The sequence below is a fragment of the Diceros bicornis genome, chromosome 17, assembly GCF_020826845.1.
Source record: "Diceros bicornis minor isolate mBicDic1 chromosome 17, mDicBic1.mat.cur, whole genome shotgun sequence".
NCBI classification, from domain to species: domain Eukaryota; kingdom Metazoa; phylum Chordata; class Mammalia; order Perissodactyla; family Rhinocerotidae; genus Diceros; species Diceros bicornis.
In genome coordinates, this window is record NC_080756.1 from 52,838,221 (window position 1) to 52,910,309 (window position 72,089).

Genomic DNA, 72,089 nt, shown 5'->3' on the forward strand with positions numbered 1-72,089 from the left:
CATTTTTCATTTTTTAACTTATTTTAAGTTTATTACAATATTTTAACCATGTATTTTTGTTTATTTTACCTTTCATTGAATTATCTATATTTTGCAGTAGAAAGCATTATTTTAAAGGTACAATTGTTTTGGTTCCTGGACGTTTCTTTAAGCCTCAAAAAAGTTCTAATTTCCTTAATAGCCACTCTGCTATCTCACATGTAGCCTCCCCTTTCCCAATCTTAATTCTAAAAATTTTAAATGAGTAATTCTAAAGATTTATAAACCAAGATCTCCACCACTGCCCCACAATACTCTCGCATTAGTGGCCACTGTAGTGTTATTTTTGTCACATAACATTTAGTCCAGTTCTTCTAAGAGAATAAGTGAAATATAAAATACATAGTATCATATATATTAAACACTCGGTGTTGATTAAATCCTGAAAAGGTATAACTGTATAGTGGGAGAAAGAGATTATAATTTACAAAGAAACTCTAAATATAAACCCCTGATTTAATTGTAAATAGTAACCAGCTTGCGTCCAATAGCCTCTTTATCTCCCCTGATTCTTGTAATAAATTTGTCAATTGGTTTGCCAACAGATAATTAGCAGAAAGAACCTATTTCTGTTACTCTACATTTTTGCAAACAGATCTCCTTCTTTCTGCTTCTGATTTGATGAGAATGTCTAACAATAATAATAAATGTTGGATTGATTACTCAGGGAAAGATGTGAAATGAAATGCATAAGAGGATCTTCTGGAATTTATTTTAAACATTTAAAACTTTGCAACGTTTTGATGTCTCAAAATCTTGAGTCCAATAAATCTTCACAAGAATCTGTGAAAAATCTGGAAATCCTGTATACTACTGGGAAGCCCCCATGGGCACCTGATGTGTATAGGGGTAGAGGGTGGGGAGAAGATGATTTTCAGTCCTATATTTAAGCTACTATTTCACTTGTCCTTGTCTTGCCTCCTAGCATGACAAGCTTCAGCAGGCTTGCTGTTCTCAAAGTCTTAGATCAGAAGTTAAACAGCAACTACTTCTGTTCCTGGATTTTCCACACTGGAAGGAGGAGGGCTTCCCATGATGTCATTTGTCCCACCCTCGAGTCCAGCCCAGAAGTTGGGAAGGCACAAAGGGCCATGTTCAACTTTTCTTCTCCCAACATCTCTCCCTATCTCCTCTACCTTGGAGCTCTTTTATGTCATCTGGGTCCCTTTTAGATTTTGAAAATAGGGCATCATTCCCCCAAAACAATAAACATTTTTTTGAGCAGTTCCTTTAAAAATATGCTTATTTTCTTCTTAGGATATTGCAGATTAGCATCTCTCAAACTCACATTTTTATTTGAGAAAAATCAGGGTTCAGAGATTGTTATGTTACTATTAATTATTGCTATACACTATCATTTTACTGCAAAATCAAACATGAAAACATAAACCTGTTTACCAATTAAACTGACCTTTAATTAACCTTTGACTCTGGTCATTCCCTGGCTTTGGAACAAGCTAACTGGACTCAGAATAGAGTTTCATCATCTTACAAAATCTTTATTTTAATGGTGCCTAAAAAATATAGTCATATAGAAATATTCTACCATCAGAAATAATAATAAACTGGAAGAATGTAAAATAGAACTGGATTTCTATCTTTCTTACATTTAGCTAATATCTTAATTGTTTAAAAACATGTTTACATGCACAAGACATATATCTTCACCCATGTCATTAATAAAGAGGAAGGAAAGTCCTGTGATCTGCTGATAAAACTATGTAATTGAATCTGGTACATGATGTCTTGCAGAAAGACAAACTTGACATTACATTAGGCAAATCTTAACTCATTGTCCTTGAAATGTTATTGTTCTATATTAAATATATGCATATAATTCAATTTATTCATTTATCTTTTTTATATATTTTATAAGGGAGAAAAAGCAAGTGTCACATCTCAGGAGCACATGATTCTTCATTCATTTATTCAACAAATAATTGTTGAATGCTTGCTCTTACTGGATATAGTTCTCATTGACAAGAAACAGTAAACAAGAAGACAAAATCTCTGCCTTATATTCCAGCAAGAGGAGCCAGACAATAAACAATAATGTAATAAGTAAGTGCATTATGTAAAATGTCAGAAAATGACAAGTGCTACGCTGACCATAGCCTTTAACATTGCAGTCTGCCTCCCTATCTTGTGACACTATTGAGCTCCCTTGCTCCGCCTTTCTATTTTATTACAGCACATGTCGTTTTCTGACATATTACAGAATGCACTTACTTATTATATTTATTGTTTATTGCCTGGCTCCTCTCCTTAGGATATAAGGTAGAGATTTCATCTTATTGGTCACTGTTTCTGGTCAATGAGAACTATATCCAGCAACAGTAATTATTTGTTGAATAAATGAAGGAAGAATCATGGGCCCTTGAGACATGACACTTGCTTCTCGTTAAGAAGTCAATAGATGAGCAAAGGTTTAAGGTGAGGAAGTTAGCTATGTGATGATCTGGGAGAAGAGAAATACAGGAGAAGGGAACAAAAAGCACAAAGTCTTTAAGGTAGAAAGCTTTTCAAACGCTGGAGGAAAGCAAGGAGTTCAGTATGGCTGAAGCAGACAAGGTAGAGGAGTCAGTAGGTTGAGAGTGTGGGGACTGGGTATCATGGGGGAAGGAGGTGTACATGCAGGGAAAACTTCATTCTCCTGGACAAAACTTCCACCGATGACTCAGAGGAAGAAGAGTGGGATGGATAGGCAGTATTTGATAATGTGTATGAAGAAAATACTATTACAGTCTGAACAAGGCCAGATAGAGGAATCACATCTCAGTTGACAAGCCCACTGGCTTCATCTCTGAATCAGCATGGTAATATTAAACACGAATCTTTCTAAGAAGACAAAAAAATAGCACATTCCTTATATTCTTTGTATCATTTGTCCTGCCTCTCAGAATCTATACCAGGAAATCCTTGAAGGGTGGAAATGTGTCCTTCAGGCCCCAGAATTTTCCAGCTTGCTCTCCACTAGGCCAAGTATTCACGAGGAGAAAAAATATACAGAAAATCAGCAAATTATCATGGAGGGTAAGTTATCACAACCAGGATTTCCACCTCTTTTATTCATTAAAAATATTACTATGAATGTCCTGTATGTCTTAACATGAGTTTCAGTTTCATTCTACATATGGCAATGATTCTAACACTACCTCCCCCAGTGTACACTCAGGCGACAAGGACACCTTCATTCTCACCCACTCACAGTTGCTCAATGCTCTGTAAACACATTTTTCTTTGAAAATAACATTGGTTTAGAAATATGTCCAAAGGTAATAATGTCTTTCATAGAGGCTTTTTTGAAATAGCTTTATTTTGAGAATTAAAAAAAAAAAAAATCTATGTGTTATATAATTAACATATAGAATTATCAGCCATTACGAAACCAATTCTTTTCACATTTACTTATTCTCCTCTAGTCCTTGTTTATGCAAATATTTAATGCTATTATTAGAGTCGCAATTTAGCTTTCATTCTGTCTTTTTCATACAACAGTAAATAAAGCTTTTGATGTTGTGATAGTCTTCATGTTTATTTTATCACTTTCAATTGATGTGTAATATTCTACCAAGGCAATATACAACATGTTTCTTAATTGCTATTAAACATTTCAGTTCATCTAAAGTTTTACTAATATTAATTTTTGCTTTAGAGAACGATGTGATGTGTGCATTTTTACTCTTTGTGTGAGAATTTCTTGACTGAGTCAGTTACACTCAGTGCTCAAAACCACGGGAATTACATATCAGTTACGTATAGCAAATGTCTCCTGCACAAAGTAGAGTTTCTAAGATAACAATCAACAACAATAACTGAAAAGTAGTCTTAATAATAATGTTAACACTTACATAGCACTAACTCTATGCCAGGTACTTTCTAAGTGCTTTATACATGTTAATTAATGTAATCCAATCATAGGGTAATTATTATTAAGCCAACTTTACAGATGAAGATACTGAAGTACCGAGAGGTTATGTAATTTGCCCAAGATGGCACAGTAAGAGAAGAACCTGGGATTCCATCCCAGGCAGTTTGACAATTGAGTCTATTCTCTTAACCACTCTGCTGCTTTGAGGCCAGTTAAAATACTCTCATATTGTATGCCAGATTGCTTATTTTCCAGATGCTTTTCCTGTTGACATGCCCATTACTTTAGCCAGGAAATGATCCTGAATTATTTTATTTATTCTTTCATTGAGCAAATATTTATTGAGTGCCTATTAAATTGATGACTGGAATTTTATTACTATATTTTTATTTACGTGACTTAAGTGCCTACCTACTATTAAAAGGTGGAATGTCGTAACATTGATCTTCGACTTCGACATTTGGCTAAAATCTGTCATTCGAGTTCAGCTTTGGCCTCAACTTATTTCATCATTTCTGAAGTACCTGAAATTGCGCATGATCGACAATCGTATAATCTTTGTAGGTAATAATTATATAAAATCACTATCATAATGTTGATAATACAATCAAGGCATGACTTGTGGATTTATTTTAATATATGGATACTCATTTATTGTTATATGTATTTTAGATGTATCTTGAAGTAAAAAACTTCTCGGCTGTCTCTTACAAAAAGACAATTCAAAATGTTCATATTTGTACAAACACTCTCCCCTGAGAGTTATGTAAGAATAAAGCAGAGAGCATGGAAAGAAATATTAAAGTGGAAGTGTCTTACTTCATCTAGGTTACAAATACCCAGCAAGACTCTCTATCTTATCTTAGAATTCAGAAGTGGGATAATTGTCATAGGGATGTATATTTGTGAGTTTATTAGAATTAAAAATGAAGTAATATTTTTTTCTATCAGAAATAAGTCTAATTTGACTGACTGACAGTGAGAATTGGCTTCAAAAATTAGGTTATTGATCAACATTCTCTAGAAATTTAATCAGTAAGTCAGAGTTTAGATAATAAGATAAAAGCATTTTATGAGGTTTTATATTGACAAAAGTATAACTAAATTAATAATATTTCCATTTCCCCAAATTTATTGATTATATTAGATATCTTTAAGTAAGAAAGTAATAATTGGTAGCCATTTATAAGTGCTGATAAGCCTTGTTGCATACTTTGTAGAAACTGAGAATAAGAATGATTCTAATGACTGAGTTCCAAACCCTTTTGTAATTGACCTAGTTTCCAGTGCTTTGCTTTCACAAAATTAAGGAGGGTGTATTTGCTGATAGATAATTAAAATTATTTTTTAATGATGATTATAATGTGACCTTCAGCTTATAACTTAGAAAATAAGTTTAAGTAATTAAATAACATTGTTATAACAAAACTTCTCTCATTTCTATCTTTCTCTTTATGTGAACAAGATTTCTTGGTGCTTACACCTATACAATAGGAAATAGAATAGAAATATTGTAGAATAGAAATAGAGTAGAATAGAAAAAATAAAAAGTGAATATATAGTTGAAACTTGTCTCAATCTAGCATAAATAATATTCATCCCAGGATACAAAATCTGATTGGGGGAGCCAGATATATGGAATATACAATTTGTTTATTTAAGAAAGATTCTCAAACAAAATTTTATTTCTCATGTTTAATATTTATTAAAATAATAGATAGTATAATTTAGTAAAATTATAGTAGATTAAAATTATAGTATAGTAGTATACTATAAAATTATAGTATATAGTTTTGATATGCAGTTTGATAGGTAATCTTACTGATACTTAACAATTACATTACTGATAATACTTGTAATGATAACTCAATTCAGAAAAATTTTATGACTACTCACAACTTTCTAGGTACAAGAACCTCTTTTATAATTTTGACTATCATTAGTTTCAGAAATGTATGAGAGGATGATCATTAAAAATACTGAAGCATAAAACACCAGGATGAAATTATCTAGGGAATTAGAATGGAAATACAAGGTCAAGAAGAAATAAGAATGATATAAAATTTCCAACTGGTAAAAACAAATTCATATAAGTTTCAAATGGATGATGATAGGCAACAAATGACTACAATATTTATATTTCTTCGTATATATTTAAAAACTGACATTACAGTTTTATTTTTTAAAATGTCAGTATTTATAATACACTTTTTTGTCATCTTGCTTATGATGAGAAATTTTAGAAGTCAAGTTCAGTATGTGTTAGGGGTTATAGACTAATAAAATTCTTTTAGCAAACACAAGAAAAAAGGTTGAAGACCATCAGAGTATACAAGCCTTAGCTGAGAAAGTACTCTCTATGTCCTATACGGAATATTTAAATATTTAAAATGTATCTACTAAAATTTTTTAAATATTGCAATGATAAAGTTTCCATAACACTTCAGATTTATTCTTCCATTCCAGAAGTTCAAACTACAGTGATGATTTTTGCTTCATTCAAATATAGATTTTTATATTTAGCATTAGGCATTTGGCCAAAATATTGATTTGGTGCATATCCAAAAACATATAATTACACCTAGGAGAAGTAATATAGAGACCTCTTAGAAGTCATTTATTATTTATTATGTAAGTTAATTTATCTTATATTAAGCTGGTAGAGAATAAGAGTATTTATTTATGGCAGTGTAGGGGCAGAGGGAAAAAGAGCTGTGAAGATCAGTGGAAGTGGAGAGAGTATAAAGATTCAGGTGAGAGAAGGAACTAAAATGAAGCAGGAGTTATATTCATCCAGCAAGCATTTGCCGACTATCAAGGGCTAGCACAATGAGTCATTACAGTTTATTCTGTTTGACTTGGCATCATATCATCCATAGTTTATTATCATCACTGGATTTTTAATATCTTATAGATCTGTAGTTTTACAGTTCACCAAGGGTTGTCATGTACATTGTCTTCACTTTTTACCCTTTCAGATCATATACAAAATTGTATATCAAGAACAAAATAGACCTCATCCACAGAAGCGCCTGTCTCTCATCATATCTTATAGTTTAAACCAGCTCTCTATTCTGAACACACACACTTCAACTTTGTAGGACCCAGTCGTCTTAATCTAACAGTGTGGATTTTTGTTTTTTCAGAATTCCATAAAAACAGATTCTAACATACCATTTAAGCAAATAGGATGATGAATCACTAGTGATAAAATATCTTTATACTGCTCAAGATAGAATTAAATAAGAATGTTCATCAGATAAAAGTCATTTCCTTAAAGAATAGAATAAATTAATTGGCTTTGTATTCTAGATGTTAAATGAACTAAGAAACAATAAATATGTATTGCAGGGGTTGTTAGATACAAATGAACTATCATTTTCTTTATAAATAAACAAATACAAGGATAGCCATAAAAAGCAAACTTAAGCTACTAAATAGAGAGATTGTCTTCAAACTTATTTTGCTTAACATTCTGTGATAAATTTCATTTTTTTTGTTTCATTTAAAGAACCATATAGGACAAGGCTTGGGGGAATATGTGATGCTCCCTGGACTGCCAAGAAGAGGTCTGGGGTATGTTTTTACATTAATAGTTATTTAAAAAAAAAAGAAAAAGTCAAGGATATTGATTGATTTCATTAAATCATGTAATTTATTTAGTTTTTCTTTAAAAATATTTAAAGTACCAATTAATAACTGGAGCCAGTGTAGCCTCAAAGTACTATTTTCCAAGCACTTAGAAAATTTGAGACAGTGGAAGAAAGAAAACTGATGGTCATGGGAATAATCTGGAATTGATTTTTTTATACTGAAAGTAGTTAATATGTTACAAAAATAAATGGTTAGCAGTTTACTTTAACTGCCCATCAGATAAAATAAAAACAGTGATTCTGGAGCAAGAACAGAGTTCAAGGAATCACAGGCTCAGACTCCCACAATTTTCTATTCCTCTCCACACCATGAGGGGAAATCAACTGCCCAATCCAGTCTTGATTCTCCTTTTCCTGCTCCTTCCCAGAGATGCTTCAGCTACTTCAAAACCGTAAGCAAGATTTCTATAAAATTCTATTGCCCTCCTCTTTCCCATTGTGTTATCTACTTCTTGATTTCTGTCTTTTTATTTATTTCCTGATCCCGTATGATATTATCTGTTGTCAAAAGGGCTTGGAAGGGTTGGTAAGTTGTTATTGCTCATATGGAAAGAGGCATACACCAATTCTAGAAAACTCAGAGACATAGGGCAGTAACATTTATGAAACATTCACCAAATAAGAATACAGAATTTGACAACACTTATCCTATAAGAATATAGAATTACTGCTCTTTAAAAAAGATAAATTCTTTGTTGGCTCCTGAAAAGGGCTGCAGTGTCTAGGCCATTGTGAAGTGACTCAGTGCATTGTTTTCCCCAAGTCAAGGATTGCCAAGATGGATGCATGACCTACAGACAAGCCAGGAATTGTGTGTCAGTTCACTCAATCCTTCAACAAACCTTTGGGGCTGGCATCAGGTCTTGGGAATATACAGATTAACAAGATGTGGACGCTGCCCTCAATAACTCACAGTATAGAAAAGAGAGAGATGGTGCACAGAGAATGAAATACAGTGCAAAAACAGAAGCAGGCATTGCAGGATTCTATGAAAATAGTCACAGAGAACACCTAACTCCTCGTGGGACCTGATATAAGCGAAGGGGCATTACCAAAGTCTGTGTAGAGAAAGTTACTTTTGAGGTAAGTCTTATGAACCAAATAGAAGTTTTCCAGATAGACAAGGCTATTTCAGAAAGAGAGAGGCATGGGCAAGCAGAGGATTGCAAAGTGCAGCATGTTTGGATGACTGTAAATGATGGGCAAAGAGTGACAGGAGAGTGATAGTTTCTGCTGGGGATGTAAATTAACATGCCTGGTGATAAGCCTAGCTAGGCTTGGCTTGTCTTCCATCACTACAGAGTGAAAGAAAGAAAAGACCTAAGGCTGCTTCTGGAACAGTAGTGAAAAGCAATTCAGCTCCTTCCCATGTATTAAATATTGCCTCTTTAGTGATTCCTGGAACAAAGACATTCATGGTATCATCCATATGAAACCCAATACCACATGCAGACAGGTTCTTAATGGTTTCAATGATGATTAATTGGTTAATCATATTTTTTTGTTACTAAAAAAATAAATTTTTTTTCAGCCTTATTGACATATAATTGACAAATAAAATTGTAAGATATTTAAAGTATACAACATGGTGTTATGATATACATAATATTGTGAAAGGATTTCCCTCCATCAAGTTAATTAACACATCTATCTCACATATTTACTCTTTTTTTTTTTTTTGGTGAGAACATTTAAGTTCTACTCTCTTGGCAAATTTTGGTTATACAATATAGTGTTATCAGCTATAGTCACCATGTTATATATTGTATCCTCAGACCCGATTCATCTTGTAAGTGGAAGTTTGTACTCTTTTACCAAATTCTCCCTGTTTCCTCCACCTCCCAGCCCCTAGCAACCACTTTTATACTCTCTGTTTCTTGAGTATGAGATTTTTTGACTTTTTTTTTTTTTTAATTCCACATGTAAGTGATACCATCAAGTATGTCTTTCTCTGTCTGGTTTATTTCACATAGCATAATGCCCTCAAGGTCTATCCATCTTGCAGCAAATGACAGGACTTCCTTCTTTTTTAAGACTGAATAACATTATATATATATATATCACATTTTCTTGATTGATTTCAAATTTCTAAATTTGAAAATTATTTCTATCCAAAATACACAATAACTCATTGATTGCTTATCCATAGCTTATGAATAGGTTTACTAATATCATGAGGGTGAATATTTCCACAAGAGAAGCATATTAATGTTTAACTTGTTGGGGTTTCTGAGTTTCTAAGGTCTTTTGCATTGGCCTTTGAAGGATACACTCCTCTACACTCCTGCTGGAATCTAGCTCTGTTCTATGACTGGTGATAATAGCAAAGATTATCTAGAAAACAGCCACAAAATGATGTCTCTTTAACCCCTCCATGGTTGATCCAGACTCCTCTTCTCCACAGGCAGTACCTGGTGCTGGTCCCATCACAGCTCTACGCTGGGGTTCCTGAGAAGGCCTGTGTCATGCTTAATCACCTGAATGAGACAGTGACACTGAGTATAACTCTGGAGTATGGCATGCAGGGCAGGAACCTCCTCACAGACCTGGTGACAGAGAATTCCTTCTACTGCAGCCCTTTCCTTGTCAGTATCTCTCCTTGGGATAAGAGAGATCCTTAGAGAAAGAGCATGTCAGTTGATGCCTTGTATTCTGACCTCTAGCAATAAAAAAGCATAATAAAGAAAAAGTGAGGCGTACAGAATGAATTTCAAATTAGATTCTAAAAATGAAAGTTCTACTGAATATGCTTACATAATATTTACCAACATAAGTAGTGAAATATACAAAAAGTAACCGTAGTTATAGGAAGGATTTTGTTTGCTCTTAAAGTAAACTTCTGAGGTAAATAATGTTCATGCCATTACAGACATAAACACTGAATTCATAAAGTTAAGTGACTTATCTAAGATCTCACAGATAGTTGATGGTTAATGTACTGCTCTTGTAGCCTTTTATTACTTAAGGTATTAAATATTTACTTATCATACTGGCTTATTACTAATGACAACATATAACGTTGCTGACCATTGGAAAATAAAATTTAATAATTATCGTAATACCACCATTTTGCTGTGAAAATGTGAGCACGTTATTTCCTTCATTGTCCTGATTGATTGAAGAATTGGTTCATTTTATTGCAATGGCATTTTCCCTTTAATTAAATCAATGAATTGTTACTGTCATGTTACAAAATTATAATAATCTATAAAACAGGGGACATAATCCTCGACCTTATCTCTTACTAATTCTGACGGGACTAACCAGAGAAATGAGAAAATCATAAAGGCTAAGACATTCAGATGTGGGTCTGGGCAGATTCTTCAGCTCACTTCTATCTTACAGATTACAGAGTTGCCATCTTCTTCAGCGTTCATTACTGTGCAGGTGAAAGGGCCAACCCAGCAGTTCATAAAGAGGAAGCCAATGCAGATAACAGAAGTAGAGAGCCTCGTCTTTGTCCAGACAGACAAGCCCATCTATAAACCAGGACAAACAGGTATAGGAAACCAAATGAACAAGGGCAATTTTAAGGAAGGCAGGAGTGGTTCTCTTTACTCTGCAGTCATGGAAATCCTGCATGTTGTTACCTGTGTGATTGCCCTGGATTCCCACTGGAGAGTTTCATGGGAAATATATCTCTGTGTTTCAGTGAGATTCCGCATTGTCTCTGTGGATGTCAGTTTTCATCCTTTGAATGAAACGGTGAGTCTCATTAACAGTGGGTGAGGTTGAGGGAAACAGGCCAAAATTTAAAGCCCATTCTTTTAGAGAACCTGCGACCAATATGAGATTCTTAAATGTACCATAGAAAAATCTCATAAGGGTCCCACTGTTGGAGAATAAGGGAGATCAGTTCATCAACTACATCCTTAAAATAAACTTTCTGTTGAAATCATCCTCTTAAAGACCCAGTTATTTTTATTGAACGAAAGAAAATAAGTGCATTTGATTTCTCTCTTAGAGAAATGGAGAATTTCTCAGAGATAAATATCATCTGCAAAATAAACTTATTATTTGGACCTTTTTACCTAAGTGTAGGTTTCCTCAATTGTACGTTATTTCATAAAAGGAAATTCATGACTTCTTAAGAGATGTACATCCCAAACTAAACATATAAAGTGCTGTGAACCAAACTGGGGCACAGTTCCTTGTTTGGACAAGAAATATGCAGACTCACTTCTTCTGACCCAGATATTCTATCAATGCTGATGGCATGGTTTTCTCTTTATAAACTCTATCTCATATTCATTCTATTTCTTTCTTTTCAGTTCCCAGTGGTTTACATTGAGGTAAGTAATATGTATCTCATTTAGAATGAGGACTTACTACAAGTTATGTTAAATTGCCTCTCTCCACCTCCTCCCTCCCCACTAGCACTTCACCAAAACTAAACAAACACTGTTTCCCCTATCTCATATCCTTTGGAGAGTGGATAAGATGTTAAGGAACAAAATTCACTAAGATGATGCAATTTAGTGACTCTTCCAATATTTCTGAACAAAATGGATATGCATAATCTCAAAAAGAGGTACTGTAATCTGTAATATCTCATAGCTGGTAAACTTATTGCCCTTTTCTCAGTCTAGAATTCCTAGAAAACTTCGCTAACACCTTTGGTGCCAATTTACCAACCATCTATTATCTAACTCCCAACATCACCCTCCCTGAAAAGCTGTTCTTCTATTCAAAAGTATATATTTCAATTGTTTCTATGAAATCATAATGTTTTTACCTATAGAATCCCAAGAGGAGTCGAATTTTCCAATGGCAAAGTCTCAAATTGCAAGGGGGATTTAGCCAGCTCTCTTTACCACTCTCAGCGGAGCCCACTCTGGGTACCTACAAAGTCGTGCTGCAGAAGGAGTCAGGGAGAAGAATAGAACACCCCTTTGACGTGAATGAGTATGGTAAGAATTCTGCATGTGTCCAAGACATTTATGAAATTAGAGTATTAAGACTGGATAGTTTTTACACATAGGTGACAAGTGAAAATTGAGCATACAACAGTTGAAAATTAGCAAGCTTTTTTATTTACCTAAATATTTGCTAAACACTTTTCATGCATTACCTCATTTAATCCTCACAACAGCCCTCTGAGGAAGATACTATTTTATCTCCATTTTAAAAATGAGCCTATCAATACTAGAAAAGTTAGTAATTTACCAAAATCAAAGAGCCAATAAGAGAGATTTTAATAGGTCCATTTGACCCTATTCAAACGTAAATAGCTAGTCAATACACTGTGTTATCTATAGGCATCTGTTGATTTATGTCTTATAACTGAAGGTGTTTCCTGGGATTGTCTCTTGGCTGTCTATAACCTACACCTACACTACCTTAATCATAGTAATCAGACAATGAAGCCATCTTATGAGTTATCAGTTATGTGGATTTTCTAATGTAAATGAAATATATCATGCCATGGATGAGGAGACTCATCACAAAAACATGATTCCTAAAACTCACCAGAACTGCCATGAGGATTATAGAAGAGGGATTTATTTATAGGAATAACTAACCTTATACAACTGTGGGAGAGGGTGGAAAAGCAAGGATCCAGCAGGAGGAGCTGGTAGATCAGAGGAAATTACTAACCGGTTCTCCTGAAGCCGTTGGTGGGGATGGATAAATCAGAACTTGCAAGGGCACCTTCAGCTGCCAGAATGGACCATGAAGGGAAACTATGATAGAAGAATCTATGGAAGGCTGTTGCCTCTTCAGATCTACCACTGCAATATTTCTGTAACCAAGTATCTGGTGGTGAGCCTAGGGCCTCTGTTAGTCAGCAGGAACTAATAGCTGGGAAGAAGAGCTGGACACAGAAAGGGAAAAAATAAGGACAAACTGGAACCTACTGGCCCCTCTGCACCTGGTGCCACATCTAACCATGATGATCTTCAGACACTAATGATGCTGCTTTTCTTCCACCTTTGAAATCTTGAAGAAATTCAGAGGAGATTTAGGAAACGCAGTACCAGCTTAACCAAGTTAACGTGGTACAAAGTGCCCATGGTTATAAACAGCATCTCTGTTGTCAGTAGTAGCCCTGCTGCTGCTTATTGTAATTGAAATCAGTTCATGTGATCCAATGTTATAGGGTTCTATAACAGAATCATTGGCCAGCCCTGGTGGTCTGGTGGTTAAGATTTGATGCTCTCACTGCCACGTTGGCCTGCATTCATTTCCAGGTCAGGGAACCACACCACCTGTCTGTCCGTGGTTCCACCTGTGTGTCGGTTGTCATACTGTGGCAGCTGCAGGTTTCTGTGATGCTGAAAGCTATGCCACCAGTATTTCTCAAATACCATCAGGGTCACCCATAGTGGACAGGTTTCAGCGGAGGTTCCAGACTAAGATAGACTAGGAAGAAAGACTTGGCCACCCACTCCTGAATGGCCATGAATACCCTATGAAAAGCAGTGGAGCATTGTCTGATGTGGCACTGGAAGGTGAGAGGATGGCACAAAAAGGCCTGGCAGGGTTCAGCTCTGCTGTACACAGGGTCTCTAGAAGTCAGAATCGACTCAATGGCACTAACAACAAATAGAATCATTACTAATACTTGCAAGATCTCCTCCTCACTCTCACGTCTCTTTCTCTTCTATTGACAACAGTTTTGCCTAAATTTGAAGTCCAAGTGAAAATGCCCAAGGCAATTGGTTTTCTAGAGGAAGAATTTTCTGTATCCGCCTGTGGCCTGTGAGTTGCATTTTTTCATCTCATTTCTATTTCTCTACTCTATTTGTATTGCAAATTACTGGACTTTGAAGTGCATTAATTAGGGAAGGAATGGCTCTCTCTCCAACTTGCCGGAGCCCTGACTAGGGAGCAGAGGTGGCAGCATATGACGTTTCTACTACTAATAAAATCATTTACTGAACACTTAAAATGTGCCAGACAAGGTTTGAAGTGCCATGCACTTATTAACATTTTTATTCTTACACTAACCCTGTGAGATGGGGATAATTATTGTCCTCAATTTACAAATGAGGAAACTATAACACACAAAGGGTAAAAAACTTGCTCAAGTTCCTGCAGATAGTAAATGGCAGACTGGAATTTAAATCCAACAGTTTGGCTCCAGACTCTGAACTCTTCACAGTTATTCTACATTGCTTCTGCAATTAAAAAAAAAAAATCTAGCTTCATGAAGCATTTCTATATCCCAGACACTGTGCTAAACTGAACCCAGCCATCCAGCTCTGAAGCTCATGCTTATATCTTCTGTGCTATTCTGTGTCTTATTATCCCACTTTTTTTTTAATTGCTCCCAGTTTCTTAAACTATGAAAGTTAGAAAGAAGCTAAGCAGATTCTCTATCTTAAATGCTGGATATATAATGTAGAATTAAAAATGCATGCCATAGTTATTTCTTCCCTGATTGACTTTTAGTGCAGTAGAGCAACCTCCACATGCACTGAAGAGAGAGACTTGCCCTCTTGCTATTGAGAACAGCATGAGAAACATGCTTTCATCCTTCTCACCAATTTTCATACTTAAAATTTTTCCATCGGAAGGAGTCTTTTGATTCACATGCAAACATAAGATTCAATAAAGTGATTGAAAGTTAGCAAATAATTTACTTTATCAGCACTTTTAGAAATTTTGGGGGAAAAAAATCAAAAGGGTAAGCTTGGGGCTACTAAAGCCAAATCTCACCTACCTCATAGTTTGGACTAAAGCAATAGGTTTCAAACTTAAGTGTGCATCAGTATCTATGGAGGTGCTTAGTTAAAATGTAGATTCCTTGGCCCCACCTCTAGAGATTCTAATTCTAAATCTGAGGAAAGATTCAGGACTCTGAATCTCAGCACATATCTCAGGTAATTTCAATGTAGGTGGTCCATAAAGCATACTTTGAGAAACAATAGACTAAGTCATCATGTCTTAGGCTGCCATAACAAAATACCACACACTGGGTAGCCCATAAACAAGAGAAATTTATTGCTCACAGTCCTGGAGGCTGGAAAGTCCAAGATCAAGGTAGCAGCATGGTCACGTTCTGGTGAAGGTTCTCTTTCTGGTTCATGACTGGTGCCTTCTCGCTGTGTCCTCACCTGGTAGAAAGGGCAAGGAATCTCTCTGGGGCCTCTTTTATGAAGGCACTAATCCCATTCATGAGGGTTCCACCCTCATAATCCAAGTACCTCCCAAATGCCTCACCCTCTAATACTATCATCTTTGGGGGTTAGAATTTCAACATATGAATTCTGGGAAGACACAAACATGTAGACTATACCACATCATATCCTTTCATCAGATTTGGCAGGATCAGACTAAGTCATTATGATACTGTTCATTTATAACATTTTTGTTCTATAGCTGGTGCTTTCCCATTTACATTCAGTTACACTCTTAAAATACATATGAATTAGGGAGAACTTAGAAATATACTCTCTACAAATCCTTAGTTTTTTCCCTAAAACAAACTCAGGAGGTGTTGTCAAAGCTGGAATAATAACCTAGATAATCTGACAGCAGAGAAAGAAGGAAATAAGACAGGCTTATAGTAAAACCTCAACTGAGAGGGAGGCAAGATCTGAGAAAAACCATTGTTAATTTTCCATTTGGAAGCATTTAAAAAATATTCAGTAAATATTTTCTCTTAGAGTTATAGATGTATGCCCACTTAGATAATTAAGACACAATTTCAGTATAAGCACTTCTAAAGTACAAATGCTGTGTAAAGAAATACAATTACTGTAAATGAATAAGATGAATATATGAATGGATCAAATCATGTGAAAAAACATCTGAGTAATTTACATTAAATATCTTTTTGTATGACGGCTTTATTGTTTTAGATACACATATGGAAAGCCTGTCCCTGGTCTGGTGACAATTAACATATGCAGAAAATATTCACGATACCATTCCAACTGCCATGGAATACATTCACAAAGTATCTGTGAAGAATTCAGTCAACAGGTATATGGAAACCACTCTCCCCAGGACACTAACACCAGATCTTGTTTTCTTGTGGATTATAATAACAGAGAATACAATACAATACAGTATTGTATTGTCAATACAATACAATGGAGAGTAGTGTTTGAAATAGTGACCTAGGAAAATTGTGGAGTAAAACAAACATGTAAGATTGCCTGGCAACGTTAGAAGCCCACTTGAGGGTTCGGCTCATGGATTTTTAGTGGTATTTATTTGGCAAGTTTGTAATTTCCTTCCAACAGCAATCAACATGCCAGGTATAAGGGCATAAAAGGATGTAGAAGTATAAAAAAATTGGCTTTTATCAAAAGCTAATTTGGGCAGATGTTAAGAATTTGGCTAATGGGCGAATCAAGTGACATGCTATGGAATCTAAACCACATAAGGAAGAATATGAAACCAGCATCACAATGAGGAGAGGGAGACTTAGGGGGACAATGGACTGGAGGCCTCGATTACATCACAGAAGAAGTGTAATAAGAATAACTAAGGGAAACAGCAGAAAGTAGAATATGTTATATTAAAAAATGAAATGTATAAATTGTTGATTTCAGAGGAAGAGTACGTACAAGTCCAGGGTGTTGCAATGTGAGCGGACACGTCAAGATATGGAAAAAATAGTTATCAAAGCTGAAGAGAGCAAATAAATGAAAGGCTAGGGTGATGAATATGATGATGAATGTCAAGATAAACATTGATAAGCAAGATAAACCTGAGAGGAATCTAGCTGCCAAAATCTTTAATATATCAGGGAGATCAGAATTGATTTTTATTCTCAAGTGAGTCATGACATCTCTATATAAGTAAATTAAATATGATTAAATTTTATTATGTAAATAAGTACAAAAATGAAAACAAATCTTTATTAAAATACAGATTTCAGGGGCCGGTCCAGTGGCGCAAGCAGTTAAGTGTGCGTGCTCTGCTGCAGTGGCTCGGGGTCCGCCAGTTCAGATCCTGGGCGCACACTGATGCACCGCTTGTCAAGCCACGCTGTGGCGGCATCCCATATAAAGTGGAGGAAGATGGGCACGGATGTTAGCCCAGGGCCAGTCTTCCTCAGCAAAAAGGATTGGCAGATGTTAGCTCAGGGCCGATCTTCCTCACACACACAAAAAAAATACAGATTTCAACATTTAGCTTGGAAATGTGATTATTATAATGATTCATCTATTCAATGAATATAAATGTTTTTATTAATGTTCTAGATGTCAAGAAAATACAATCCTTAGTTGATATTTAGGTGGAGACGATTACAGAGGCTTTTTAGAAGATGTTATGTCTGAGTTGAGTTTAGAAGAGCAGTAACTGTTGGCCAAGGTAAGAATGGGAGAAAGAATGTCATCATTTGAGGAACAACATACACAAAGAGATAGAATTATAAAATCCTGCGGCCCATTTGGTAACTCTAGGAAATTTAATGTGGCAGAAATGGAACAGGCTTTCAGAAGACACAGGGGAGGAGGCAAAGGTCGGCAATGAGTAATTCAATGATTAATGAAGAGATTTTATGTTATTTTTGAGCTTAAGAAAGGATAAGCACCCAAAAGATAGTCGGAAAATCTGTAAAATTTTCTTCTATAGCCAACAAAAAATGTGTATAAGTTGATAACTGACTTTTTTGATAGCAAATCAGAGGACCCAGAAATTCTCTTCTTTTCTCTTCAGGCAGACAATAAAGGCTGTTTCACACAACTCGTAAAGACTAAAATATTTCAGCTGAGACAAAAAGGGTATGACATGACATTACAAGTGGAAGCCAAGGTCAGAGAGGAGGGAACAGGTTTGCATTATTTTTAAATATTTATTAATTCATTAATTTATTAAACATTTATCAAACTTCCATTCCAGGTAAAAAACACTTTATAGTTCCCAAGAACTATGCAAATGACATGCTCCCTGCTCTCAAGGAATTAGAAACCTAAAAAGAAATTATATATATGTATATGTATATATGTATGTGTGTATAAATAATAAAATTTCCACAAGAAATGTAAAAACTAAGGGCCAAATGAGTATTAAGAAAGATAATTATTTCTAATATAGAGCCAAGAAAAGCTTTATAAAGTAGCATTTAAACTGATTTGTATGGAATGGATAGTATTTTGAGAGATAGTGATGACTGGGAAAGCATGATAAGCATAAAACAAATGTGTTTGGTTTCAGAAGAATCTGAAAATGTAGGCTGGTGCTAAGGTGTACAGAAAAGCAAATCATACACTAAAGAGGTTAGACTTTCTTATGAAAAGCATTGGTATCTTCAGATATATTTGAGGAGAATGACCTAAATAAATTCATATTTTTAAAAGATAATTCTAGCAGACATGAAGAGGACAGGCTAGGTGAAAATGTGTTACAATGTGATACGTCAGAATACTCTTCAAAGATGAGCCAAAGATTTCAAATTTGGGTCTGGGAAATGGAAATGCCATTAACCAAAATAAGGAGTAGATGAGAAAGAACTATGTTAATGAGAATGTGTCAAAGATAATTAATTATAGCTTGAAATATCAAAGTGTAACTTGATTCATTCAGTGAATAATTTAAAAAGAAAGCCAGGGCCCGCCTGGTGGCATAGTGGTTAAGTTCGCGTGCTCTGCTTTGGCATGTAGCCCAGGGTTCACAGGTTCGGGTCCTGGGCATGGACCTACACACTGCTTATCCAGCCATGCTGTCGCAGACGTCACAGATATAAAGTAGAGGAAGATGGCCACAGAGTTAGCCCAGGGCCAATCTTCCTCAGCAAAAAGAGGAGGATTGGCAACAGAGATTAGCTCAGGGCTAATCCTCCTCACAAGGAAAAAAAAAGATCTCTCTGGAGAAGTAGTGATAGAAATTAAAGCATATTTTAAGCCAATGTAAATAATCACGTTGTATGCAGAAAGTTGTGGGGGGAGGGCATGGATGTGAGAGAGACAGAAACAAAGATGGAGCAAGGTCACAGAGGAGATGAGAACTTCATCAAGAACATAGGTGGAACAAGCAGAAAAGTTCAAGAATTAGGAATAGCAATATTTTTTATATTGGAGGTGATGATAATGCCAAATTGCTTGTATTTTCTGTGTGTGAGAAATTCTGGAAAGAATAAGAAAAGGGATTCTGAATGGTATTTTGTCATGATGGAGCAAAGCTGTTATGATGAGTGGAGGTGGAAGGTGAATTGAATACATAGAACAGCTCAACTTCACTTGCTTTCCTTTCAGGGTTGGAATTAACTGGGCATGGATCATGCGAAATCACAAATACCTTAAGCAAACTGAAATTTACAAGAGTGGATTCACATTATAGACGTGGGCTACCTTTCTTTGGGCAGGTAAAATATCTTTTGAATATAATCATAATTTTGGGATGTGGCTTTTAAGAAAATGAGTCTTTGTATAACAAAATCAAAATTTATTCTGAAAATAAATGTTTGTTTAAAGTAAGAAAAGAAATTATAGCACATTACTTGCTTAAAAAGCAAATACCATCACAAAATACAGAAAAATAAAGCATACTTGTATTAAATGTTTTTTTTTTTTTGAAATGTATAAAAGTCTTATTTTATTCAGCTACTCAACTTAAAAATGGCCTTGTTAGGGGCCAGCCCGGTGGTGCAAGCAGTTAAGTGCATGTGCTCTGCTGCAGCGGCATGGGGTTTGCCGGTTCAGATCCCGGGTCCGCACCAACGCACCACTTGTCGAGCCATGCTGTGGCGGCGTCCCATATAAAGTGGAGGAAGATGGGCATGGATGTTAGCCCAGGGCCAATCTTAATCAGCAGAAAAAGAGGAGGATTGGCAGCTGTTAGCTCAGGGCCGATCTTCCTCACCAAAAAAAAAAAAAAGGCCTTGTTAAAAAGGGTGTATTCACATTTTCAGTGAATGGAGATCTAAATTTAATTAATCCGTTGGCTTGAAAATGTTTGGAACTTTTTGTCATTCTAATGGAATCCTAAAATAGAGTCTATAGGCAGCCCTTTACTTTTCTCTACATTCAAATCCTATGTCTCTTGTTCAGATTGCCACTTTTTAACATCATAATCCTTTTTTAAAATTAATTAATTAGTTAATTTGTTTATTGCAGTAACATTGGTTTATAACATTATATAAATTTCATATAGACATCATTATATTTTAATTTCTGTGTAGATTACATCTTGTGCACCACCCAAAGTCTAATTACAATCCACCACCATACACATGTACCTACTCACCCCTTTTGCCCTCCTTCCTCCACCCTTTCCCTCTGGTACCCACCAATCCAATCTCTGTCTCTATGTGATTGTTGTTTTTATTGTCTATTTATGAGTGAGATCATAGGGTATTTGACTTTCTCTGATTTATTTCGCTTAGCATAACACCCTCAAGGTCCATCCTCGTTGTCCCAAATGGCTAGATTTCATCATCTCTTATGGTTGAGTAGTATTCCATTGTGTATATATACCACATCTTCTTTATCCATTCGTCCCTTGATGGGCACCTAGGTTGCTTCCAAGTCTTGGCTATTGTGAATAATGCTGCAATGAACACAGAGGTGCATGTATCTTTACACATTCATGTTTTCATGTTCTTTGGATAAATACCCAGCAGTGGAATAGCTGGATCATTTGGTAGTTCTATTCTCAACTTTCTGAGAAACCTCCATACTGTTTTCCAAGGTGGCTGCACCAGTTTGCACTCCCACCAGCAGTGTATGTGAGTTTCCTTTTCTCCACATCCTCTCCAACACTTGTTATTTCCTGTCTTCTTAATTATAGCCATTCTGACGGGAACGAGGTGATATCTTATTGTAGTTTTGATTTGCATTTCCCTGATAGTGATGTTGAACATTTTTTCATGTGCCTGTTGGCCATCTGTATATCTTCCTTCAGAGAAATATCTGTTCAGATCTTTTGCCCATTTTTTAATTAGGTTGTCAGTTTTTTTTGTTGTTGAGATGTATGAGTTCTTTATATATTTTGGATATTAACCCCTTATGAGATATATGGTTTGCAAATATCTTCTCCCAGTGTTGTCTTTTCATATTTATTCACATTCTCTATTTCTCTTTGATTCAGTTTTGGAAGATTGTATGATTCTAAGAATTTATCCATTTCTTCTAGATTATCCAATTTTTTGGCATATAGCTTTTTGTAATATTCTTTTATAATCTTTTGTATTTCTGAGGTGTCCATTGTAATTTCTTCTCTTTCATTTCTGACTTTCTATTTGAGCCTTCTCTCTTTTTTTCTTGATGAGTCTAGCTAAAGGTTTGTCAATTTTGTTTATCTTTTCAAAGAACCAGCTCTTATTCATTTATTTTTTTCTACTATATTTTAGTCTCTATTTCATTTATTTCTGTTCTTATCTTTATTATTTCCTTCCTTCTACTGATTTGGGCTTTATTTGTTCTTTTTCCACTTCCTTTAGGTGCACTGTTAGATTTTTATTTCAGATTTTTCTTGTTTGTTGAGGTAGACCTGTATTTCTATAAACTTCCCTCTTAGAACAGCTTTTGCTGTATCCCATAAATGCTGGCATGTCATATTTTCATTTTCATTTGTCTCCAGGTATTTTTTTAATTTCTCCTTTGATTTCTTTGTTGACCCAATCATTGTTCAGTAGCATTTTGTTTAGTCTCCACATATTCGTAGCTTTCCTGATTTTCTTCCTGTAGTTGATTTCTGGTTTCATACCTCTGTGGTCAGAAAAGATGCTTGGTGTTATTTCAATCTTCTTAAATTTATTGAGACTTGTTTTGCGGCCTAATGTTTGATCTATCCTGGAGAATGTTCCATGTGCATTTGAAAAGAATGTGTACTCTTCATTTTTTGGATGGAATGTTCTGTATATATCTACTAAGGCCATCTGGTCTAGTGTGTCATTTAAGCCTAATTGTTCCTTATTGGTCTTCTGTTTGGAAGATCTATCCATTTGTGTAAGTGGGGTGTTAAACTCCCCTAGTATTATTGTGTTGCTCTCTATTTGTCCTTTTATGTATGTTAATAATTGCTTTATATATTTAGGTGCTCCTATGTTGTGCACATAGATATTTACAAGTGTTATATTCTCTTGTTGGATTTTTCCCTTGATCATTATGTAGTGCCCTTCTCTGTCTCTTGTTACAGTTTTTGTTTTAAAGTCTATTTTGTCTGACATATGTGTTTCTACCCCAGCTTTCCTTTCATTACCATTTGCACGGAGTATCTTTTTCCATCCCTTCACTTTCAGTTTGTGAGTGTCTTTAGGTCTGAAGTGTGTCTCTTGTATGCAGCATATATATATCGGTCTTGTTTTTTTATCCAACCAGCCACCTTAAAGCTTTTCATTGAAGTATTTAGTCCATTGACATTTAAAGTAGCTATTGATAAGTATGTACCTATTGCCATTTTGTTACTTTTTTTCTGGGTATTTTAGTAGTTCTTCCCTCTTCCTCTCTTCTTCTCTTGCTCACTTCCCTTGTGCTTTGATGTCTTTCTTTACTATTATGTTTGGGTTCCTTTCTCTTAATTTTTTGTGAATTTATTATAGTTTCTAGTTTGTGATTACCATGAGGTTCATATATAATAAGCTACATATATAGCAATCTATATTAAGTTGCTGGTCACTTTAGTTTGACCTCTTGCTAAAAGCTCTACTCTTTTACTCCCCTTCTCCCACATTTTATGTTTTTGATATCATATCTAACCTCTTTTTTCAGTGTGTCTATTGTTACCCTTTTATCACGGAAATAGATTAACAATTTTGTCTTTTGACCTTCATATTATCTTCATAGGTGGTTGATCTGCTGCTACCTTTACTGTACATTTGCCTTTACCAGTGATTTTATTTCTTTTTTTTCTTTTGGTAATTTTCTTATTCCTATTTGTGGTCTTATCTTTCCCACTTAACTAAGTCCCTTTAGCATTTCTTGCAAGGCTTGGTCTTGGTGATAAACTCCTTTAGTTTTTGCTTGTCTGGGAAACTCTTTATGTCTCCTTCCTTTCTGAATGATAACCTTGCCGGGTAGAGTTATCTTGGATGTATGCTTTTTCCTTTCAGCACTTTAAATATATCATGCCACTGACCTCTAGTCTGTAAAGTTTCTGCTGAGAGGTCGCTGATAGCCTTATGGGGTTTCCTTTGTATGTAACTTGTTGCCTTTCTCTTGCAGCTTTTAGGATTCTCTCTTTTTCTTTAGTTGTTGACATTTTAATTATAATGTGTCTCAGTGTGGTCCTCTTTGGGTTTATCTTGTTTGGTGCTCTCTGTGATTCCCATACCTGGATGTCTGCTTCTTTCCTTAGATAGGAAAGTTTTCAGCTATCATTTCTTCAAATAGATTCTCTGCCCCTTTGTCTCTCTCTTCTCCTTCTGGGACACCTATAACATGGATGTTAGGGTGCTTGATGTTGTCCCAAGGTCCCTTAGACTGTTCTCATTCTTTTTCATTCTTTTTTCTTTTGTCTGTTCAGCTTGGGTGATTTCCTCTAGTCTTTTGTCCAGCTTGCTGATCCGTTTTTCTCTATCATCTACTCTGTTATTGAGTCCTTCTGGTGAATTTTTCATTTCCAGTATTGTATTCTTCATTTCTGATTGGTTCTTTTTTATATTTTCCAATTCTTTGTTGAAGTTCTCACTGAGTTCATCCATTCTTCTCCCAGAATCAGTGAACATCCTTATGACTCTTTGTTTGAACTCTTTGTCAGGTAGATTACTTCTGTTTTGTTTAGTTCTTTTTCTGGGGTTTTGACCTGTTCCCTTACTTGGAATGTATTCCTTTGTCTCCTCATTTTGCCTCTTTCTCTGTGCTTATATCTTTGTATTAGGTAGGTCAGCTATGTCTCCCAATCTTGGAGAGGTAGCCGTTATGTAAGAGATGCCTTATGAGGCCCAGCAGTGTGCTTCCATCTCATCATCAGTTCCAAATGTTTGAGGAGTGACCCCTGTATGGGCTACATGTGTCCTTCTTTTGTGGCAGAGTTGATCTTGCTGCAGGTGCCCAGGGAGGCTAGGCTGTTCCCCTGGCCAGCTGGTTGTAATGCTCAGCTAAATGTAGCTGCTATGGATGCTTCAGTCACTTTATTGGGCATGGTGAGCCCCAGCACAGTTGGCTGCCAGGTCTATTAGCACATTCTTGTTGCAGTTTTTCTGTTAAGTGAGGAGGCCCCCAGTGTGGCTGGTTGCTAGGCTCAGGAGCTTACAATTGCTGTAGGCCTCTGGCCTGCAAGGCTGTTGTCAGATCTCTTAGGGTTGCAGCTGAGTGGGATTGGACCTAGATATGGGAACACTCAATTGTTTCAGGCTATGGAAGGTGGGGCCTATCCCCATGTGGCTGTTTGAGCATGAATGTGTTGCAGCTGTCAGGACCCACCACCTGCAGGGCCAGGCACCTCATCAACACAGTCCTGCTCCGCCTGCAGTCGCCCCATTGCAGAGGCCACATACACTCCACCAATGCCCCACACACTCCACCCACTCCTTGCACATGCCCTGCCCCACAGAGGTGGACCCACTCACCCAGTGCAGAGGTTCCAGGCACCCTGCCTATGCAGGCCCACAAGTTGCCTGAGGGCTTGCTGTTGAGTGGGGCCAGTCCCTAGGATGGGCTGCCTGCCCCGGCTCAGCTGGATTAAATCAGTGCTCTAGTGGGTGGGGCAGACCCTGGGCTAACATGCCAGGGGAAGAGCTCCAATGGCATCTGCCAGCATCTGTGTCAGCACGCCTGTACTAGGTCACAATAATGGCTGCTGCCAATATCTCAGTCCCTGGAGAGGTCTCATCTCTCACCAAGATGCACCCAGAGCCTAGCAGGTGAGTCTCTTTTCTCCAAAGGACTGTGAACCTTTCTTTCTGGTGCTTTTAGGTTGCTTTCCAAAATGGGCAAATTTGTGAATGGGCCCTTTAAGAGCAGGCTTTTCCTTCCCTTTATGTCTGATAGCTTTTCTGGAGGTATTTCCCATTGTTGTTAGTAGCCAGCAAAGCCAGATATTATGAAACTTGTCTCAGTTGTGCTGAATCCAAAAGTTGCTTATTGTGGTAAAGCCCCCCTTCTCAGATTCCCCACTCCTCCAGGGAAGGCTGCGTACTTTAGGATTGCTCCTGGCCAGCCATGAAATACCACAACTAGAAGGTAGCTTTCTTCTCTCCAGAAAGGAATTTCTGCCTCTTCCACCTCAGTCAGCACTGCCCCTTATTGTGGAGGTTCTTTTTTTTTTTTTTTAATTTTTTATTTATTGCAGTAACTTTGGTTTCTAACATTATATAAATTTCAGGTGTACATCATTATACTTCTATTTCTGCATAGATTACATCATGTTCACCACCCAAATACTAATTACAACCCATCACCACACACATGTGCCAAATTATCCTTTTCACCCTCCCCCCTCCCCCCTTCCCCTCTGGTAACCACCAATCCAATTTCTGTCTCTATGTGTTTGTTTATTGTTGTTATTATCTACTACTTAATGAAGGAAATCATATGGCATTTGACCTTCTCCCTCTGACTTATTTCGCTTTGCACAATATCCTCAATGTCCATCCATGTTGTCACAAATGGCTAGATTTCATCGTTTCTTATGGCTGAGTAGTATTCCATTGTGTATATATACCACAGCTTCTTTATCCATTCACCCCTTGATGGGCACTTATGTTGCTTCCAAGTCTTGGCTATTGTGAATAATGCTGCAATGAACACAGGGGTGCACGTATCTTTATGCAATGGTGTTTTCAAGTTCTTTGGATAAATACCCAGCAGTGGAATAGCTGGATCATATGGTAATTCCATCCTTGATTTTTTGAGGAATCTCCATACTGTTTTCCATAGTGGCTGCACCATACATCTGATAAGGGGTTAATCTCCAAAATATATAAAGAACTCACGCATCTCAACAACAAAAAAACTAACAACCCAATTAAAAAATGGACAAAAGACCTGAACAGACATTTCTCCAAAGAAGATATACAGATGGCCAACAGACACATGAAAAGATGTTCAAAATCATTAACTATCAGGGAAATGCAAATCAAAACTACAATGAGATATCACCTCACGCCCGTCAGAATGGCTATAATTAACAAGACAGGAAACAACATATGTTGGAGAGGATGTGGAGAGAAGGGAACTCTCATACACTGCTGGTGGGAGTGCAAACTGGTGCAGCCACTATGGAAAACAGTGTGGAGGTTCTTTTTATCCAGTTTTCAGTTCTCTCTCAGGGGTAATTGTTCCAAGAGTAGTTGTAAATTTGTTGTGTCCATGGGAAGAGGTGAGTTCAGAGACTTTCTACACTGCCATCTTAATACAGTCTCTCTAAACTTTCTGACATACTTCTATAATACATTTTTCCTGTGTAGTTTGACTGCATACTCTTTGATTGCCTCTTTGCAAACAATGATTTTGTAGTATCACTTTCCATTAAAAGAATAAAACGATATTCTTTCATCTAGATGATTTGAATTTTTTTATTATTGATAGTTTTAGAAAGTTTTTTTTCAGCTTCAAGGCTCAATATTGGTAATAATATTGGTAAATTTTAGGATTGATATCCAATTTAGTAAATATCAATTTTCTTTCATATAGGAGATGTAAGATTTCTAGGCATTTTTAATTTTCTTTTGTAGTAACTCATCTTTGAATTGACAGTTTATAGGCAATTTCCTCATTTTTAGTGGCTTATGAATTTTATGTTTTCTTCATTTATTCTAGTATTTCATTTCAAATTGGCAAAAAATTAATACATGTATAGATATGATCTGGCAAGGTCTTTTAAAGTCAAGAGAAGAGTATGAGAAAAGCGAAGACTTGAAGGATAAGTATGACTTGGCCAGAAATTTAAGAAATATGTAAAAATAGACAATATTCTAGGTGTGAAACAACTTTTCAAGAGCAAAGAACTAAGTAGCCAGTGTGACTGGCTGAGACAGAAGATATAACTGGATAGACTGAATAATTGTAGGTAAGCTAGAACAGATCTTTAAGGGAATTTTAGGATAAGTTCAGAATTTTGGGTTAAGTTACTGGAGGTTTTAAGAAGAGTAACACGGTCAGACTAGCTCAGGCTGTAGAGAGACCAGTTTGAAGCAAGGATGAAGCAGCAAGAGGGTGGATTGTACACGATTAAATAGAAAGTTATTGGAAACCAAATGGGTAAAAAATATTGTGGTTTTAACCGGGATTTTGAGAGAAGTAAATAGGAATGAAATATGCTTAAAAGGGGAAGAGATAGCACTTGGCAATGGGTAAGATATAGGCAGTTAAAGACAGAAAATGATGAAAAGAGGCCCTCAGTATTCTTGCAGAAACTATTGGATGAACAGAAGCACCTTACATTGAGATAGAGAACACAGGACATAAAGAAAATTTGGGAGGGTAACATTATGAGTCCACTTTTGGATATTCTTAGTTGAATGCTCATGAGATATACAAATAGAAATATCAAAAAGAAAAGTCATAGTTTAGAGCCCAGAAAGCAAATCTTATTTTCAGATTCTAAGATCTTCAGTAAAAGATAACGGCCAAGAGGTCAAAAAGTGAACATGACAAAGAGTGGAAGATGTTATTGCTATATGACACGTGAAACCAGCTAACACTTTCATATTTCTAGGTTCTTCTAGTAGATGAGAAGGATCAGCCAATCCCCAATGAAACAATAGTTGTTGCTGTGGGTACAAATATGTACCATTCCAGCTTTACTACTAATGAGCATGGTTTGGTGGACATTTCCATTGATACCACCAACTTCACATCTTCTTTCATTACAGTTATGGTAAGTAGAAAGGGGCATGTGGGACCAAAAATAAAGAGATCACCGGGGCCACATAAGTGAAGAGTATATATAAAGATAAGGATACAAGGATAAAAATAAGATGATAAAGAGTAAAATAGAAATTAAACAATGTGGAGACCTAAATTATAAGAAACAAAAAATTCTGTCAAAAAACTTTTACTTTAGATAGACTCTGTTTAAAACATGATTTAGTTTCAGGAGATGTTTATTAAATTATCTTCATATTCCCTTGAAAAATTTAACATTTTTACCATTTTATTAAAATTAGATTTTGCTTGGTTTCTTTGGTGTACCACTATTTTTGTTTTGTGTTGAATATTTAAATGGCCTTATGCAATTTACAGCCATAAGGGTATTAAGGAAAAGGAATTGAGTGATCTTGATTGTGAGTGAATAATATCTACTAAATCAGTATAGCATAATCTTAAATAAACTTAAGAGAAAGTCATTCATAGATTACGCTTTATTTGGGAAAGCAGCCTATAATGGAACCAGGTAAGCGTGGTTCATATAAAATCTTCAAAATGACAGAGAGTGACCAATATATATATGATATGTATTAATAACAAATAGCATATTTATTTATTCCTTCCATTAGGTGACTTACAAACAGAATAAGCACTGTTTTGATAACTGGTGGCTTGAAGAATTTCATACACAAGCACAGCACACTGCAAAGCATATTTTCTCCCCGAGCAAGAGTTATGTTCACCTTGAACCTGTAGCTGGTACTATGACCTGTGGGCAAACCCAGGAGATCCGGGCACACTACATCCTGAATGGACAGATTCTGAAGGAGGAAAAAGAGTTAACCTTCTATTATTTGGTAAGAGTAAAAGCCACTGTACTTCTTTCTAATTCTGTAGACGCTGAAAAGATTGGGTTCCTATCTAAGTAATACCTTTTATAAGATATCAATATAAATATTTTTTTGTGTTTTTATGCTTCAAGAGAAACTGCTTCCTAACAAATTATTAATGCTTTAATTTCTCATTTATGCTCTGGTCTCCACTGAAACTTTTAAGTTTTTTTTTTCTATTTTTCCAGTGGAAAATTATTGGGTTTTTTTTCCTATTTTTCTAATGGAAAATTATTGAGTGAGAGAGAAAGAACCTATGACAAATGCCTTCTTAGTTGAAGAGAATGTTTTTCTTAGAACTCAGCAGGTAAATAAGCTAAGGACAAAAATCAAGAACTTATTCAACAGGAAATAAAAATTATAAACAATCTTCTGGGAAAATATTCAATTTTGACATTAATTGTAAAAGTAAAAATTAAAACAATAAAGAAGTAGCATTTTACATCTATAAAGGTTCTGAATAATTTACAAAGTTCATGACTGGTATAATTTCAGGGAAAAAGTACATTGACAGGCATATAATAAATTGGTATGATACTTTTGAGGCCAATATACCTACTTATGTCCCAAAATTAAAAATATTCAAAGCTGATAGTTACCCAAGTAAGTCAATTTAAGAAGAGAAATTTATGTGTAGGAAATTCTTTATAGGAACATTAACTATAAATAATATTTTTAAAAATTCTATGAAAAAGTAAAAAAATTAACAGTAGTTAGAATCTTAGCTTTAATGCTTCCTAGTTATATGACTTTTGATAATTTACCTAATCCCTTCTGTAAAGAGAAATATCAATCATCTCACCTGAATCCTGGAAATAGTACTTATACATACTTCATGGGGTTATAGTGTAAATTAAATAAAATCTTAAAACTAAATTATTTAGTTGAGTGCCTGGTACATGGAGAGTATCAATATATTTAGTTTTTTTATTTTTATTTTTTTTGTGTGTGAGGCGGGCCAGCCCCAAGCTAACATCCAATGCCAATCCTCCTCTTTTTTGCTGAGGAAGACTGGCCCTGGGCTAACATTCATGTCCATCTTCCTCCACTTTATATGGGACACCGCCACAGCACGGCTTAACAAGCGGTGCGTAGGTGTGCGCCCAGGATCCCAAGCAGCAAACCCTGGGCCATCGCAGTGGAGCGCACACACGTAACCGCTTGTGCCACTGGGCCAGCCCCTATTTAGTTTTTCAAAAACAGAAACAACAGGGGCCGGCCCCTTGGCATAGAGGTTAAGTACGTGCGGTCCACTGCTGGCGGCCCAGGTTCAGATCCCGGCCACCCACCAATGCACTGCTCGTCAGGCCATGCTGTGGCGGCACCCCATATACAGTAGAGGAAGATGGGCACAGATGTTAGCCAGGGTCCAGTCTTCCTTAGCAAAAAGAGGAGGATTGGCATGGATGTTAGCTCAGGGCTTATCTTCCTCACAAAAAAAATACAAAAAAGAGAAACAACAGTAGAGAATACTTACATATATGTTATAGCTACTTCCACTATATATTGCTTTGCATATAATAGATGTTCAAAATATTTGTTGGAAGAATATGTAAATATTCAATATTAATATTAAAGATATATAGTAAATATTAAGTAAAATAGTAAAACGTAAAATTGTATGTTTTCTATTTAACATGTGTAACTATACATGTACAAAAATATTGGAAGAGTAATTTAGTGATCAAAAATAACTTCTGGGTTGGAGTTAGGAGATTGTTGTTTATTTATATATTATAAATGTGTTTAAGTAAGTTTATTATGTACCCATTAAAATGCTAATGAATGCATTTCCCTCTGTTTTCAGATCAAAGCAAGAGGAAGCATTGCCCAATCAGGAATCTATGTGTTGTCCATTGAACAAGACAGTAAGTACTTTTTTGTTTCTCTCATATTGTCAAATCCTGAACAATTTAGCAAGACAAAGTTATTTCCATGTAGAGGAAATGGTCACCAACCTTCCTCTATCAACCAAAAATGAGAAAGCTGACACAAAAGGATGACATATTTAGTGCATTTAGTATTTCTTTCCTCTTTTTATAGCATTTCTATATTTTAAATTTTATTCCTAAAATAAAATATATTCATTCTATAATTAAATGTGTTAAAAATGCAGAAAATAATTGAAAAATGCAGAAAATCACCAAAGAAAAATTTTACTGTGTATATTTTTGTATTAGTTGCCTATTGCTGCTGTAATAGCTCACCACACACTTTCTGGCTTAAAACCACACAAATTTATTATCTTACAGTTCTGTAGGTCAGAAGTCTCACTGGGCTAATATCAAGGTGTCAACAGGACTACATTCCTTCTGGAGCTCTAGGGGGTTACCTGTTTCTTCGTCTTTTCCAGCTTCTAAAGATTTCCTGCATTTCTTGTTCATGGCCCCTTCTTCTATCTTCAATGCCGGCAACACACCATCTTCAAATCTCTCTCTTACATTCCTGCCTCCCTCTTCTAAAGATCGTTGTGATTACATTGGGCCCACTTGGATAACCCAGGATAATCTTCCCATCTCAAGTTTCTTGACTTAATCATATCTGCAAAGTCCCTTTTGTTATATAGAAAGTAACATTCACAAGTTTTTGAGATTAGGACACAGATATCTTTGGGGGTCATTATTCTGCCTACCATAAACTGTCCCCTGGCCCCAAAGATTTACATCCATCCCACATGCAAAATGCATTCACCCCATCTCAACATCCCTAAAAGGTTCAATCCATTATAGCATTAAGTCCAAAATGTCTTCTAAGTCTCATCAACTCAAAAGTCCCAAATATCATTTCAATCATTTAAATTAGGTATTGGTGAGGCCCTGAGTATAATCTATTCTAGGTCAAAAAGGGTCATCAGGCCAAAGAAATTTTAAAACCCAGCTGGTAAACAATATTAGGCCTGGGAATAATCCTCTTTGGTTCATGTCTCTGCCCTTTGGGCTAACGGCTCCACTCTCAGAATCATCCTTTCTTTTTGAAGAAGGATAACACATGTCTGCAGCTGAATAGTTTTATCAGCTTGTTTCTTGCCTGTAGAATTTAATGAATACAATATCATTTTTTCATTTTATACTCTAGATTGTATGACTCTAATTCTTTTAAAAGTATTAAAATACGTGTTATGGCAAAAAATATGATCTATCTTATAAATGTTAAAATTTGTATTCTTCGGCTATTAAGTGAAGTGTTTTCTAAATGCCACTTAGTTCGAGTTGGTTCATAGCATTTCTGTATCTTAGATCACACTTTCCTTCTGGATTTCTTTGAATCATAAATATCTATTGATTTCTGTTATCCAAGGAAGAATAATTAACTTTTCAAGAAAAGGTTCCATTAAAAAAGATAAGTACATTTTGTCTATTTATTTATTACACGTCCTCAGGCTAAATCTCGTAAGTACCTTCCTTTTTTTCTGTTCATTTGAGTAGTTATAGGCTATCATTTTACTACAGCAATTTTTATTAACAAGGCATATTTAGAAAGATCAAAAAGCCCATTCACCCCAGGCACATCAATATCTCCAGGAAAAAACAAAGACTATGTATTGATTGTGTTTGTCTTTTATCTCCGAAACATAATTTCTTATATTAGTACCTGACACAAAGTGGATACACAACAAATATTTTTAAATTCATAAATGAAGGATTTATAATTTATGACAGCTAAACTTTGAAAAATCTTCCCCCTCAGAACTATATTTGAAGAGAGTATATCTTCCCGCCTTGAAACATCTCTGTAATAGGAGTTTCAGATAAAAGCATCAATGAAACATGGTCCATGCCCTCAAGATGTTATATTTTCAAGTGCTCTTCTGCTTTTCTGTTTGAACAAATCCCATTCTTTCTTAAAAATCTGAATGGAAGAAGTTAGAGATCATTAGTCCAGTTTGTTTATTTTGCAAATGGGAAAATTGGTAGCCAGAACAGTGTCTCAACTTGCTCAAGACAAACTACTGTGCCAAGAAGAGTCTCATCTCAGTCTATTATATTTCTCTAGTTGCCCTTTATCTCTTTTTATTTAAACAGTTCAACATAACATGAAGCAAGCATTGCACCTTAACAGCCTTTAGAATCTTCTAAATGAAAACTGATTTTTAATTAGTCACCTAATCCAATTATTTACAACTTTTATTTCAAATAGTCATACAAATCTTGTTTCAATATACCTTGATAATTAATCATGAATTTTAGTTTGTATTCAAAATCTTAAATTTATTTGTAAGTCTTTGAATTTTAGCTTAGCCTCCTATTAAATTTCTCCTAACTCTACTTGTAGATGAAAGCTTCCTTTTTTTCTAGTCATTCCATTTTTCAGTCAGCACGAGACTACCAAGGCCATGATAAAGATGCAACGTCCACCACTCTGAAACCCTGCTCAACATATGTTCCTCTTAGGTCTGAAAAATCTCTTAGACATATAAAATCTATCTTACTAAATGTTTTCTATTGCTTAAAAAAAACTGAATACATTCACCCAAATATGGAACATTCGCTCTAAATTTCTATTTAGTCATTGATTTTTATGGGATTGAACATTATATTGACGTTTCTAGAGTAGGTAAGGTTGTTCCTAATAGCATATCAAAACCAAACTGTCTAATAAAGCAATTTCTTCAAAATTAGTTCCTGTAATAGAGTTTAAGTCCTATATGGATTGAATACCTAGAGAGGTGGAATGAGGAGAAGGAAGTGTCTCTCTTCTGAAGAAAAAATACACTTCATTTTATTTAATGATAACTATGTAAATGGTTGTTTTTCCATTTGTTTTTGACTTCTAGAAAACTTAGTGCTAAATTTCATTATTCTAATATATAACCATTTTGTTACAGTTTCTTAATAAAAATAATTCCTGCCTATGTTTAACCCTGCTCCAGAAATCCACCTTTCTAATGGTTTCAAATTTATTTTGACCTTGTTATTTTTGTGTATTTTCACCACAAGCTGCCCTCAAATCTTCTATAGATACAAGAAGGTTATCGTTTTTAAAGAATTTTATGCCACAAAGATCAAACTTAGCAGATTTATGAGAAAATTAAGCAAATACATTATATAAGCACTATGTAGTTCACACAGAAAACAAACACTAAGATAAATACACAGAATTCTTTTGTCATAATCAGAGGCATACCTTGCTTGTATGTGATTATTTGTACCTGTGTCTCTGCTGTATTGTAAATGACCTGAAGGTGGAGACTGTGTTGTGTCCTTTGAATTGTCTTCATGCATATGACAAGATTTGTGCTGATTTGGATCATAGATAGAGATAATTAAAGATGTCTAGAAGTTCTTCTCTCTTGACTTCTTTCTTAAAAAATATTTTTTTAATTTACAAATAGAGACATGCACTAAATGTTTTTTCCTATTTAAGCAGAGGAAATGAACTATTTAATCTCCGTCTTTAAGGAAAAATGTCATTAGTTCAGCATCTATCTATTGAATACTACTATAAGCACAATGATATAAATGCAAGTCTTTTCTTCAGGATGCTCCAAATGAGAACAAGTTAAATAATTTGAGAACCTCTTATTTATCAAGTTGAGAACTCTTCCTTCTTTCTAATCTATTATCTTGAACTTTATTTTCCAGTGAAAGGGGTATTTTCCTTCTCTTTTCAAGTGGAATCATACATTGCTCCTACGGCTCAGTTGCTTGTTTATACTATTTTACCTAATGGAGAAATTGTTGCAGATGCTGAGAAACTCGAGATTGAAAATTGTTTTGCCAATAAGGTGGGTATTTTGTTTAAGCCCAGTTCTTTTATCCACCTCCTTTTTTGAAATATGGAAAATAAGGAAGTTATGTACATTAAAAGCCAGCCCTGGTGGTCTAGTGGTTAAGATTCAGAGCTCAGGGAACCACACCACCCATCTGTCAGTTGTCATAGTGTGGCAGCTGCATGTTGCTGTGATGCTGAAAGCTATGCCACTGGTATTTCAAATACCAGCGGGGTCACCCATGGTGGACAGGTTTCAGTGGAGCTTCCAGACTAGATAGACTAGGAAGAAGGACTTGGCCACCCACTTCCGAAAAAATTGGCCATGAAAACCCTATGAATAGCAGGGAAGCATTGTCTGATAGCACCAGAAGGTGAGAGGATGTCACAAAAACACCAGGCAGGGTTTCGTTCTACTGTACACAGGGTCGCTAGGAGTCCTAATCGACTCAACAGCACTAACAACAAATGCACATTAAAAGACTGCCATATGGTGCTCCTAAAACTTTCCTCCAAAGGACCTCTAAAGCCAGAGAGTGATACCATACCGAGAGGTCTAGTGGAGTGGTCCAATGTAGGCGGCCACAAGCACAGTTTTTGAAGTCTCTTGTTTTATCTTAAAATTTGTGTGGAATTCAAAATCTATTTCATTATAAACTTTTAATAGTTTTAAATTTGAAATGTTTTGTTTCCAAATTTTTCAAGTGAAAATGATGCCTCACAAGGATATGTCAGCTTTATCCCATAATACTCCCATGACATACCTCCATATACTACTGCAGAAGTCAGTAAGTGATTGTGAGTTTAAATCCAGTTTGAGCATACAGAACAAGAGTACATATATGTACTCCATTTCAAGAAACATAGCCTGGGCACTCTAATAATGATTATAGTATAAAAATATAACATAATTGCAAATGGGATCTTCTTATATTTTCAAAGAATACATAGCTGTAATGAGAAGCCCACTGAAATATAAATAAGCTTTTTCCCAACAGAATTTGATGCTTTAATCTTAACACTAACAATCAGATAGGACCCACTGACTTCAGATATCTTTTTAAAAATACATCTAGAAGGACTCTTTACCATGGATTTTATGGAGATTAAAACAATATGCATTTATAGCAAGTGAACATTTCTGCAGTGAGAACTATATTTAGGTTATTCTTTTTTAAAATACAATGATCTAAAAAAAACACACAGCGGATTCTGATATAAATTTTCAACTCCATCTTACTAAAGAATGCTGTTAAACCTGGGCGGGTGTTCAAGAGGATAGTTTCTGTTCTGTTTGGATGTTCTGTGTGTTTCATATGAACCTAGAAGAGATTCCTGCTTTGAGTTTCAATTCCCTTATTGCTAAACAGGGGTAGTCAGTTGTTTGTTAAACTTTGGAATGGCCATGTTATGCTACAGCTTCCAGCACACTTTACTCCTTCCAGCAGTGGTCTCTTTCTGGTGCAAAACATATGACAACTCTGGTGTAACACCATAAAACTTCCACACAGAAGCAAAAGTCCATGGACATTATATTCAATCACTTCATGTCAAATACCTTTTAAATTATCATTGATCAGAAGTGGAGAAATGCTATGAAAAGCTAAGTAAAATATTGGGCCAGCCCCTGTGGCCTAGTGGTTAAGTTCAGCACACTCTGCTTCGGCGGCCTGGGTTCAGTTCCCGGGTGTGGACCTACACTGCTCTGTTAGCAGCCGTGCTGTGCTGGTGGCCCACATACTAAAAAATAGAGGAAGACTGGCACAGATGTTAGCTCAGGGCAAATCTTCCTCAGCAAAAAGAAAAAAACCAAAGTAATATAAATGAAGATTTATGCAGTATTTAGAGGAAAGTTGACTATTTTTTATTTACCACAAAATCTTAGAAAAGAGAGCTATTAAAGTTAAAAATTAAAGATCCTAGAAGTTAGACATCCTGACAGGCTGATGCACAAACTATGCGAGGGAGGATCCCAGCCAGTTTGAGATGTGTGTTCCTTGAAACCAATATACTTTATTTTTTTCAATCTTAATTAGGGTAGAGAAAAACTGTTTTCTATTCAAACTACATGTACCTCTTTTTTACTTTACAAATAACGGATTTAGTATACACATTAAATACTATGTAACAATTTAAATTACCTGTCATTCTCAACTGGATGTAATTATTCATTAAGGATAACATTGATTAATATAGATAGGTACAAACTCTCAAAATATGCCTTAAAGTTCTTTTTTGGTTCTCATACCAGTAAAATACTTTACATTTTCTAACATATCCATTTCTTGGTTAACAGTATTTTCAGTTGATTATAATCCCAAATAACTCACTTGTTCATTTGACATGGACATTAACACACATATTTTAATGAAGTTAAACTTTCCAAAAATAAAAACAAACATGTTTAAAATAGAATTCTCCATAAGCGGTGTTTTCACAATATATTGAATTATAGAGGTGAATAATACAGCATCTTGAGGATAAATCAATGAATTATTTTTTAATATATATCTCATGATACATGAATCCAAACTGTCACATTAATTCAGTAGACCACATATCAGGATTATCATAGTAAATTCAGCAATCCAAGTCAAATATTATTTAGCTAAATGTACTGACATTTTATTCCAATCCAAACCAGCTTCAGTTCAAGAACCTAGAAAGTTACATGATGCTACTGCAGTAACTAAATTCTAAATTATTTTATTTTATATTTTAATACAAAATAAAACTCAGAATCTACTCAAAAAATGTTTACACAAACATAAGGAAACAATAGATTCACTTACCAATGAATTTCTACTGGTCAAAGCAGAATCAAATCTCTGAAAAAATGATGTGCAATTTTTCATTAGTTTGTAGTTCTTATTCTTTACTCACAGTTTTTAAAAATTTTATCAGCTCTTAGGATGCATAGTACATGTTTAATTTTTTAAACCACCCAATAAATCCCTGATACTGATAAACAATACTACACTGTGTTAGAATCTGAGGTGACTAAGACTGCCAACTGGAGGAGACCAGTTGGCTGGTCTCAGAAGTGGAGTGTGATTTTTTTTCACAGCACCATGCAAACTACATGCATTCATCACAAAAACACTGCATAGAGATAGGGCAGCTACAGCAAAGTATGTATCTCCGTTAGCATGTGTGTTCTCACATTCCCCGTCAGGATTCTATTTTGTTGTGACCAAAACCAATTTACAGTTCAGTCATATAAGGTCTATATATAGACCAGTTATATAAGGAGTGGGAAACCTGAATTAACTGGAACCCCATTTCCAGTTTATTCCAGAGGTGGTTAACTGATAGTCTCTAGGCAGCTTCCCCTCTTAATCTCGCTGTAAAATGGATGAAGAGAAAGGAAGTGTTGAAAGGATCAGTCCTAGCCTGGGGTAGAAGAGAATTTTGAGATTGTAATAATTAGAATATTTGCTGCTATAATCATACCCTCTTTACAGGTAAATTTGAGCTTCTCCTCAGCCCAGGGCCTGCCAGCCTCAGACACCAACCTGAGGGTCACAGCCACTCCTCACTCCCTCTGTGCCCTCCGTGCAGTAGACCAGAGTGTTCTGCTAATGAACCCTGAAGCCGAGCTCTCACCTCAATCAGTGAGTCCCATTTCTGTCTTGAATGAGAAAATGCATGCATGATAAGACCATTTTTAGAAGTTGGAAGTTATAACTGGAAAAGACAAGTTCCTTAGAGTGTGAGGCATAATGTTATAAGTTATATATGAGTTAGAATTCAATTGAGTTCCACAAAGACATTGCACAATGTGCTTTACATATATCATCTCATTTCATTCTATGTTATAATATTTTCTCAGGAAGAGAGCAGTCTTGCTTACCACTACACTCCCTGTGCCTAGCACAGTACCTTATGTATAGAAGATGCTCAACACATTTTTACTGAATGCATAAATGAATAATAATTCTTTAAGGTGGTTATTATTACCCTAACTTTGTGAATGAAAAAAACATAGCTAAGATAGATTAAGCAACTATAGAAAGAGCATGCCAAAAATATATTTTAAAGGTGGAATTCCAACCAAATTTCATTCACTGCTACTTCTAACACACCACATTTCAAGGTAGTATGTGAAATGCCAGATTTTTAAGCTTTCCTTCAAATCCAAGCACTTACTCACTGGTCTTAAGTATGAACAAAAGCGAATTTCCATTCAAACTTGTCTTTTAAAGATGTCTCTTATAATGAATCACTTTCAAAAAGGCCCTATAGTTTATAGGCTTCACAGTCCGCTTACTTATTTAACAAGTATTCACTGCGTCTTGACTGCAGACTGGATAGTGCTCTGGGAATAGGAGTTCTAATGGTAAACAATCAGATGCAGTCTTTGACCATTTTAGACTTTAGTCTTGTGATGTATTAAAATGAACAAACAACAAAAACATATAAACATATAATAGTTCCAGATTTTGATAAGTATAATGAAAGGAATAAGCAATTAGATACAGAAAAAAGAGTAGAACAATTTTTGCTATATGACTAGAGGTGTCTTCCTAGATTGTCGGATACTGGAGGGGCAGGGACAGGCATTAAAAAGAATGAAAGCAGCATGTCTGAAGGTCTTGAGGTCAGAATAAGCCTGGAATGTTCTACAAAGGAAAAGGTAATGTCCTAATATGTGGTGGTGAGAGAAGAGCGTGGCAGAGGCTGTAGGTGGAATGCAAGGTAAGGAAGATCATGATGAGCTCTGCTAGCTTGGAGTGGAGTCTGGAGTGGACAGTAAACGCAACGGTAAATCACTGAGGCGTTTTAAGCAGGAGAGCGACAATATAGGTTCATCTATTAAGAGGATCTCGTTTGCTGCTGAGAGTAAGAGAGCAAGCATGAAAGAATGGAAACAGTTAGGAGGTTAGTGAGTCAGCTTAGAGAAGACATGACAGCAGCCAGATTAGGAGGTCTGCATGGACCAGTGTATGGTTAACGGCCTGAACACTATATGACTGAGCAGATGGCCTTACACTAGGCTCTGAGCAAAAACTGAACTGGAATTGATTTATTTCTAGGTTGCCCCTGCATCTAGTTTTTTCTCAAGCTGAACTTGGTCCTAACATAGTAGACTGAACAAAAAACAAAAACAAAAAACAAAACTTGGTAATAACTTAATCATATAAAATGGGAAAAGGAAATGAATCAAGTATTTACAGAGGTTATTTCTGGGCGACGGGATTATGAGTGGCTCTTATTCTCTCATTACGCTTCTCTGTACTGTCCACATTTTCTGCTTCCTTTTAAAAGTAGGCATTTGGATGGGGAGATGGGAGACTTGGGTTTTATTCTTACTCAACCTAAGTAAGAATAATGGGCTGTGAGACTTTGATCAATTAATTTGATTTCTCTATATATTAATTTCTTTTGTACAACAAGAGGATTAGGATCCATAAACTTTAATATCTCTGCATGATTATCTGTGTTGCTTTTTATAATGTTAGCATGGAGTGTTAAATGAACACCATGACTTTTTAAATCTCAGATTGAACATTATTACACTTAAAATAAAATTTAAAAAAAACAAACAAGAGTTGTCCCTTTGTTCTCTCAATTTTGCAGGTCTATAATTTGCTCCCAGGAAAGAGTCTCCTTAGCATTAGATATGTCGGTCCCATGAATGAAGATGGTGAAAAATGCATCCATGCAGAAGACATAACTCACAACGGAATCATTTACACACCAAAGAGGATCCTGGATGATGATGATGATGCTTACAGCATCTTTGAGGTAATTCTTCTTCCTAAAAACACAAACAAAATTGACTTCTAAGTCTTTGTTAAAGTGGACAACAAATGAACTTCTAAGCTCTAGAATCTGATTTTGCTCCACCCCCCAAAACAAAGCTATGACTAATAGAAAAATATTGAAACTTAGAAGCACAGAACTTTGTATACATTACAAAGTTCAATCATGAATTTCTCTGGTACCTTAAACAACAAGTGATGTACGTTTAGGGCCCACAACCTTAACCAAGTTGATCCCAAAGCTATTTACCACTGTCATATTCCCCTGTAATATGTGAGAAAAACAAAACATTTTCCATGGTGCCTCTGACACCCTTGGAAAGGTGAGTACCTAATGGCAGCCATTACATCAGTCATTTGTACAATAAATGCGTGGTGAATGAGTAAATGACTGAATACACAAAGTACAATACTTCAGTCATCACCTTTAGTGCAGTGAAATTTGAGGGAAACTGAAAGCAGCCTTACAAAACTTGGGATAGAAATGTCAGCACGCTTAGGTATGCTGGATAAAATGAGTATCTTTAGGATTAACTATAACCAGGCAGAGTTATGAAAGGGGAGTTTATCCAGGTTGTGAGATTAAATCTTGTCTCTACCAGAAAGGACTAAAAACTCTCATCATACCTTGAGGAAAACATATGTCATTCTTCTGATAGAGGTCTACAGCTTAGCTGAGAGCAATTTAAATCTCCCCCTTCTGGAGCCTCCAGATTCATAAATCAGTTGGTGGCGGAGGGATAGAAAGAAGACTCTTTAGGTTTATTGGTTAACTGTTTAATCTTTAAACATTTATTTCTGGCTTCTTTCTCCCTATTCTATATCACTACCACCGCTGACAGCCATGCCTCCGAGTCCCACAGTGTCCCATGTACTCTGAGATAGGACAGCTTCAAGTAGTGTTTAACTGTGACTAATGTTGAAGAGAGAGGAAGTGGGGAACAGGTGGGCTCTAAGCAGCAGGCTACTATGGGCATCTGGTGTTTTGGATGCAGAGATTCAAACTAGTTAAAAGAAACTGATAAAGAAAAGAGGAAAGGATAAATCACAAAAGGGATGAGTTGAACATAGATATTCATGGAAAGGCATATTTTCCAACAAAACATAAGCAAAGCAAAATTTCCTAAGACTATGAAGAAAAATCTCCAACACGCAACCCTATAATTTCAAATGAAAATAAATAAAATAATTACTCTCTGCAATAAAGACGTAAGGTGTATATATATATATTTACATATATAGAATAAATATATATATATATTTGTCTTTTGGGGGGGAAAGGAAGGAAGGGAAAACATCCAAGGCTAAAATACTCAGTTTCCTGGATGCAAAAGATAATTAAAGAGGCATCAGCATACAGCAGACAAAATTCAGAAATAAGACTCAGGAGAAGTAGGTTCTAATCCTCACTCTCATTCACTAACTGGGTGAACTGGGCTTTTACAAAATAGCTCTCTTGTCTATAGTGTGGAATTTTCATGATGATCCTATGAGCTATGTGTATAATAACAGCAAAAGTGTAATACAAATGTAAGAAAATATTCCAGTCTCAAGATTGGATTGACAATATGCTTTAATAATTAATTTTCTTCCAGTCTATAGGATTAAATATTTTTACCAACTCAAAGATCCACAAGCCACATTTTTGTCAGCTGCCTCAGGCGTACCCAGGAGTGCCTATGGCCTATGTGGGAGGTAAGGGTGAGATTTATTTGTTTGCTAGAATAATAAAAGAAAAGCGATGCTTTGCTAGATTTGGTTGGGATAAAAAGCTATTTTTCTAAGTATTGACTGTTGTGCCTCTGCAGCAACTTTTTGATAAATTTTCTTCAAATAACATTTTTTCCCCTAAAAAATAGGATTTTTTAAGCAATTGTTTTTTTCTCTCTCTCTCTGAAATAAAAATCAACTACTTTTTGTCGTAACCTTCAATACTCTTACTACTCAAATCCTCCCTAGCCGCTATGGATTCGGTACCTAAATTAGTCACAGTAAGATAGATTATACTGCAGTAACAAACAAGCCCCACATCTCAGTAGCTAAGCAGGTAACAGTGTATTTTTTTCTCACCCAAATCTGCCTGTGAGTCCAGCAGCTGTCCAGAATCGCTCCCTACCAGTCAGCGAGTCAGGGGTAGCCATTCTGCTTTCATCTTGTGACTCCACCATCTCCAATGTGCCTTTCGAGGGGAAAAAAGTGTAGGTCTGCACATGGGTTTAATGGCCAGCGGTGGAAGTGGCACATCTCACATCTGCCCTAACTGCAAGGGAGGCTGAGAAATGTGAAGGATCATATGAATATTGTCTCTGTCATATTCTGTCTTGGAAATCAAAGTGATTTTGATATACCGAACAAAAGAAGATAATTCAACTTTTGGCAGATATACTATTAGTCTCTTTGTGTGTTTCAAGCATACTTGGAAGTGATGAAAAGATTCTGAGTCTTCTTTTCTACTGCTATCAGGCCTAGAGAAATTTCTCTCTGCATGCTCAGATGTCTACTAATCCTCCTTTTCAAAAAGAAATGTGGTGGTGTAAAGTGTTCTTTAAAAATAAAATAAACACGTATTTTTAATACAGTAGAAATTATAAGACAAAGAATAAAGTTCTAGTCGAAAACAGAGGAATGAATAAGAATATTCTCTCAACAGAAAGAAAATTCTGTATAGTGAAAAAAGAACACTATGCTAAGAGCAAACAGACATGGTCTCATCCTACCCTTACCTGGTATGACGTATGTGACTTTGAAAATTTGCAGACTCATTTAACCTTTTGGAGGCTCAATTTCTTCATATCTAAAGTTGGAATGACAACATTAAGGTCACTGAGGTGTTGTGAGCATAAAATGAAAAAAATATAATTATGAAAATACATCATGCCATGGAATAGCATGTTTTTTGTTTAAAAAAACCTGAAAAATATTTACTGTATTTTCATATCCCTCCTAATACCAAGTGTATATATATTTTTTCCAACCCTAAGAGAAAATATGGTGATGGAATGAGCAAGAAAACCCGAAAACAGAGTACCATCATTACATTCTTCTCCAAACATCCTGTAAAACTCTATACAAATTTTGCATTCGGTATTTGTCACCTTTCCATTCTTTCTTTCTCATTTTCAGTTACACCTTAGTCCCGTTCCTCATTGTTTCATAACCAAATTACTTAAAAACCATGCTAATTTACCTTCCTTCCCTCCAGTTTTCTCCACTTTCATCTATTTCTTGTATTATGAGAGGCATATCACCCTTCAATATTGCTTTTACCATGTTACTTATTTCTCATACATAGTTACTACTTCCAGAATTCACAGAACTGTTGTACTTAATGTTTTAAAAGAGCATGTCCAATTCTATTATTTTATATATATACTGTATATATGCATACATATATCATATATATATTTATGTATTTATTCATATTATCTTTATCTATCTTCTGATCTCTGGAGTATCACTTTTTTTTAATCAAGCTAACTCCTGCCTTAACAGATCTAATTTATTTTTCCTAGTCTTCATGATGTTTTCTTATATAATGACACTTACTATTTACTCACCTATGTTAAACACACTCCTAAAATAGACATTCCACTCCAGAGGGCTAAGTTTTTCATCATCCCTTTGGAGCATCCCTTCTGACCTCTGTGTGCATTCTTGTATAGCCACGTCCTTGGAATGCCTTTCTCATTCTCTGTTTCTCATCCTTCAATGATCACCTGAAGTTCTACTTTGGTAAAATCCTTTCTGGCCAATCTAAAGTTTATTTTCTGTCCTTTATTGAGTCTGCTGTCTATAACACATACTTTACTATATCCTATTATGTCTCCATATCTCATTCACTGTTAAATAAAAAATCATTCCTGAAATCCTCTTGCTGTGGCTACCATCCATTCCTCTTGTTTGATTCTCACTGCAAATGGAGAACATATGGTCATTATATCAGTGTAAAAGCAATATTTGGTGTATTAAATTACTCTTTATTCTTCTCTTCACCAGTTGAATAATCAGCTTAGGGGGAGCTACATTTGTTTTCATTTCTAGAGAAGAATACATTTACCTCCAGACTATTTGAAGAAGCAATAGGATTAGCCTTCCTATAGGACAAATAGATAAGTGAGCAAAATAGCAAACTGGCAGGTTAAATTGTTCCAATAATAAACATTCCCTGAGCAAATGACCTTATTCTACCTGAGAAATTAGGCAACTATAAGAAATTCATGATAAAAATGAGGTTCACATTGGGCCCTGTGTGTTGTCTGTCCATAGCAGTTCCACAAGGTTTAGCTCTAGCACATGGTCCTAGAGCAGGTTATCCAATGACAAGGAGAGAAGAGTTTCCGGCCACGGAAGTGAAAGAGACCATCCGGAAGTATTTCCCTGAGACTTGGATCTGGGACTTAGTGCCACTTGAGTAAGTTGTGTGTTGCCTGGAATTTAGTTTTGGAGATTTGCATCCTCCTCTATGATTTTGGTGTTAATCTTGGCTCCTGGTCCTTTCAATTCTGCTCCACTCCTTTTTAGTAAATATCTGGGTTCATAGTTCATTTATCTCATAGCTAAACAATGCAGATTTTTTTCTAATTTGGTCCTGAGATACCTAAAATAATAGAAAGCAGAAAACTACCCTCTCTCCTAAAAAGAAAAGAAAAACTTTCAGAGACCTCACTAGGAATGCCAAACCGTATATTAAGATTAGCATTAACACACTAGGTTACTAAGTTATCATGCTCTAGGGTCAGCTGTGGTCCAGGCTAAGAAAAGGGATACATTCACTCTCCTGCTCTTTTTCCCTTTACTAGTTCATCAGGTGGAAGTGAGTTGGCAAAGCAGGTCCCTGACACCATCACGGAGTGGAAGGCCAGCGCACTCTGCTTGTCCGAATCTACAGGGCTTGGCCTCTCACCCATCATCTCTTTTCAAGCCTTCCAGCCCTTCTTCCTGGAACTCACTCTCCCCTACTCTGTGGTGCGAGGAGAGGCCTTTACACTCAAAGCCACTGTCTTCAACTACTTATTCCACTGCATTCGGGTAAGGGCACTTCTCTGGAAGTGAGTGAAAACAGAAGGAAGGAACACAATCACCATTCATTACCCAGGTTTCCTAGGTAATTTTCTGGTAAATCATAACCGAATATGATGTAGCCTAATTTTGGAATGGAATAGGTGCTAAGAGCAAAGCTACCTGACAAGTCAAGGTGGTAAGGTTATATTCATTTGAGACTCTGTATTACCCGTGTATTCCTAAAGTCAGACATTACTTCCACCTGCTTACTTAATTTTTTTACTCTGACTAAAGAAAACATCTCTTCCTTGTGTTGGCACAAGCTTAAATCCTAGGAATTTATCCTAATTCTTTTTCCTAATTCCCTGATTGAAAACATCTAAACTACAAATTTTTCAATTCCCTCATTGCAGACTTCTAAACTACAAAATATTTGACAGGGTCTATCTTGTGTGAATAATTTCTCAGAGCCTCTCAATTAGTATGCACTGGCCTTTCATGCTTCTTTCCCTTATTACTGACCCTCCACGTATGTCCTTTCTCAAACTTGTGGGTGGGTATGGGGGACAGGTCACCGTGCAGCTGGAGGTCTCTCCTGCCTTCTCGGCCATCCCAGTAGAGAAGAATGAAGACTCTCACTGTGTCTGTGGAAATGGGCGGAAAACTGTGTCCTGGGCTGTGACCCCAAAGTCACTGGGTGAGTGGTAAAGTTGTTGACAAATCCTATTTCTGATCTTGTAATGATTTGCTTTCCACTCTGACCCAGATACATGTTTTTTCTCCTCTTTAACAATGATCCATTGAAAAAAACCCATTATACAGATTAGGGAAACTTAAAAAGAAACGATTCAATGTAGAATCACTGTTTAACTCCTTGAGCGTCTTATCCCTCAGGAAAGGTGAATTTCACAGCTACTGCGGAAGCCCTGCAGTCTCTGGAATTGTGTGGCAGTGAGGTGCCTGAGGTCCCAGCACTTGGACAGAAGGACACTGTAGTCAAGCCCTTGCTAGTTGAGGTGTGCAAGTATACCTTCTCTGAGTCTCAGAGGCCTTATCATATAACATAATTTCATTCCCATGAATGTGGGTGAATCCACAACTCAATTTTTCACTATTTCCTCCTCTATTTTAAATTGATTGATTTTTCTCCTGTACATTCAGTATTACTTTACTTTTTGATTTTTTCTTTCAATACAAAGCCTGAAGGAATAGAAAAGGAGGAAACTTTCAACACACTCCTCTGTGCATCAGGTAAGTGTCAAAAATAGACAAAATTCTCATGTTAAGCCACTTCCAAAGTGTATAGCTGTAGAATGCCCTTTGGGGCATGTTTTCCTCTGGGAAAAAAAAAAACAAGTATACTCTCCCATGTGCAAAATCTAAGGACATTTGATGAAGAACAATCTTTACCTGATGAAGAACAATCTTTTCCTGATGAAAAAGGCATAGAGAAGTTAAAAGACTTACTTAAAAGCTCTTGGCTAATAATGAGGACTAAAGCTGTGACCATAGGACAGGATTCTTTCCAATACACCTGTGTTTTACAAACTTCTTCCTAAACAATTATCAAAATATTGAAATATCTTTGTGGCACTAGTACTAGCTGTGATTCAATTAATAATTTAAATGTACTCATTTTTATTTAAACAAGTTATTTTAAAAAGAACTTCAGGTTGCTAACATATTTACTAATACCATTAGTACAATTATATAAAAATTATCATTAAAATATTCAACTCTGCAGCATCTGGAATCATGTTGAGGCCAATGCTCAGTGTGCAGATCTTTTCTCTTCTCTATACAGTCATGAGCTGCGTAATGACATTTCGGTCAATGATGGACCACATATACAACGTGGCGCCATAAGATTAGTACCGTACAGTCCAGCTGTGAAGTAGGCTATACCATCCAGATTTGTATAAGTACATTCTATGATGATCGCACAATGACAAAACACCACGTTTCTCAGTACATATCTCACTTACTAAACGACGCATGACTGTATAAGCATCCCTTGATGATCTCATCTAGTCACAGAACTTTAATAACAACTTTGTATTGGAGACCATAAAATTTACATCTTTGATCCACACTTCTTTCCTGAACTCATAGTCATGTATTCAACTGCCCACTTATCATCTCCACTTATAGGCCTGTAGGTCCAATAGGCATCCCAAAACTAGCATGTTCAAAACTGAACCTCTGCTGGTCCTACAAACCTGCTCCTCCTACAATTTTCTCCATCTCAGATAATGGAAATTCTATTCTTCTTGCTGGACAAAAAATCTTTAGAGTCATTCTTTATTATGTTCTTTCTCTTACACTCCACAGCCAATCCATTCTCAAATCTAGCTGGCTTCGCCTTCAAACTATATGCAGAATTTTCCCACTTCTCACCATGTCTACTCCTACTCTAGTCCTTTCTCTCCTGAACTACCTCAATAACCTCCTAACTGGTCTCCTGATCATCTCCTCTTGTTCCCCTACAGCAAGGGGGATCATTTAAAGCATATTTCAGATCATGACCTTCCTCTGTTCAAATCTTCCAAGTGTTTCCCATATTCGTCAAAGTTAAAGCCTACATTTCCAATGTCATCTACACACCCTCACAACCCCATGACTTCACATCCTATTACTCTCTCCTTCACTCACCCTGCTCTGGCCACACTGGCATCTTAATCTGTTCTTGGAACATACCCAGCATGCTCTAATCTCTGGAGTCTTTTCATTTTTTGTTCCTTTTCCCTGGAAGTCTCTTTCCCTAGATATCTATAAATCTTACTCCCTAACTTAAAGTCTCTAGTCACCTATGAATTTTTATCAATGAGCTTTTTTGCAGGGAGCCCCCTCCCCACGCCCTGCACTTCCTAATTTGCCTTGTCTTACTAGCTCACCCATATAAACACTTTCTCTGCTTTAATTTTCTCTATAGAACTTATAAACATCTATCATACTAAATATTTATTTGTTATCCCATTACTCCCATTAAAATGAAAACCCCAAGAAGTCAGAAAATTTCTTTCGAAAATTGCTATACCATTGTACTTAAAACAGAACCTGGTACATAGCATACACATAATACGTACTTATTAAATGAATGTGATTTTTAAAAAACACTATCAATAGTAAAAATTAAATAAACAATGAAGAGAAGGAAATAAATATACCATAAGGTATATGCTTATAGGGAAATCTATAGAAATTTAGCACAAATATATATGATTAATATGAACTTCACTGTGAGATGAGTCCTGGCTTTAGGAGAAACTCGCATTGCATCAAAGAAATTATATAATGACCAAGAGAAATGAGAGGTTGGACCTTGATCATATAGAGGAAAAAATTACAAACAAAAATAGAACACACCTCTCATTTTTTCCCTCCCTTATATGTACTTGTTTTCTTTCATTAGAAACTGGAGTACCTGAAAAGTTGTCACTAAATGTTCCTTCAAATGTGGTTGAAGGATCTGCCAGGGCGACATATTCAGTTTTGGGTGAGTCTCCCAGCCCAAGGGAAGCAGCTGTCCATCTCCATAATTCTAGTGTGTGGGGCCTCATCATCCACAGTTAGTGAAGTCACTGACTCTAGGCGCTGGATCGTGACAAAGAGCACTGAGCTAAGGATTGCATTGTGTATTAGTCAGAAAGGGGGTTGAATAGATGTCGTGCTACATATTATACCTTGATATACTGCAAAAAGTAAGAAGGGTCACCTCTCTGTGCCCTCAGCTTCAAGATATTGACAAGGTGCTGATGTTTCCTAGTAGATTTGAAAATATTTGGTTTTTACCAGACATGTGCTCATCAGAAAAGATGTATCCTGCCATTCAGTTTTTTCCCTGTTTTTTCCACACTTGAAACATCTACTTTACTTTTCCCACTTTTCTCCTTCCTTCCTATTTCTTGTTTTTCTTCACCTTTTATGCTTTCTCATTTTCCTCTCCAAAAATGATTTGAACTCTCACTTAGCTAGTAATCTATCTTCTTATCCCAACATAAATCAGCTCTGAAGTCCTCTGATGTTTTTGTATCTTTCATTCCCCAGGTGATATATTAGGCTCTGCAATGCAAAATCTTCAGAATCTTCTCAAGATGCCCTATGGTTGTGGAGAGCAGAATATGGTCCTTTTTGTCCCTAACATCTATGTTCTGAGCTATCTGAATGAGACACAACAGCTTACAGAGAAGATCAAGTCCAAAGCCATCAGCCACCTCATCAGCGGTAAGAGATTACCCCAAAAGGAGAAACCTTAATTGATTCCCTAAATATCTCCTTCCGTGAACTCAAATCAGCATCCCTTTGGTTAAGACTTAATAATCATTGTTGCTGTGATAGCCAATAAAATGTCCCACAATACAACCAGAAAATTCAATAGCATCATCAAGTCTTGGAGACATTTTAATAAAATAGTAGTTTCCTTATGATTCTTCAATAAATTTTAAGGAAAAGATTGATTAATTCTCCAATGTCTCTGCTATTTCATAAATCTATGAAAACTTCCTCTTCAGGATACCAAAGACAGTTGAATTATAAGCACAGTGATGGTTCATACAGCACCTTTGGGGATCGTGATGGTAGAAGTCAGGCAAATACTTGGTAAGATAATTATTTCCACATGCTCTCTGTAGATGCATGATATTTCGGAATTCTGAATATAGCTATTCTCTGATACCTGAAGTTCTTTCATGGAAATTTATTATCCTTTAAAAACCCATTAGTGTGTCATCACTACTAGATGATCTCACCATTTCATCTATGAAAGCTCACCTGCTCTGATAGCACAGTAGAGAGCAGTAAAATAAGGATCCCCCAAAATGAAACCATTAGACAGAAAGTGTCATAATGTGAAATGATAGGAGAAGAAGCTTCTACACTGTGCGTTAAGGGAGGAGAGGAGGGGGAGGACAAAAAGAGACTATGATGTAGTGAAATCATTCAGAAAATGGCAGGTTTGGTGGTGGGAAGACTTGGAGGCTCCAATAAACATTTCATGAGGAAAAAATGTGAAAAGCATCAATTCTAGAGAAACCAATAAAGTTGAGAGATTAAAAAAAAAGAGATTCAGGTGTTTGCTGGACAAACAAGAGAATATTCAGTGTTCAGGTATCATCTCCCCAACAATTTCCTCCACTGAACTGTGAGGATCAATGAGGCAATTCCACAAAGTGAGCTTTAAAAATGAGATAGTCCTCATGTCTCAGTCTCTTCTTTGCTGGACAGGCTCACTGCATTCGTGCTCAAGTCCTTTGCGCAAGCCCGGTCATACGTCTTTGTGGAGGACTCACACATTTTGAATGCTCTTACCTGGCTCTCACGGAAGCAAAAGGAAAATGGTTGTTTCCAACGCTCTGGATCCCTGCTAAACAACGCTATTAAGGTGATGCTTTTAATTTTGTTCTGGTCCCAAAAGACAGCGATATGTAGAAGCAGTGATGCGCCTATTGATTTCTCAAGTCCTGGCGACATAGCTTTGAGGAAGGGCGGTAGACTCTAAAGCTTCTAAAATCTAGCAATGAATTAGTAGGTTTTTGTTGAATGGAAATAGTGTGCAAAAAACCCCAATATATTAATAAAAGTGAGGGAAGGTGATTTGGGAAAGATTCAGGAATTTTAGAGTAGAGGCGGAAGAGGGAAATCAACAATATTGCACAAGAAAAGATGCTTTCTAGTGAAGACGCCAAGGGGAAAAGTAGAGATAGCTGACCCTGGCTAATGAATATTGGAGGGTTTGAGTATCTCTGCTTTTGGTCCTTACAGGGTGGGGTGGATGATGAGGTGACGCTCTCTGCCTACATCACCATTGCTCTGCTGGAGATGCCACTGCCTGTCACTGTATGTACTAGCACATTCCCTGTACCTCCCTCACAAATGTAAGGAATAAAAACGATAGAACTATGAATCTCTGAGGAAAATGAGTTTTGGTTTTCACATTATTTAATTTTAGTAAATTTCACTGGAACATAAAGGACTATATCCTTTTGGAAGCTGCAGAGGAAATTATTCTCTGGTCAGAACGGTAATGCTGCACAGGCACATCGGGGCTTTTAATTTGGTATTAGCCTGGGGACAGTTCACTAACCTGGTTCTGCTATCTTAAGATCTCCTTTCACCTTCTTTATAGCACCCAGTTGTCCGCAATGCTCTATTCTGCCTGGAAAATGCCTGGAGAGCCACATCAGAGGCCCAAGGAAGTCTTGTCTATACCAAGGCATTATTAGCCTATGCCTTCGCCCTAGCAGGATACCAGGCCAAGCGAAGTGAGCTGCTTGAATCACTAGACAAAGACGCTGTAAAAGAAGGTATGAGCTGCTACTGCAAAATTTACTTCCAAAAATCACCAGTGATCAAAAGAAGAGAGAGGACTTATTGAACTCACACCTGTCATGCTTATATTATATTATATTATATTACTATATTATATTATTATAATATAATATAATACTATATATTATAATATATATACTATATATTATATACAATATAATATATAAAATATATATAGATACTATATATTATAATATAAACTATATTATAATATAGTATATATTATATAATAAATAGTATATATATTATACTATATTATATATATTACATTATATTATTCTAATGATGATAAGAATAATTATCATTGATCTAAAAGTTAAGTTCCCTGGGTAACATGGATCAGTTTATCAGTTCACACATGATAGACTCTAAGCAGCCCAACTTCTAATATCAAACAAGTAGTATGTAGTAGACACAAAGACACAATGTGATTTACTAGAAGCTTAATTTACTTTCTTGGCAAAAATTTGCTTGACTGGTGATTACTTAATACTTTTACTTCATTTACATCAATTCACTAGCTGAGTTCCAATTATAAGGATCATTCATGAATTAGGTATTGAAACCATTATCTAAGCTTAAGATCATATCCTTTTCCATTTCAAAGAGGACTCAATCCACTGGCAACGTCCTGGGAAACTTCAAGAAGCTAAGGAACTCTATCATCAACCCAGGGCTCCTTCTGCTGAAGTGGAGATGACATCTTACTTGCTCCTTGCCTATCTTACTGCCCAGCCTGCCCCATCCTCAGAAGACCTGTCTGTGGCTTCACGTATTGTGAAATGGATCACCAAGCAACAAAACCCCAATGGGGGCTTCTCCTCCACTCAGGTCTGTGGAGAGACTCTAGGAAGAAAAATTAATATATTAATACATATGTAGACATAACCATATTCTAGGAGTTGAATAATTGAATAGTATTTCTAATTCATACTTTCTCCATTCCTCTATCACCAGAAAGGTCCAGTCTCATTATTTTATATATGAATTATTGCTCTGTCCTCTGTACAGTCTCTAATATTTTCGCTCCTTAGTGGACCCTCGACTATAAAGTGGATTAATCTTTTGAAACCAATGTTTTCATAAGATTATTTCTCTGATAAAGTAAATCTTTTTTCATTCAAAAACTAACATTACTATTATTTTACCCAAAATATTTTCTTTCCAGTAAACATGAATATTCCTATCTAATTAGGCTGATCCCTTCACTTTTTCTGGAATTGACTCACTCTCTTTTCTATGTCTTCATTTATAACATTTCCCACCCAGTACTCCTTGACACTTCTCTTCCAGCTATATAAACCTTTCTGATTATTCAGAGATAATATTATTTTTCACCTTCTTCACAGTCTTCTCTTACTATTCTAGCTCAATTTCTTCTCCCTTCTCTGAATTTTTACAACAAATACGGTTATATAAATTTATAAATCATTGAAATAGCCTCTGCTTTGTGTCAAATATTTGAGTCTCATTTCAATATGTATATTGTAAACTGCTTGAATTAGGAAACTTCATTTCCCCCTAAAGTACCTAGAACAGTTTATGATTAATAACCAGGTCTGAACTGAACTAAAACTCAGTTAACGAACTACATTTATGACTAAATAACTCTGAAAGAGAGTAGTGTTGATATGGTTTACATCCAGTATGACTTTGTTACCTTCCTCTCCTGTGTTTCTGCACCCATATTTTTCAGGACACAGTGGTAGCTCTCCAAGCCCTCTCCAAATACGGAGCAGCAACTTTCACTAAAAAGGAGAAAGCAGCTACCGTCACTGTCAAGTCTTCAGAGACTTTCTCTGAAGAATTCCAAGTAGACGATGCCAATCGCCTATTGCTGCAGGAGGTCGGGTTGCCAGACATTCCGGGGGAGTACAACACAACAGTGTCAGGGTCGAGATGTGTGTACCTCCAGGTGAGACTGCCAGAGATTAGGGGATGCTGCAAATGGGAGAAAACGTCTCAAGAATTAGATTTGAATTTCAAAATAGAAAAAGAAATGTGTGCTCAGGGGAGATATGAATCCTCTAGAAGAGATAGACTATTTGAGTACAAAGATAAAGGATTTTTTTCAATTTGTTTTAGACATCCCTGAGATACAACATCATGCCCAAGAAAGAAGGAAAAGTTCCCTTCAGCCTGAAGGTTGATACTCTCCCCAAGAACTGCGGTGGAGTAGATGCTCACAGGAAATTCCAGATTCATATCAACATTAGGTAAATCCTAAATCACTACCAGACCTCTTGTAGAATTTGGCAAAACTGAATTTTTTTCTGTGGGGGAACTCCATTGTCCAAAGTAACACATAAAGATTATGGAGTTCTTGCAATATTCATTAACAAGAAATTTTTCTTCACTCTTACTAAAAAGCCTTAACACTGAGAATATGATGTTTCCACACCTACAGAGTGTGAGTTCATAATGATAGGTATTCCAAACAACCATGGAAGAAGCAAATAGACTAGATGGAGAAGTTAAGTGGTAGTTAGGCATAGGGAACATTAGAAATAAAAGAGTAGGGGAGATTTCTGTCTTGAATGAATTCCAAAGAATTTTGTGTGACTGCCTTGTCCCTATGCCTTGACTTCGTAGTTATACTGGGGAGCGACCCAGCTCCAACATGGTCATTGTTGACGTGAAGATGGTATCAGGCTTCATTCCTGTGAAAACATCAGTGAAAAAGGTAACCCTAAATCCTTACAGATGGCAAAGTCCTAATAAATGCTGAAATTTATGCTTGTCAATTTTATTTTATTGATTCAGTTTTCAAGGTTTTCTCCCTCAAACTTGCTTCTCTAGAGTCTGTTACCATCATTTTAATAATGGGTATCACAGTTATATGGTTTCAAGTATAAGACATAAGTCATAAACATGGTTAATAAGGTTCCAGCAGTCCCTGAGACATCTAGGTATATGGAGTGGCATTGAATTATCTTTCAACTATATATAAAAAGAAAAAGGGATAATATATCATATATATGTGTATATAAATACACATATATTGTGATATATGTGAGAGAGATATATATGATATATTATCTTCTTTTTTATACATATAGAGTTGGAAGAAAATTCTGTAAATATATAGGGGGTGTTAATAAGTATTACTGTTATTATTGTTATCATTTATTACTATTATTGTTATCACTATTACTATCATTCTTGAAGAAATCAAAATTAGTAGTTTCAATGTTTCTGAGCAGCCACTTAGATCATAAATAGGTGAAAACTGCTCTCAGTCTGAAATTTCCTCATCCCATATCTCTGGCTAATCCTCTTGGTCAACAGCTCCAAGAAAGGCCTCAGATTCGAAGGACTGAAGTGAGCACCAACCATGTCCTGATTTACTTTGAAGAGGTAAGATTCTCTGTGACTCTGCTAGATCTGGGAGAACTACTAGAGGTTCTAACAATCCAATCCAGATTCCAAATAGTGTTTTTCACATCCACAGGTAAGGGGGGAGAAAATAGCTGCAGAGGGAAATGGAGTGTAGACTGGTCAGCAAGGCTCAGTTTACTATATTTGACTGTCCAGAAAATCATCTCTTTTGTCCTTCTTTTATCTGTCATTGAGTGTGTTATGCAAGTCTAAAAATGTCCCGTTCTTTCCACAGGTTTTGATACAGATGAATAGCATAACTACAGCATTTAATAATATCTTAAGAAGAGAGGATGGTAACTAATAACTAAGTTAATCTTTGATTCCAATTCAGTTTTCTTGTCTCTCCAGCTAACCAATCAAACCCTGAGTTTCTCCTTCTCAGTGGAACAAGATATCCAAGTAAAGAATTTAAAACCAGCCACTGTAAAAGCCTATGATTACTATGAGACAGGTGAGTGAGATTATGCTGAGCTTTGAAAGAACAAAAATGACTAACCTGGAAAGGGTCACCTTAACTAAAACAAAACTCCACAGTCTTTCACTAGAAGAAAAAGTGAGTTTATGGACACCAGATGATCATGTTCTTGTATATTAACCACGCATGTGCCCCCTAAACAAGTCTCAGAGCCATTCGTATAAACTGATGATAAAGCAATAAGGGGATCAATTCTTTCTAAATTCTCATATAAAGTTGTTCTGGATTGAATTATTTCAGAAAGATAATAAGAGTAGGAATAACTAAAAACACACATCTCAGTACTGATGTCTGATATGAGACCTAAAATTTGATCTATTTTTGCCTTGTGCCTTGGATAGTCTCACAAAATTTGAGAAACGTTGTAATATATCAGGAAATTCTTCCATTTGCTTGTGACTGAACTAAAAACTTACCAACATCATAGCATGCTGATAGTGTTAAAACTTGACTTCTTCCTAGGTTAAGGAAAGGTTCAGAGAGGAAGGTACAACGCCAACAAGAAAAACACAGCTGTGAAAAAGGGCTCTACAGCGTCCTATAGATAGTCACAGTTTTTCATCTGTGAAACCTGCCCCTCAATTCTGTATCCAAGCCCAATTTTCTCTTACTCCCCTCCCACCAATCCCAGATGACTTAGTACAGAAATAAGTCATTTTATTGGCTCCATAACTGTGCTTCATACTTTCTTTCTTAGCTTACACAGTTTATTTACAATTGACCACTCATGTGCTTCTTACTGAATGTCTTAACTCATTCTATCACACTACTTTTGCATTTCAGAGGAATTCACCATTGAAGAATACAGTGATCCCTGCAGTGTTGGTAAAGTACAAACAGTAAAATCTAATGTCCACATAAAGAAAATAAACATCTGTTGTCTGCATAAGGCTGCTTCTTGAGCACATCCTTAGTGTATTATAAAACTCCCTGGTGTATCAATTATGAATTAAACTATTTCAAATGTATTACAGAATTTCTCAGTAGAAAAAAATCCAAATAAAGTATAATTATTGGTGTCTGGGGTGACTTGTTTAAAGATGAATCCAGGAATTTGCCACATGTAAAAACTAAATCATGTAATAGTTAGTTTACATTCTATACCCAGAGGTGATAGATTTACCACTTATGACCTTTCTAATACGTTTATAAACTTACACTACTTAAAGTCATGTCAGGAAACTTTTCACTATAATTATGCATATAGCACAGCATGAGAGATGTAATCTACAAGACCTTCCTTTAGGCTGGTTGACAGGGTTCATCTTTGACAATATAACACCTGCTGTGAGACCTTCAGTTCGCCACTTTAAATCGTGAAAAAAACTTCCAACAGCCCTATCATTAAAAATAATTAAAATTTATTAGGTTCAAATTTTTAAAATTGAAATTTAAAAAATTATTTCTTTAGTAGATCATGGAATTTCCCTAATATTTCCACCTTTTCTTCTGCTGTTTAGAATCTGAACATGTAAATGCTTGAAATTGCAAACCTATCGACCTCATCAGATGAACTTCTCTGGAAATGAAGAACAAAGACTTACCAGGAGAGAAGATAGTTGGAGAAAGAAGGGACAAGAATTGAAAATACATACAATTTGCATGTTGAATAAATTTATAACATTTACAACTTTATCTTTTCTTTTGTTATCAGTGTTGCATTTTCCATCTGAAATATGTATCTATTCCCCATAGTATTTTTAAAAACACTAAAAAACTATACAGAGAGGTACACTCAAAAACACTATAAATAAATCAAAATGGAATTCCAAAAAATGGTCAAGTAACCCACAGGAAGGTAGGGAAATGAAAACAGTGTTTCCAAATATTGGAAACAACCGAAATGTCCATCAATAGGTGAATGGTTTAAAATGATTGTGGTATATCCATACCATGGAATACTACTCAGCAATAAAAAGGAACAAACTATTGATAAACACAACAACTTGGAGGGATCTCAAAAATGTTATGCTGAGTGAAAAGAAAGCCAATTTCAAAAGGTCATACTATATGATTCCTTTCATATAACATTCTTGAAATGACAAAATTATAGAAATGAAAAACAAATTAATAGTTTCCAGGGGTTATGAATGGTGGGGTGGGGGGGCCCACTATAAAGGGATAGCACTAGAGATCTTTGTGGTGATGATATCCTGCATGTATGGGAGTAAAAGTCCTGGTTCAAATTTTTACATTTAATTCCATCTCAAATTATTTTGTTGTCTATTGTGGTGAGTGAGTATCTAAATTGAATTTTTTTCTTATATAGCTTTCTAACAGTCCCATTATCATTTATCAGCCAATCCAATATTTTCCTGCTCAGAAAAAGTGCCTCCTTAACACAAATTAAATTATCATACATTCTAAGGCTTGTTTCTGAGTGATTTATTCTATTCCATTGATTATGTAGTCTATTCTTTAACAAGTACTAAAATATTGGAATTACTGTGGCTTAATAAAATGTTGTAATAACCACTATGGCTGGTCCCTCCTCATAATAACTACTATGGATAGTCTCTCCTATTTTCTTTGCAATACTAAGCTCATTATTTATTACAGGTCAAACTGAAATCTTTTTTATCAAGTTAATTATCCCCATGATCACGCTTGGTATTGTTTAGTATTGCATTGAATATGAATGAACGTACAATGATTATGAATGTCAACATTTTACAGTATTTAGCCTTCTCTATTCAGACACATTTCATCTTCATTTATTCCATTCACATGAAGTGAATTCTAATTCTGACTTAATTTCTTAATTAGGACTGAACTACAAGTTAAGTTAAAGATTAACTTCATGGACATATATAGTAAGATAAAGTGAAAGCCTAAAACAATATATACATGGAAACAAAAGACATGAGCAAAAATAAAATTGCAAGCTAATGAAAGACAAGAGCAATATTTCTCATTTGTTGATAGAAACCACTGGAAGATTTTAAGCAAGAGAATATTTCAGATTTGCATTATGAGAGTTCATTTTCTGGTCGACGGCAGGAAAAAGAAGGCAAGTTTTTGCTGACCTCCAGGTACACAGCCCATCAGCACAGAGCTGGGCTCTCTTCCTCATGCTTCATCAAATGGTTTAGCACATATATCTCTCCTCCACACTTATACAATTCCACACTCTAAACAATTGTTTATTTTCCTCTCATCTATAGACTCAGACCTCTTTGAAAGCCAAATCTGTATCTTAGTCATGACTGCAGCCTGTTCACCCAACACAGTGCTGAGAATATTGTAGGCACTCAGTAAAACAAAGGAGTGATTGAATGGGTCAGTGTCTGTGTGAGCATAGTCCCACAGGTAGAGAGATAGAGGAGAAATGGAGTACACAAAGGTGTTAGCATACACCAGGAGGAAAAATGAGCTAGAAGGATCATTTTCACTCAAACCTGACTCAAATTGCTTAATGTTTCACAAACAATTTATGGAAAAGGTTTTCACGCTTTTCCAAAGTCAAATAAATGAGAAGAAAAATGAATTTAGGTTATTTACTAGGACTTTAAGCAAAACTTGTTTAAAACTACATTTTATAGGGGCTGGCCTGGTGGTGCAAGCGGTTAAGTGTGCGGGATCGGCTGCGGCGGCCCAGAGTTTGCCAGTTCGGATCCCGGGCGTGCACCGACGCACTGCTTGGCAAGCCATGCTGTGGCAGTGTCCCATATAAAGTGGAGAAAGATGGGCACAGATGTTAGGCCAGGGCCAGTCTTCCTTGGCAAAAAAAAAGAAGAGGATTGGCAGATGTTAGCACAGGGCTGATCTCCTCACAAAAAGAAAAAGTTACATTTTATACATTCATTATACATTCATACATTTTATACATTCATACATACACAGAGGGAAAGCATTGCCTCTACCTTGCAAAACGAGCTGTCAGCAACCATCAAAGGGGTAAATATAAATTATCTCTGTTGTGGGTTGAATAGCGTCCCCCAAAAAGATATGTTGAAATCCTAATTACTGGTACCTGTGAATGTGACCTTATTTAGAAATAGGATCTCTGCAAATGTAATTAAGATATAAGTTAAAATGAGGTCATACGGGAGTAGGATGGGCCCTTTTCCAATACTACTGTTGTCTTATAAGAAGAGGAGAAGATACATGGAGACAGGCACGCGTAGATGTAAGACAGTATCAGACACACAGGGAGAATGCCATGTGATGATGGAGGCAGAGACAGGAACACCAAGGATTGCTGGCAACAAAAGAAACTAAGAGAAAGGAACAGAACAGACTCCCTGTTAGGGCATTTGGAGGCAGCCTGGCCCCACGAATACCGCCATTTCTGACTTCTAGCTTCCAGAACTATTGGAGTAGAAATTTCAACTGTTTTAAGCCACCTGGTTTGTGGTACTTTGTTACAGCATAGAAAATTACTATAACATCTAATTAAAATAACATAATTTCATTCATCGGCCCAGTCTACTTAGTTCATTATTTGTCTTTTAAATCAGAACAAATAAATAAGCAAGTCCCAAATGATCAGGTGGAGGAAGGAGAAAGCAAGGAATTTTCTTTCTGTTTTATATATTTCCACGCAGTTTAATTTAACAATGAAAATGTCTTACTCTATAACTTAAAACAAATTTAAAAAAAAAAATCTGAGATATGGGATCCAGTACCTTCTGGCCCTCTGCCATGCTTATAGCTTATCTCAAAAAAAGATGAATCTCTTCTTGTTGTTAAAGTTCTCTGGGAAGAATGTTCTTGTTTATTCCTCCTGTGGTCATGAGGAAGATAAAATGATTCATAATAAAAGTGAATAAATCTACACGTCATTAATATTGCTGGACTTCAAGGCATGTTTGGGTGAAAAGGCTGACTTGTAGATTTTAACTTGTTCTGGTACACCCCTTCAAGGAATGTTTGATTAATTTTCAATACAAAGTAGAAGTGTTATTGAAGACCTTTCTTCTAGGTCAATTTAAAAATATAAAGGAGTCACTGTTATTTAAATAACAATAGTGTAAGAAATATCTTTATGCTTTTCACTTAATAATCTCAGGCATTTTTCTTATAAAATTTAGAATTAATCAGAATCAACTAATTAAATTAGAATTAATGATATAACATTAAAATAAAGAATATTCAAAGCACTAAAGGCAAAAGTTCTGTAAGGACTCAAGTTATTGTTGAACAGAGTTTTGCCTGAGAAAATCTGTGCCAAGATGTAATGTGTACTTAATCTGACAAAATAAAACTTGTCATGTTCAGTACATAATCTTTGATTACTTAAACTCTGTTAATATGTAAACTACACAAAAGACTTTCATCATTAGTACACTTGGATAACACTTGCCCCCAAAATTCTCTCTCCATAGGCACTGAGCAGCTGAATATAAAATTAAATTGCTTCTTGGTATCAGGCATAAAAAAAGAAAAGATTAAAAATAGAAAGGAAGGGCCAGCCCCGTGGCTTAGCGGTTAAGTGCACACACTCCGCTACTGGTGGCCCGGGTTTGGATCCGGGCGCGCACCGACCGAACCGCTTCTCCGGCCATGCTGAGGCGGCGTCCCACAAACAGCAACTAAAAGGATGTGCAACTATGAAGTACAACTATATACTGGGGCTTTGGGGAAAAAAAAAAAAAGGAGGAGGATTGGCAATAGATGTTAGCTCAGAGCCAATCTTCCTCAGCAAAAAGAGGAGGATTAGCATGGATGTTAGCTCAGAGTTGATCTTCCTCACAAAAAAAAACAAAAACAAAAAGAAAGGAATGCCTTTGTCAAATTATGTAAAGTAAAAGAGCACTTTTTCTATAAAATACTGTATAATTCATACTGGGACTCAGAGATGGATAGTATTAACCATGGTAGCTTCTTATTTTGACAAAGTATTTGTCAAAGTATAATTTTCAAAAAAAACATATGTTCTTGTATATATATAAAGAAAATGTATATTCTCAGGCAAATATAAAATGAACGGGTGTCAAAGATTTTATTTAACCTATTAATTAATGAGGTGACCAGTAAGGTATTATAACCAGTTCAAAGAGCATCTAAAAAGCTCGGATATTTACAGACAATGTACCAAAAAACTGTTAGGATAAGAATGATGTGTTAGGTATAAAACTGAATAATCACTAAAATATGCTGCAAAACCTTTGGGTTTATCTGTTCCACTGGACAGAAATTATTTGCATGTGTGCCTGACAAAACTCAACAAGTAACTTCACTAAGACTGAAACCTTTTATTTGTAGTACCTAATGAGATCAACTAAGCATATTCCCCTAGATAATCCTTAAGTGGCCCTTGCCCCCAAGTTGTATTGAAAGAACGTGCTACTCCTCATTTTTGTCTTATTTCTGAGTTTCTGGTAATTTTTCTGACAGTCTCCTCTCTTGATAGATTATTCTTGGTTTTAAAAAAGGAAGTGGTATTCTCACTAGGCTTAGACTGACTGTTTCCACTGCTGCATAGGAGGGTTAATTAACCAGGTAGACCTCCTTGAGTTTGTCTGCAAATCTTGAACCTTTAGTATTAAGAAACCACTAAGGTCACATAATTAACTTCTGCCCAGAAGCTTTCTTAAGGAATCTTGGTTTAGACTTTTAAGAACCTCTATGACTTATTATTTCATCTGTAGTACCTGCAAAGTTGGGTGAATTCCTCTCATCTAGAAGTCCCCAAAATTCCCAAGACCCTTGGCCTGCCAGGAAACAATCTTCTTTATACTTGTGATACTGAGACCCTATAAGTGAGGTCCCAGGTCAGTTTTCATGAAAGACTTTGTAGGCATCAACTCCACCAATATTTCTCAACAGTGAGCTTATTATGTCTAATTAAATGAGAATTATTTTCAAATATTTCTGCTCTAGGTATGCCATGATTATAGAATCAACATGCCCAATTATATCCAGCCGAAAACAAACATACAAAAAGACAGGTTCTTATTAAACTAATGCAAATAACTATGATGCCACGAAAAGTCCAGAAATCGAGGAAAAGTATCTGTTTCTGAATTCGAAGCGAGTCAGTGGGAATCAGATATCGTTTTAACATGTTTTGTTTCCATCCACAGAAATAAAATCTACTACACTGAGGGTTAGATATAGTGTAAAAAGAAAGAAAAACGTTTCCCACATTTGTTAAAAATATGACATTTAATATAATACCTACCATATTCCAAATAAATAACCACATTTTAATTTCCCTCCTCAGTTCATTCAATCCTAGTAATTCTTGTTCTACTTGATCTTAGGTCAAGCATTCTTCTTTCATGAAGTACATTTGCTTCTAAACTAAAAAGAGGCCTGGAAATCCTGTCTTGATCCACTAGTACAATCTGAAAGTTATCTAAGGAATAACAGCTCAGAAACCTGAATGTAAGAGTCTGTTCTTTGAAGTATCAAAGTTCAGAATAGCTAGTAGAGTCCTTTCCAAAAGTCTTCAGCAAGCATCAAGAAGCAGACACCTGCTAGATAGCAAAATTAGTTAATTTATTACAGTAACTAATAACATCATCATGAAGGAGAGAGAAACTCTCTATAGGCGTACTGCACATAGCTAATTCATAAGGATTGATCAATGTTTTCTTAAGACTAAGAATATAGTATGGACAGTGAAGATACTGACAAATCTCTATGGCTTTCACATAAAAAGTACAATTTCTGAAATATTTACATTAATAACATTTTACCTATACAAACTTAACCTAGAGAAGCCTGAGTATATCTTCCAGCTTGATCATTCTTCCCATGTAGCTCTTACAACACTGTTGAACTAATTAATAAATATAATGAAAAACATTTTGACTTAAACTTTTTTTTAAATTTACAATTCAATCTTGGAAAGGCAAAAGAAAGAGTTACCAAGTTGCAACTGATAACTAGATTAAACAAGAAAAACAATACTTTGTTACCTATTATTTAATCGAAGTGACAAAATACTTTAAAATTAACATACGAGAAAATAACATGATTGTAAAGTCAACACAAAGCAGAGAATAATATTCTGGTGCAACAATGAATAACTGCTATCTGGACATATTGCAACAGAAAACAAATGATAGTCTCAACCATTGTTAAGAGCAAAATCTCCTAAACTTAGGGTTAGATATAGCATAAAAAGAAAGAGAAAGGACTTATTTCATATTCATTAAAAACACAATATTTAAAAGAATACCTACTATATTCCAAATAAATAACCACAAATTAATTTCTAAGACCAATATACTGTTTAACAGAGACAAAGCCAAATTTTAGCTTTGCATTAATATAACATTTTGCAGTAAAAGTTTGTTTAAAAGTTTTTTTAAGCTTTTTTTAAATTAAAAAACCCATCAAAATTAAGCCAAGAGTAACATCAGCAAAAATGGTGGAGTAAGGAAATCCAAAACATCAAATGTTCATGAATCGAAAGACATATATTAATATATTAATACTAACACAATTATATTAATATATTAATGTTGTTAAGATGGTAATTATTCCTCAAATTGATCTATAGATTCAATTCAATCCCTATCAAAATTACAACTACTTTTCTTTCAAAAATGGAGAAGTTGATCCTAAAATTCATTTGGAGGTGCAAGGAACCCATAATAGCAAAAACAATATTGAAAAACAACAAAGAAGGAAGACTCACACTTCCCAATTTCAAAACTCTCTACCAAACTATAGTGAAAAAGATAGCATGGCACTAGCAGAAGAATACACATAGGGATCAAGAGAATAGAATCGAGGGTCCATAAGTAAACTCATACATCTATGGCCAACCGATTTTTTAACAAGGGTGCCAAGAATGTTCAATGAAGAAAGAATAGTCTTTTCAACAAATGGTGCTAGGACAACCGGAGACCCACAAACAAAAGAAGGAAGTTGGGCCCCTAACTCACACCATATACAAAAATTAACTCAAAATAAATCATAGACCTAACTGTAAGACCTAAAATTTAAAAACTCTTAGAAGGAAACCTAAGTGTAAATATTTATGACTTTGGACTAGGCAACAATTTCTTAAATATGACACCAAAAGCACAGGCAATCAAAGAAAAATTGATAAATTGCACCTTATTAAAATTAAAAACTTTTGTGCATCAAAAGGCACTATCAATAGTGAGAAACAAACCACACAATGGAAGAAAATATTTGCACATCATATATCTGATATCTATCTAAGATCCAGAACATATAAAGAACTTTTACAACTCAACAATAAGAAAACAAACAACTGAATTAAAATATGGCAAAGGAATTGAATAGAAACTTCTCTAAAGAAAATATACAAATAGCTAATAAGCTTCTGAAAATTTGCTCAACTTCATTAGTTATTAGGGAAATGCAAATCAAAACCACAATGAGACACCTCTTCAAACCCACTAGAATTGGTATAATAAAAACAAAACAGAAAAACAGAGACTGGCAAGTGTTGGGAAGAACGTGGAGAAAATAGAAGCCTCAACATTGTAGGCAGCAATGTGAAAGCTGCAGCTGTTGTAGAAAGCAGTTTGGCAGTTCCTCAAAAAGTTAGAGTTCTCATGTGACCCAGCAATTCCACTCCTACTTACATACCCAAAAGAACTGAAAACGTATGCTCACACAAAAACTTTTGCACAACTATTCATAGCAGAATTATTCATAATAGTAAAAAGTAGAAACAACCCAAATGTCTTACCAATTGATGAACGGATAAACAAATGATGAATGGTCTATCCATACAATGGAATATTTCTCACCCACATAAAGAAGTACTGATACATTCAACAATACGGATGAACCTTGAAAATACCATGCTAAGTGAAAAAAGCCAAACACGAAGGCCCCATATGGTATTATTCCATTTACTTGTATGAATGGTCCACATAGACAAACCTATAGAGACAGAAAATAGATTGGTGGTTGTCAGGGGTCGGGGGAGCAAGGAATTAGGAAGAGGTATAACATTTATTTTGAGGTAATGAAATGTTCAATAATTAGATAGCAGTGATGGATGCATAACACCACGAAAATACTAAAAGTCACTTAATTGTACACTTGAAAATGGTGACTTTTTATTTAGATCTAAATAAAAAATTGCAAAAAAAATGTGCCAGCTATGGAAAAAATTGTATTGCTTTTTTTTCCAGATTCAATGTTATAAATGAAGGAAAAGAATTCACTTCCTGCAGACTTTATTCTACATCCACTCAGGCTTTCTCTTTCATGGATCTACTTCACATTATGAAAGAACCAGGCATTTTAAAACAAAACTACTCTCTTTTTTCCCTTGGAAAACAAACACTTAGCCCATTACTTTGTATACACAGTTGTGTTTTTCTGTTACTATTGTTCCCATTGTTGTCTCAATCATCCATACTAATTATAACTTTTAGCCCTATTTACAGAAAAACAATTGGAAGACAGATCATTGAGAACGATCTTCCCTACACAAGCATTTTAGCAGACTAATAACGCTCATGAATACATACAATACATCTTTCTACCGTCACACCTATCCTTTTCACAGATTTTCAAAGTTTGGAGTTATGAAAACAAGAAATAGAAAACATAAGGCAAGGAAAATATGGTTGATTTGAAAAAGATAAATAATTCAAAAAATAAAAAAATGAATTCTTTGAAATAAAAAAGAAATCAACTAATAGTTTAAGCAGTAGATCTGACAGAAATGAAATAAAAATTAATAAATTTGAAATCAGATCCGAGAAAATTACTCATAATGCAGAAGAGAGGAAAAAAAAGATACAAAATATGAAAGACAGGTTAAAGGACAGAAAGCATAGAACAAAAAGAATCAACACTTATTTCCGACAAGAAGAAAAACTAGTATAGGCTGTTTCCACCTTCTTCCAAGCAACCCTGGAGAACCAATATAAGCAAGAGGGAAACATGGATTTTAGGAACAAACAAAATATTAGAAAAAACTGGAGGAAATGAAAGCAATCTGAAACTGAGGAGGAAGTGGTAGGGGAGTCGGTAGTCAAGGAGAAAGGGATTTGGGAAACGGCTGTGACATACTAAGCTGAAAAAACGTTATTTAAATTCTGCTCTTTATTTTCTTTCAGCTTGCTTTGGGACAATCATTATCCCTTCACCACAGAAATCAGCAGCAAAAGTTTAAGAGTAAAATCGTGTTAGCCAAGAGTAAAATCTACAAGTATGAAGAGTAGATGACATCAGATGTGGAATGACCAGTTGCCTTAGCCATTCACTTTCCCACTCTGTCCTCTTTCAACCCTCAGAGCTCCAGGGACACTGCCTCTTTCCATTGCTGTCTCCCTAAAGACATAAAAATGCAGTGAATAAGAGTGATCAGCAGTGGTCTTGGGGATTTCCTCCCTGGACTCTACAACTGATGGATATTTGGGTTGTTGTTGTTGTTGTTGTTGTTTTGCTACCATAAATTAATCTGCTACAAACATTCTTGTCTTTTAGTGAACATATGCCCATATTTCTCTTGAGCAGATTTGTTAGGTCATAGGCATATGTTAATCTTTCCTAACACTGCCAATAGTTTTCCAGAGTGGTTGTACCAATTCGCTCTGCCACAAGCAGTGTATGAGAGTTTATGTGGCTCCACATTCTTATCAACACTTGGTACCTTTGTGTATGAAAATTCAGCCATTCTTCTAGGTATATAGTGGTATTTCATTATAACTTTAATTTGCATCTCCTAATAACTAATAACATGGAGCACCACCTTAAATATTTAACACCCATTTGGATATTCTCTTATGGAAAGAGTTCATTAAAGTCATTTTAACCTATTTTTTATTACATTGTGTGTTTTATTTCTTACTAATTTGCACGAGTTTCTTCATATATTCTGGGTATACATTATGTTCAGATAAATGCATTATAAGAAACATTTCTCTTGCCTTTTTACTGTCCTAATGCTATCTAGATGAATAAAGTTTCTCAATTTTAATGAAGTTCAATCTATCAGTTTTTCCTGTTGTGGCTAATGCCATAGGCATCAAATTCTTCCAGAGGCGGGTTGCTATTGCCTTGTGTTTAAAATGGTGCCTGATGTTCCCATGGTACCCTCTCTTTCAGCAGTTGCTGCTTGCCTGTACCACTAAGGAAGTCTCTTTTCACACTTTTGTCCCTCTCTCAGCAGTAGACTCGAATTACTTGTTACTCTGCGCTAGGCTCACAATGTCCTGGCCCAGCTCCATCTTTGACAGGCTCTATTTACCTGAGCCTCACAGGTGAGGCTTTCTCAGCATTCTTTTCCCTCTTCCCGTGACAGTCAAACTCTGCCTCGTACCTGACGATCTTGGGTATAATCACCTCTCCTCCAGCAGTGGCAGAACTCTGTTATATGTGTAATATCCCGGGCCCAGGAGGGTTTCCTATCCCTCCCCCAGGGGCAGAGGATTCTTCTTTCTATCCCTTCCAGAGCAACAATGAATCTTTGCCTGTGCCCTGGGAGATAGGAGCCTCTCCCACAAAAGCATGGATTTTTGCGTGGGCACTGGGAGGAGAGCGTTTACTGCCCTCCCCCAGGAACCCAGACTACCCCTACATGGCCCACACAGAAGGACTTAGACCTATACCACATTTTCTTTATCCATTCATCTGTCATTGTATACTTAGATTGTTTCTACATCTTGGCTATTGTGAGTAATGTTGCAACGGCATTGCACGTATCTATTCAAGATAATGATTTCGATTTCTTGGATATACCCAGAAGTGGGATTGCTGGATCATATGGTAGTTCTATTTTTAATTTTTTGAGAAAATGCCACACTGTTTTCCATAATGGTTGTACCAATTTACACTCCTACCAACGGTATGGAAGTGTTCCCTTTCCTCCACATCCTCACCAATATTTATCTCTTGTCTTTTTGATAATAGCCTTCCTAAAAAATGTGAGGTGATGTTTCATTGAGGTTTTGATTTGCATCTCCCTGATGATTAGTGATGTTAAGCACCTTTTTGTATACCTGTTAGTCATTTGTGTATCTTCTTTGGAAAAATGTCTCTTTAGGTCTTTTGCAATTTTTTAATCAGATTGTTTGCTTTTTTGCTATTAGGTTGTATGAGTTCCTCATATATTTTAGATATTAACTTGTTAGCAGATATATGGTTTGCAAATATTTTCTCCCTTTCATAGGTTGCCTTTTCATTTTGTTGATGCTTTCCTTTGCTGCAGAAGCTTTTTAGTTTGATGTACTCACACTTATTTATTTTTGCGTTTTTGCATTTGCTTTTGGTGTTATATCCAAAAATATCGTTGCCAGGACCATTGTCAAAGAGTTTTCTCTATGTTTTATTCTAGGAGTTTTGCAGTTTCAGGTCTTACATTTAGATCTTTAATTCACTTCAATTTTATTTTTGTGAGTGGTAGAAGAGAAAGGTCCAATTTCATTCTTTTCATGTAATTATCCAGTTTTCCCAGCACCATTTTTTGAAAGACTATCCTTTCCACATTGAGTATTCTTTACTAACCCTGTCAAAGATTGGTTGACTGTATCTGCATGGGATTATTTCTGGGCTACCTATTCTGTTCCATTGGTCTATATGTCTGTTTTTATGTCAATGCAATACTGTTTTGATTACTATAACCTTGTAATATAGTTTGAAATCAGGAAATGCAACGCCTCCAGCTTTCCTTTTCTTTCTCAGGATTGCTTTAGCTATATGGGGTCTTTTGTGGTTGCATACAAATTTCAGGGTTTTTTTTTCTCTATTTCTATGAAAAATTCCATTGGAATTTTAATAGAGATTATATTGAATCTATAGATCACTTTGGGTAGTATAGACATTTTAATAACATTAATTCTTTCAATCCAAGAACACAGGATATATTTCCATTTATTTTTGTCTTCATCAGTTTCTTTCATCAATGTTTTATAGTTATCAGTGTACAAGTCTTTCACTTCCTTGGTTAGGTTTATTCCTAAGTATTTTATTCTTTTTGAATCTATTGCAAATCGGATTGCTTTCTAAGTTTGTCTTTCAGATGGTTTGTTGTTAGTGTACAGAAATGCAACTGATTTTTGCAGGTTGATATTGTATCCTGTGACTTGACTGAATTTGTTTATTAGTTCTAACAGTTTTTTGTTAGAATCTTTAGGGTTTTCTACATATAAGATCTATATTTTCTATATATAAGATCGTGTCATCTGCAAAAAGAGACAATTTTATTTCTTCCTTTCTGATTGTATGCCTTTTATTTCTTGTCTACTGGTTGCAGCTAGACCATTCAGTACTGTGTTTAATAGAGATGGCAAGAGTGCTCATCCTTGTCTTGTTCCTGATCTTAGAGGAAAAGCTTTTAGCTTTTCACCATTGATTATGATGTTAGCTGTGGGTTTGTCATTTATGCCTTTCTCATGTTGAGGTGCATTCCTTCTATACCTAATTGGTTGACAGTTTTTATCACGAAAGGATGTTGGATTTGTCAGGTGCTTTTTCTGTAGCTATTGAGATGAACATACGATTTTCATCCTTCAATCTGTTAATGTGGGGTATCACATTTATTGATTTGAAGATGTTGAACCATTCATGCATCCCAGGGATAAATCACACTTGATCATGGTATATGACCCTTTTAAGGTGCTTTTCAATTCAGTTTGCTAGTATTTGTTGATGATTTTTGCATCTATGTTCATCAGGGATACTGACCTGTCAGTTTCTTTTCTTATAGTGTCCTTGTCTGGTTATGTTATCAGGTAATGCTGTCATCATAAAATGAGTTGGGAAATGTTCCCTTTTCCTCAGTTTTTTGGAAGTGTTTGAGAAGGATTGGTATTACTTATGATTTAAATGTTTGGTAGAATTTGCCAGGTAAGCCATCTGGTCCTGGGTTTTCTTTGTTGGGAGATTTTGGGTTGCTGATTGAATCTCCTTACTAGTTATAGGTCTGTTCAGATTTTCTATTTCTTCATGATTCAGTCTTGGTAAACTATATGTTTCTAGGAATTTACCCATTTCGTCTCAATTATCCAATGGGTTGATGTATTAATTGCTCATAGTAGTCTCTCATGATCCTTTATATTTCTGTGTATCAGTTGTAACATCTTCTCTTTCATTTCTGATTTCATTTATTTGAGCCCTCCTGTTCTTTTTTGCCTTTGGGAAGATGTTCTAGCCCAGGGGATCCCTTTGGCACCAGTTCAGGCATGCAGGCACTCAGAGCAGCATCAGCACTGATGTGCAGAGACCAGGACCACACAGAACTACTATGGTGCCTGGGGCCTGGGGCACAGGTGCACTTGCTGCAGCAGTGGTGCTGGTGTCTGAGGTGCAAGTGTGTGTGCAGGTTACTTCTGGAACTGGGATCTGAGGCTCTGGAGCTCATTGCAGTGGCTCAGCCTCTGGGGAAGAGGAGGAGGTATACAGCAGAGGAATAGGCCCAGGGATGACAGGGTGCAACAGTGGTCCCAATGTCACTAAGCCTTAGAGATGGTGTGTCAAGCTCCCAACTCTGGCCCCAGGGGGCAGGATGCAGAACAACAGCAGCTTGGCCCTCGTGATAGCAAGTTATATCGGTGACTAAGGACCCAGGAGATGGGCTGCAGAGCAGCAGCAGCATGGCCCTGGTAATGGAGGGTCAATGGGCCCAAAGGCCAGGGCAGAGAGCAGCAACAGCATCTGGTGATGGCGAGTCCAAGCCCCAACTCTGTACCCAGGGGTGGGTCACAGAGCAGCAGCATAGCCAGTGATGTAGGTCAAAGCCACAGCTTGGGACCCATGGAGCAGGGAGCAGAGCAGCTGTAGCTCCAGTCCTGTAGAGGGTGAGGTGCTGTGGCATCCTGATCCCAGAGAGCAGAGCGTAGCAGAGACTTAGGCCCTTGGGGGCAGGTCTCACACAGCAACAGTTCCAGCCCTGGAGAAATGACACCACAGCAGGGACTCTAAGCAACTCCGTCAACTGGGTTGGGCATTGTTGAAGACTGGAGGTCCTCAGAAGCAAAGGCTGCCGATGTCCACAGCGGTAACAGGGATTGCTGGGTTCCTCCTGCTCCACTTTTCCCCATGGGGTAAAACCCCTCCAAGGGGATCCCTCTGGCGCCAAGCTGCTCTGTACTGGGGGATGGGATGAAGCAAGTAAAATGCTTCCTATGCTTTTCTCGTCAGCCATTCTTGGTTTTTGAGCTCCACAGGGTTTCCGCTGCTTCTTCAGAGCTTTCCCAGAGCTATTTTCATCAGTTTGCAGTTGTTTACTTGTTTTTGTGAGGGAGAGGAGTGCTGGGACCTCCTAGCCTACCATCTTGCTGACGTCAGTCTCAGTCATTATTTAAAATGTACATAAGGAAAACTTTAAAACATTAATGAAGAACACAAGAAGGACTTGAACAAATGTTAAAACATACTATATTTTTAGATAGGTTAAGTTAGGATCATAAAAATGTCAATTCTCCCTACTTTTACT

The 72,089-nt window shown here is 36.0% G+C and overlaps 1 protein-coding gene across 1 annotated transcript; it reads left to right on the forward strand.

The window, feature by feature from the left end:
* The first annotated feature begins 7,872 nt into the window (after positions 1-7,872).
* On the forward strand, positions 7,873-57,358 carry LOC131416363 (pregnancy zone protein-like). The gene is made up of 36 exons (XM_058558837.1): positions 7,873-7,955; positions 9,968-10,148; positions 10,909-11,062; positions 11,216-11,268; positions 11,835-11,855; positions 12,305-12,473; positions 14,181-14,265; positions 16,371-16,494; positions 18,184-18,298; positions 19,719-19,828; positions 28,063-28,224; positions 28,844-29,071; positions 30,912-30,972; positions 34,687-34,829; positions 38,278-38,427; positions 40,394-40,561; positions 42,174-42,279; positions 44,848-44,989; positions 45,378-45,606; positions 46,150-46,276; positions 46,474-46,595; positions 46,779-46,830; positions 48,992-49,075; positions 49,627-49,803; positions 50,091-50,178; positions 50,803-50,959; positions 51,340-51,414; positions 51,704-51,881; positions 52,514-52,737; positions 53,603-53,821; positions 53,992-54,122; positions 54,499-54,589; positions 55,195-55,263; positions 55,636-55,738; positions 56,546-56,587; positions 57,223-57,358. Exons 1-36 carry the CDS (start codon positions 7,873-7,875, stop codon positions 57,243-57,245), a joined length of 4,446 nt encoding a protein of 1,481 aa, XP_058414820.1. The 3' UTR covers positions 57,246-57,358.
* Positions 57,359-72,089: the final 14,731 nt, after the last annotated feature.

Excerpts from the sequence above, each read along its gene's own strand:
- LOC131416363 (XM_058558837.1), top strand. The coding sequence starts at position 7,873 with ATGAGGGGAAATCAACTGCCCAATCCAGTCTTGATTCTCCTTTTCCTG. Across the intron at positions 12,474-14,180 it reads CTTTGACGTGAATGAGTATG|TTTTGCCTAAATTTGAAGTC; the intron begins GTAAGAATTCTG and ends TATTGACAACAG. Across the intron at positions 54,590-55,194 it reads TGAAAACATCAGTGAAAAAG|CTCCAAGAAAGGCCTCAGAT; the intron begins GTAACCCTAAAT and ends CTTGGTCAACAG.